The sequence below is a fragment of the Oryza glaberrima genome, chromosome 6 (assembly GCF_000147395.1).
Source record: "Oryza glaberrima chromosome 6, OglaRS2, whole genome shotgun sequence".
NCBI classification, from domain to species: Eukaryota; Viridiplantae; Streptophyta; class Magnoliopsida; order Poales; family Poaceae; genus Oryza; species Oryza glaberrima.
The window spans coordinates 25,072,309-25,136,839 of NC_068331.1; the positions used below are offsets into that span (position 1 = coordinate 25,072,309).

General features: G+C 44.5%; 2 protein-coding genes, 1 non-coding gene and 1 pseudogene across 8 annotated transcripts; 1 reads left to right on the forward strand and 3 right to left on the reverse strand.

The window, feature by feature from the left end:
* Nucleotides 1-5,160: 5,160 nt before the first annotated feature.
* Nucleotides 5,161-29,284, reverse strand: LOC127776563 (uncharacterized). Of its 6 annotated transcripts, none has more exons than XR_008018190.1 (3): nucleotides 22,695-28,428; nucleotides 8,678-22,501; nucleotides 5,161-7,734 (listed from the first exon to the last, which is right to left on the reverse strand). XR_008018190.1 is itself a non-coding variant. In XM_052302980.1 (2 exons), the coding sequence occupies exon 1, from the start codon at nucleotides 28,989-28,991 to the stop codon at nucleotides 28,443-28,445; it is 549 nt and encodes a 182-aa protein (XP_052158940.1). In that variant the 5' UTR covers nucleotides 28,992-29,284; the 3' UTR covers nucleotides 5,161-7,734; nucleotides 8,678-28,442. The 6 variants fall into 6 exon arrangements, 1 of the variants encoding a protein (XP_052158940.1); XR_008018189.1 differs by having other exon boundaries at nucleotides 8,678-22,200; nucleotides 22,310-28,428; XR_008018187.1 differs by having other exon boundaries at nucleotides 8,678-22,200; nucleotides 22,295-28,428.
* Nucleotides 29,285-32,191: 2,907 nt separating this feature from the next.
* LOC127775749 (uncharacterized) lies at nucleotides 32,192-34,299 on the reverse strand (annotated as a pseudogene).
* Nucleotides 34,300-39,684: 5,385 nt separating this feature from the next.
* TRNAS-AGA (transfer RNA serine (anticodon AGA)) lies at nucleotides 39,685-39,766 on the forward strand. The gene has a single exon. It is a non-coding gene; the product is annotated as a tRNA-Ser (tRNA).
* Nucleotides 39,767-45,802: 6,036 nt separating this feature from the next.
* On the reverse strand, nucleotides 45,803-47,481 carry LOC127777153 (WRKY transcription factor WRKY28). The gene is made up of 3 exons (XM_052303692.1): nucleotides 47,170-47,481; nucleotides 46,649-47,062; nucleotides 45,803-46,567 (listed from the first exon to the last, which is right to left on the reverse strand). Exons 1-3 carry the CDS (start codon nucleotides 47,479-47,481, stop codon nucleotides 46,121-46,123), a joined length of 1,173 nt encoding a protein of 390 aa, XP_052159652.1. The 3' UTR covers nucleotides 45,803-46,120.
* Between the last annotated feature and the right edge of the window lie 17,050 nt (nucleotides 47,482-64,531).

A 64,531-nucleotide genomic window follows, 5' to 3' on the forward strand; every position in this document is an offset into this window, starting at 1 on the left:
CTCATCTTGCCTCTTATACGTAGTAGATGCAGTGTCTTTTCAAAAAAGCTTTTTTTTCTTTCTTTGTTTGATGGAAAAGCGTTTGCAGGTTATCAGTGGAGTGAGCCAGAATGACCTCACGAGTTTGTTTGATGAAAAATGTTCCATTTGGCTCGTATGTGGTCAAAAGGAACATGTAAATTCCTGCTTAAATTGGACCCTTTTCATGTACTAAATAAACTACATGCATTCGAAAACTTGCAATTCTCCTGTAGAGATCAGATAGAGACATCTCAGTGCAATCAAGCATCTTAGTGACAGGAATCTGCCGACGGGGCAGGCTGATGAGGGTATTGTATGAGCCCATCATGTGGCCGTGGACTAGTTGGGCTTTGTTTGGGCCCACAACTGGTGTCAATGATCCCAAGATTTGACCTTCAGCTGCAAAAAGGAGACAGCTCAGAGCTCCATCATAGCGGCAATCTACGTTGCCATGAACTTCTGCACGGCTAAATGTTTTGCCCTTTCCCTACTCTCCCGTGCTCTAGCGTTAGCTTCAGAAACAAAATCTACTGCCAAGTAAACGTAACAAATGTACCTCAATTGATTAGGTTTTCTACGATGAAAAACAACCCATCCAAGTTTAAATTCTAAACTTTGACATAAATGTATGCTCATATTTATGATTAGTTAATTTTTTTCAAAGGTAAACAATATACCTGTTAGCAGCGAGACATCCGTAGTGGCATCGTCAATCTTTCAAACTAGTCTTTCGAAGGTGTTTATAAGAGTAAGAATATGCATATTTATTTATAAGGATGAGTATACGTGCATTATGAGCGATTGCATTTATATTGTGTTTCTCAGAAAAAGGAACAAAATTTACCCACATCCCAATGAGCGAGCGTGGTAACTTATCAATCTCAATATATATCGGACCAATCTTATGAAGATGCTAACCTAGGATGGGACATTTAAGAACCTAGGATGGGAGGTTCTTATATCTTGGGACGGAGGGAGTATTTATTAGGATAAGTACGGTTCGTTATGAACAATTGTATTTATACCATGTTTCTTACTACCTCCATCCCAAAGTAAGTGCAGTCATGGATATCCGTGCCCAACGTTTGATCGTCCGTCTTATTTGAAAAAATTTTGAAAATTTTGAAAATATTTAGTCACACAGAGTACTATTCACGTTTTATCATCTAATAGCAATAAAAATACTAATCATAAAAAAATTCAAATAAAACAAACGGTCAAATGTTAAACGTGAATAGTGTAAAACTACACTTATTTTATTTTGGGTTTGGGACGGAGGGAGTAAAAAATCTACTCACGTCCCAAGGAACGAGCGTAGACGGTGACAACTCGCACGTCATTAGTTGCAACCGTACATCATTCCCGTGCTACAGGGCGCTCCTTGATCAGTCGTGTCAGAACACTCTGCTGCAAACGGTCAAAAGAAGCAGGTTACCACCATGTCCACTAGTGATGGTTACCACCAAAATCTACCCAGTTGACGAACGCACAGACAGTGTCAGTCATCACAAGGCAACAAGATACTCAAACTGACCTTGCAAAAAGCTCAGTGATTTTTCAATCACTCGCTGCGGTCCTGCACAAGATCTGGAAATCTAGGCGTCGGAGAGTCCCCAACTGATCATGTGAGTGCATGAAAGCACTAAGCAGACAATGCTGTGCCACAGCAGTGGCTTGTACAATGCAGCAGTACAGCAGAATAGTTGATCAAATGAGTGATAGTGGATCAAATGAGTGATGCACTTTTACCGATAAACACTGAAGGAATATGATAGCGATAAGATAACAGATCCACTATATAGTGTCACCCATGAAAGAGTTGAAACCCTATAATCAGTTCCACAGTAAACTCCAACAAGTGCACGGATTTAGCAGCAAAGATCAAATAGGCCTTTCACTCTTAAGGCAAATATGAAGGGTAGAGCTATCAGATTAATATACAAGGCACGTCAGATCACTATTACATCACAAATATTGCATTGGCAAATAGTTCACTGCCAAAACCATAATGCCGGTTGTTGGGAGAAGACAACAACAATAAAACAAAACAAGAAAAAAAGTGCTGGTAAAGGCCGAAGATAAATAATACATAAAAGGAAGGCTTATTTTGTTCTTTGGAACTATGTATATACAAGATGGTGGCCTTGTTTGTAACCTGTCTAAGTAGGGAAATCAGCACAGACATGTGACAATGCTCAACGCATTTTATCCCGTGATAATTATTATTTGAGGATTCAGATGGTTGGTACCTCCAATTTGCATGAATCCTTTCTGTTCGAAGTCTGCCAGGAAAACAAAACAATGCGATGTGTATGTATAATAAGCGTCAATACAAATACAGAGAATAAAAGAAACTAAAACTTGCAAACTATCAAAATAAGAGGGGAGATTTTTGCCTTTCGCCACGGACTTGTTACATCATCTCATACATGCCACTTGATTGGGTCAGCGCAACATGTAAGTGCAAATTCAGTGGCATAAATGAAAGTAAAAATGTGTTTTATGAATCCGAAAAAATCAGTTCTATACAATTATTAGCTTCTCAGCAAACAGAAAAATACCAGACATGGATCTATACAGATACAATACAACCATAAGAAACTAAGGACTGTTTTGGGCAAAACATGGTTGAAAACAAAGAAAATGTACTAGAATGGCTCAGGTTAACCCAAACTGTCAATTCCCAACAGTTACAAATGCCCACGGTTCTGGCAACATGTACATACTACCTCCGTCCCTCAGTACATGAACAAATGAGTAGAATCATTTAACATGTACTAACAAGAAATAGCTGCAACCGGTAACTTGCTGGGGAGCAAGGCCTCCTAGTATGACAGCCGATTGAACATATTACCAAGGAACCAAGGAGATGCCAAATGATCTCCAAGGGGCAGTCAAATCATCACAGCCACCAGTTCCAAATGCCTGTGTGGTTACAACCGTAAGAAACTAAGGACTGTTTTGAGTAAAACATGGTTGAAAACAAAGGAAATGTACTTGAATGGCTCAGATTAACAACTGTCAATTCCAAACAGTTACAAATGCCCTTGGTTCTGGCAACATGTAACTACTCCCTCCATCCCTGTGTACATGAACAAATGAGTAGAATCATTCATTATAGCATGTACTGACAAGAAATAGCTGCAACTGATAACTTGCTGGGGAGCAAGGCCTCCTAGCATGAAAGCTAATTGAACATATTACCAAGGAACCGAGAAGATGCCAAATGATCTCCAATGGGCAGCCAAATCATCATAGCCATTCAAGAAATAAAAAAATAACAAACAATGAAATATGCATCCACAGAAGTATGCTGTGAAAGTATGAAACAACAAAAAGAAAGATCACGCTAAAGCTAACTGAATAAACAGTTAACATTCCTTTATTAGTGTTACATTACTTAATTTTAGAAAAAAGAAACAATTAAGCTCCTATGAGCAAGTATTGTCATCACCGTGCAGTAAGCAAGTTAGACTACAAGTATTGCCCATGATGGTACCATAACATCCCCCCATTTATGATTTATTCATTCTGGGAAGACTTCGTGCTCATTAAAGTGCCTGCTGGTAAAAAAGTAAGAACTAAAATACCATTGAGCTGATTACCAACAGGATATTGCAATGGGTAAAAAGTAGCAAACTGCCATCGCGAGACATGCTTGCTAATTTGCCAGAGCAATGTAAAATGTCGGTTGTGGGAGAAGATAACACGAATAACACAAAAGGAAATAAGTTGCGCTGAAGTGCTGATAAAGACTGAAGATAAATAATACACAAAGACGACTATTTTTTGGTCGGTAGGGATATCAGCACAGGCATGTGACAATGCTCAATGCACCCATTGGAAATTAGTATTGAGAATTCAAACGGTTGGTACCTCCAATGGGTGAATCCTTTCTGCTCTAAATCTAGCCAGGAAAACAAAATGATGCAACGCATTTGTGCAAATTCCGTGGAATACAGAAAATAAAATAAATTTACAAACTCAAATATCAAAACAAGAGGGGAGATTTTTTGCCTTTCGCCACTGGATAAGATCAAGGCAACGTGCAAGTGCGAATTCAGTGGCATACATGAAAGGCAAAATGAGATTTATGAATCCAGACAACTCGGATCCATACAAGTACAACCAGGAAAACTAAAGACTGCTTTTGGGTAAAATAATGATTGAAAAGAAAAGAAATATATTTGAATGGCTCAGATTAACCTAAATGGCAATTCCAACAGTTCTGAATGCCCGTGGTTCCGGCAACATGTAAGTACTCCCTCCGTCCACTTTGTACATGAACAAAATGATGAGTAGAATCATTCGTTATAGCATGTACTGAGAAGAAATAGCTGCAACTGGTAACTTGCTGGGGAGCAAGGCCTCCTAGTATCACAGCTAATTGAACATAGGCATGTCCTGTAGCAAAATTTGCCTTGAACATATTACCAAGGAACCAAGAAGATGCCGAATGATCTCCAACGGGCAGCAAAATCATCACAGCCATTCAAGAAATTAAAAATAACAACATGGCATTTTCTGACATTTAAGGTGGTGTTTGTATCTCTTGAAGATGAAGGCTGTGTTTAATTCACACTGAAGTTTGAAAGTTTGGTTGAAATTGGAACGATGTGACTGAAAAGTTGTGTGTGTATAAAAGGTTTGATGTGATGGTAAGTTGGAAGTTTGGAAAAAAAACTTTGGAACTAAACAGGGCCGAAGATAAAGATTAAGTGTTTCACGCAAAACGAGGTGGTAATAAAGTGAAATACTATGCCACTGCTTCAGATATCAACGTTGCATTTGCTGACATTTAGTAGGTATATGCAGAATGGAATGACCCTTTCCATGTGAAAATCAATCACCAAGAAAACCAGATAGAAGAAAACGGAAATATTAGGAAGGACCTAATATCAAATAATTATAAGGGGTGAGGCTTCGAACCCAGGTCGTCTAGCCCACCACCTTGTGGAGTTAGCCGGAAGACCCCTGGGCGTTTCTCCGGATAGATAGAACTGAACCCCATAAAACCATTCGTCCGTATTACTCCAAATCCCGTTGCAAAGCACGGGCATAGCACTAGTGCATGAAAAGAAAAAGGAACTGTAGCCAATGCGAAGAATACAAATGCTTGAGGAACACAACTGCATCGAGCACCTTCATTGGGCTCAGCTTCGCCTTTGATCAATCAAATAACCCAACCCCCACCATCCCTTATCTCCCAGTTCTAGCGGTAGTGGAGCTACCCTGGTTATCATTCGAAACGAATGACCATCCAAGGACAAAGCCACTGGCATTAGCACATGACTAGAAAGGCTCAAAGGGGGTAGAGGGAGGGTCCAATTTAATACCCACAGCAGCCTCAATTGCTTGAAGGCATGCTTATTTCAGCCAAGGTCGATCGTCATCGCCCTCTGTGTTCATTACGGACCATACGTAGTACCCTGCCACAAATACAGCATATGCTGATGCGATCACCAACACTAAGAGCAAGTATAATAGTATAGCCAGATCTACAGCCTGATTTTCTTCTTCTTCTTCTTCTTCTCTCTCTCTCTCTCTCCTCCAATTGTACCTGCTCTAACGAGCCAAGTCGGCTCAAGCTCACGACGACGACCAAAACCCCCAAGAGTCCACAGCCGATCCGGACACCACCCTAGGTTCCAATTGCCTTCACTGCACGGCGGCGGCTCACCTTAGAGATGGGAATCCGGACGCTGCGGCCTCTCGGCGGATTGATCGTCGGCAAGCTGTGGGAAGGAATTCCTGCGAAACCCCTTTTAACAATGGCATAATCTCCAATTTCTCGTCGTCAGCAAGCAACTGCACTTGACATTGGGTCGGTTAGGGTATAAACACACAAGCACACAGCACACGGTGCGCCATAGAGGCCGTGAGGGAGAAGGACGAGGAAGAGAGATTGTGGTGGTGATGACCGAATCTCGAAAACGTGGCTAAAAACGAAATCGAAAGAAAATCCATGGCGAGGCGGCTCAGATCTCACCTTGACCGACCCGCCCTCCCCTTACCGGAAGCCGCGGCATCGCCTCCCCACCGCCCCCACGGTCCCCGATCCCCCACCGCCGATGCGCCCCGTGGCAGCGCGGACGGGGGGAGGGATGGCCCCGCGAAGGCGGAGGGTTCCGACGCGCGCGGCCGCCGCTCGGGGAGACGCGTCCGCGCCAAGGGCCGGGGCCTCCTCATCGCCGCCGGTGTTCCCGAGATGGCCGCGGTCTCGATCGGGTGGTGCGGTCATCGGCCGCCGCGAGCAGGACGGACGGAGCGGCGAGGTCGAGTACTCGCCGTCGCCGGCGCCGGCGCTCGCGGTGGCCTCACACTTAAACTAATGATGAGTGAGCGGCGGAGTCCGCGGTGGAGGGTTTTGTGTGGGGTTTCGGGAGGAAAACGATGCGGTGACGTCAGCCCTGTCCACGCGTCGCGTCAGGAGGGCAACGGACAGGATTAGCGCCGATTACAGTGGAGGCAGCAGATTGAGCCCGACTCGATGGCATAGAACCACGGGTGGATTCAAGTTGATGCATTTTGGTTGAAATTTAAGGAAAATTGGTTGTGTGACATCAATAGATGTCGATTTCCAAAAATAAACCATCAAAAGATTCCAATACTTAGGACATATACAACGGTCTTTATTAGTGGTTTCTCTCTATTGTCATGCAAGTAAATTCGATGACATAGAAGAAAGATAAAAGAGTATGACATAGAAAAAAGATAAAGGAGTATAGTTGTTATGCATGACAACGGCTCAGAATCGACTCTTAACATTTATTAGAGCAAATTTTGTTGCATGGTGATGAAAGAAAGAAAAGAAGAGTAAAAAAAAGTATTTTGATACATTAATGATTAGAGACCATATTGTCTCTAACTGTTGTAGGATGCTAGTCTCTAGATAACGTAGAGCTCATATCTGACTCTACCTTTGTATATGACCTTATTCCCAAAAACACTCGATCGAAATATTACAATATTTAAAAATATACCACTTTAGATGTTTTACACGTTTCCTACCATGTGAGCAAGAAAGTGGTAGGTAGGGCAGTCTCTTTCCCTCCCGCTCTCCACCTTTACTCTTTCTCCCTCTATCTCTCACCACCAAACAACACAAACAAGTGACGACAAGAGCCCTCCAACAAAGCCCCTTCTCCTTCCTCCAGCCTTCCTCCAGCAAACTCCAATGAAAGAAATGGTGCAGCAATAAACTAAGCACCTTACTACCTCCAATAACATCATTCCTCCAGCGGATTCCCTTCGCCCTCTTTTGACGACGCCAGATCTAGCTCTCAACTCCAATACCTCCCTCTTCTGCTTCCACCGCCACCACCTAGCCTCGCCACCGCCAAAAAGCATCAATGTATTGGCTTTGCCTTCTCCCTCTCTCCTTTGCCTCCCTTTGCCACCACCGCCAATGTCGGCCCATCGTTGCCGGCCCATCGTCCACTGCCGACCCTATGCCTTCGATAGCACCGCCACCTCCACCTCGCCCCACCCTTATCCGCAAGTCCATCACCTCCAAAGCCAATCTAAGCTCAGTCCCCACTTTCCCTCTCCAATAGCCAGCCCTTCCCCTCTACCCCACCCTGTCCCGAGCTTAACATCACGTGATCAAAAACCACACGTGACATAACCCTGGCACGCGTATAAATTAGGATTCCTGGCTATTCTGTGCCTCCACACCATGAACTTTCTTTTGCCCTCGAGTATTGCAGAAACCTGAAAAATGTTAAGAGAAATAGACAATGATATAATTTACATGATTATATCTTTTAGTGGTATTTAAATGTACATATTTCTAAAATCGATTTTTTTTGGTGTCATCGAACTAATTTTCCCTAAAATGTAGAGTCCATATCTCTCAAATGGCAGTGAACGAATGATATCTCGAGTGGCAGTGAACGATTTAAGTCATTCTAGTGGAATATATTTTGAGTTTCTTTAACGATTTAAGGCCTCCTAGTATGACAGCTAACTGAACATACTGCTAATGAACCAACAAGATATTTATTTTAGATAATGGATTAAAACATGGCCTCTACATCCAACACTGATGTACATGGCCAAGAACGAGAAGATGTCAAATCTTCAAGGGGTAGCCAAATCATCACAGCCATTCAAGAACTAAAGAAGTAACAAACATCAAAATATGGATGAACAGGAGTATATCCTTAAAGTATGAAAGGACAATAATAATGATCACACTACAGCTAAGTTAATAAATAGTCAACATTCCTTTCCTTAAGAAAAAAAGGAATGAATAAACTACATAGAAATGAAGAGATATTTAACTATTTACAAGTGGCAATTAAGGATTTGCTACTGGATCCACAATGTCTGTCATAGATTGTGAGTAGCAAATTCTTAATTGCCACATCTTAAAAGTGGCAAAAAGTTAAATGCCTCAGCAAAAGCAAAACTTGAAAGAGTTCCAACATCTCACATATGCCACTGTATATGAACAGGGCGACATGCAAATGACAACTGAGTGGCCTAAATGGAAGTCAAAATGAGATCAACGAATCTAAAAAAAATTGTTTGTATAGTAATATTAATTTCTCACCAAACAGAAACAATACCAGAATACCAGACTCAGATCATTACAAGCACAGCCATAAGAAAGTAAGGAGGTAAAACATGGTTGAAAACAAAGGAAATATACCTGAATGGCTCAGATTAGCCCAACTGTCAATTCCCAACAGTTACAAATGCCTATGGTTCTGGGCAACATGTTGATAGTACTCCCTCCGTCACTCCGTACATGAACAAATGAGTAGAATCATTCGTTACATCATGTACAGACAAGAAATAGCTGCAACTGGTAACTTGCTGGGGAGCAAGGCCTCCTAGTATGACAGCTAGCTGAACATATTACCAAGGAACCAAGAAGATACCAGATGATCTCGAGGGGGCAGCCAAATCATCACAGCCATTCAAGAAAACCAGGCTATCGAAATCGCAAAAAATCCATTAGAAAATTTAATAGCAACTTTAACTTAGGATCATGATTAGGAATCATTTTGTCATGCGAGCTAACCAATAAAATTTTATTGATGCATCTATAGTCTCGTGAGTCGACAATGGGGAATGGTTTTAGAAAAATGAAGTTCTCTTTTAGAATTCTGTTGTAATGCACGAGCATTTAGCTAGTACTATTAAACTTGCTCTAAGCAGAGTACATACGTACTCATGCAGTCAGAGAGAGGGAGAAGAGGAATGGCAATGTGCAACAAAATGGCAACTAAATAGTGAAAAATCCAACAACGGCAGGTCAGATTTCGCATTGCTCGGTAATCCCAGGCAGGAAGCCAATGCGGATATAATTGCAGAGTCCCCAACACCCACTGCCACAGGCACTACCGGCATTTGTGGCTGCCAAAGTCGATGGCCTCCACACCAATGCTGCTCAGCGCACGCTAGGTGGCGGGTAATGGCCCCGAGAAGCTGAAATCTGAGGTGGCCGCCGCTGCTCAGGAGAGGCACCCTAGCCAAACGGCCTCATTCCTCATCACCGTGGGGAATTTAACTATTTGCAACTCTTCAAAGAAGCCGTGGTTTTGAGCGAATGTGATCATCAGCCACTGCTAGAGGGAGAGAATGGCCGATGTAGCACTTCACCTCGCGGCTCGCTGAGCATGGGATTCAGTTGACCCCAAGTTTTTCGGGGAATAAACTCTGTTATTAGTAGATCTAGAAAAGAAGATAGGGTTAACGCAAATTCGAGAAAATGTGCGGGTAGAAAGAGGGATGATAAAGAGGAAGTGTACTTGAATGGCTCAGATTAACCCGGCTGTCAATTCCCAACAGTTACAAATGCCTATGGTTCCGGCAACATGTAATAGTACTCCATCCGTCACTCTGCACATGAACAAATCATTCATCATAGCATGTACTGACAAGAAACAGCTCAACCGGTAACTTGCTGGGGAGCAACCGAGCAAGGCCTCCTAGTATGACAGCTAGCTGAACACATCACCAAGGAACCGAGAAGATACCAAGCGATCTCCAAAGGGCACGCAAATCATCACAGCTATTCAAGAAATAAAAAATAACAAACAACGAAATTTGGATGCACAGAAGTATGTTCTGAAAGTATGAAACAATGAAAATAATGATCACACTACAACTACCAAACAAACAATTAACATTCCTTGAGACAAAAGTTATGAATAGACTACATACAACGAAACATACAAACTTGAAAACCAGGCTATCACTCACAGAGCAACTGCATAACATAGTAATTAATCAAACCGAAGGAAGATGCCACTGCTTTGGACCATAGCATCACACACACTTTAGTGTTCCATAACATAACTAAATATAAGCTAAGGTAGCATCTACCTTGTGAACAAAATTGAGTACCTGGTCACCGCCATGGTGTCATTTATTAGGCATAAGAACAGGATAATGAACAAATTTGCAAATATACGTGAGAAGAAAAGCAATTCAGCACACCAGAAATGTCTGCTCTAGAGAAAAGCAAAAAATAAACATGCAGAGGTACACAAACAGAAACTTGAAGAACCAACAAAAACATGCTTCAAATAGCAAGTTCCTGAAATGAGCTCAAATAAATGAATGGCATATGTGCACAATTTTTTTCCTAATCAAAATATACAAAAATAAAAGGGCAAAATCTTGAGAGCTACTGTTACGATAGTAGTAGGTAGTAACTGGTTACTGACAGAAATAAGTGAAATGGGCAGTAAGATTCAATTAAATAAATGAATGGAGTACTCAGATTTTGCCTCTGGCCATTCAAATAAGCCAAAATTGAAGAACCCATGAAATAACCTTGCCAACTCACACAATAGCAAGTGCTGCTACAGAACTAAAGCACTCAACTCAACAATCACCGCAATGGAGTTCTGATGTGCATTTCCAGTAGCATCTAAGATCCAACCATTTGTCTACTATTCAATCAACCAAACATGCTATGGGGTATTTCACTTTTCTTGCACCCAATCTTCTGTCTGTATGCATGGAAAGGTAAATTCTGAAAATGGAAAGGCCCAGTGTTAGCTAAGATCACAAATAGGTAACATAATTCCTAACATTTGAGATCATAAGAGGTATATCGGATAACTGATGTGTTGTGGTTATCCCATTTCAGCTTCATATTCTGTCTCTTGACACTACACTACATCAACCAACTTCCTATCCTACAGATAAATATAGGCGATGCAAAAAGATTTGAAAACTTTTAATACTCCCTCCGTTTTCAAATAATTGTCACAATTGACTTTCTCCATCCAAACTCTAATCGTAGATGGGTCTTATTAATACATATACAAAGCCTTGTGAACATACAATTAATAAAGTGCTATTCTTAGATAACATAACTAAATATTTTCAAAATTATTATTTGTGAAAGTTTGAAGGTGTCAAGCCAATGGCAACAATTATTTGAAAACGGATGGAGCAATTAACAGTAACCATACCATTGTCATCCCATGCAACTTTCCGCGTTCAAATGGCTGCCTGCAAAATCAAACTATCCGATTTTCGGAGAGGGAGACTGGGAGGTATGGGTGTACACCCCCACCACCCACGTCAAGTCGTCTTCAACTCTATCCTATCATCAAATGTTTCTTCCCTATTAAAATGATACTAAGTTCTTCATTGGCATCCTTCAATAATTGATAGTGTGTTGTGCACAGCAGCTTCAAAATGATAAATCAGTTCGATTGATGTTCATCCTGCTGAGTGTGCCTCTTAATGAGTCAAATTCATCATTTCCAGCAGAAGGGCAAGTAGGAAAAAGTAATACAAAAAAGTGCTAAGAGAATTGATGAATATATCCACTCCAGGTGAAAGCTGGGAGTTGGACGAAAAAACAACGGAATAGGCTAGAAACAGAAAAAAAAGAAGCAAGCACATGTTTATAGAGGCTACAAAAAGGATAGATACAGCAGATCATGCTGAATTTCCCCTGAATAAAGTAAAAGTACATGGTTAAAAACAAAGGAAATGTACTTGAATGGCTAAGATTAACCAAACCATCAATTCCCAAACAGTTGCAAATGCCTTCGTTCTGGCAACATGTATTTACTCCCTCCGTCCTCTCTAAATCAACAAATGAGTAGAATCATTCATTATAGCATGTACAAACAACAAATAGCTGCAACTGGTAACTTGCAGGGGAGCAAGGCCTCCTAGTGTGACAGCTAACTGAACATATTACCTAGTAACCAAGAAGACACCAAACGATCTCCAAGGAGCAGGCAAATCATCAGAAACTAAAGAAAAGAACAACAAACAATAAAATATGGTTGCACAAAAGTATGTTGTGTTGTGGAAGTATGAAAAAACAAGCTAACTGAACAAACAGTTAACATTCCTTTACCTGAGAAAACTCATGAATAGACGACATAGAAACAAAATATAGACTTGAAAACAAGGCTAGTACTCATCACAGCAAATGCATAACAGAGTATTTACATCAAATAGAATACGATGCAACTGCTTTGGTCCATAACATCACAAATTGCATTGTTCCATGAAATTATTGAACATCACAAAATTGAGAACCATGTCACTGGGCATGGTGAATTTACCAGGTAAAAGCAGAACGGAATGCTGAACTAGTTTGCACATATATGTGAAAAGTAAAGGAACTATAGCCAACGTGTAAACTCCACATGCTTGAGGAACTTTCCCACACATCCAGCAAGAATGGATGGCAAGCATACCAAACCAAATAAAAAATTGCAACTGATTCTGAAACAGGAAAAAACTATCATGCAGCAGCTCAGATCTCACACCGCTGCCTGAAAAATCAACCCACCAAAAAAACCGCCACATATATGACTGAACCCCATAAAACCATTCGTCCGTTTTCCTCTCAATCCCGTTGCAAAGCACGGGCACAGCACTAGTAGTCCAAATGTATTGAGTTCACCTCCCTCTGCATGATCACAGAATGAGATTGTTCATGAGAAAACCACCTCCACTGCCACCGCTAGCACGCAATATGGTAACTTCCTGCAAAGCAAGCCTCCTAGTTGGAGGCTAGCCGATCAATTGAACAAAGAACCAACTCAGGAGGTGTTAATAGATCTCCTGACACCAAAGGGCCAAAAATTCATCACAGCCGAGCAATAAAAAAAAGTAGTGTTTTTCTCAAAATTAGTTTGGAACAAACATTGCAAGCAACCAAAGAAACTGTTAGTCTTCACTTCTCTGTGAGCTGCCTTGGAAAAGGTTTAACATCATCATCATCATTGCATTCCGTCGGAACAAGTCCGGGTCCATTGTAACAGGGAAGTGAAGAAGAAAATGCTGGCATAGAAACACAGTTCACAGAGAGAAAGTGACCAGGGCTCCTTTGGAACACAGGATTTTCCCAGGAATTAGTTCAACAACCATGTAAATCCTCCACTCTATAGGAGGCCCAAGTAGGCTCAGATTCGCCTTTACTCAGTCATACAGACCCAACCGCCACATATCTTGCACCACAATCTACGCATCGTAATGTAAGTGGATTTGCCCTGGCTATCATTAACACAATGACCATCCTAGGTGCAAGAACCACCTAACATTAGTGAGTGGATAGGTTGCCAGAGATGATAGGACCAGGTCCAATTGACACCCACAGCTGCCTTGATTGTTCAATGGCAGGATTGTCAGAAAAGGTTGATCATCATTGCCCTTCTTCCACTAACCATTTCATGTTTCCAAAATTCTAGACACAGATGATAAAACCATACATATATACTCCCACCGTTCCAAAATACTGCGTACGTACTGCCAACGAGATCAGCTCGCAAGCTCTCTCTGCGGCGAGGAGAGTGAGGAAGAGGAGGAATGGCAGTGTAGAGTAAAATGGCGACCAAATAGTTTAAAATCCATCAATTGGGAAGGAAACTGACAAGGAATAAGTTCACTTTAGGTCCCTCAACTAATGTAAATGGATCTGCCCTGGTTATCATTTATCGGAATGACCATCCTAGGCACAAGAACCACCTAACATTAGCAGGTGAATAGGTTACAGAATGGCCAATTTGGTTTACGGTTTGGAGTTTGCATGTACTGAACTGTAACCATACATATATATATGCATACATACATGCCCACAAGATCAGACTCGTGAGCTTTCTCACGTGAGGTTGCACGGAGACGGAGGGGGGAGGGGAGAGAAGGGATGGCAATGTACACATTCATGACCAAATTGTGCAAAATCCATCAATGGCAGCTCAGATTTCACGTTGCCCAACTAACCCGGAGGCAGAAAGCCAACGCGGATACAGCCTCAACAGTCCCCACCCCTTCCGCCACAGGCACCTCAACATCAGCGGCTGCCAAAGCGGTGGCCTCCATGCCAATATGGAGCACCACATGCAAAGCATCAAGGAATGGCTCTGAGAAAGCGGAGATCAGAGTCAGCCACCACCGCTCACGAGAAGCACCGGAGCAAACAGCCTCCTTCCTCATCGCCGCCATTCCGAACACCCAACTTTTAGGGGGAACAAACTGTCTGTTACTCGTACTAAGGTTAAGGCCCAGAGAAAAGCTTCCAAACTTCCAGATCTAGAAGAGAAGCTAAGCTTTAAGACAGAGAGAAAGGCGTGGGTAGAGAGGGATCAGAAAGAGGATGCACTACGGATGCTCACCAGAGAGTATGCGGCGGAAGCAGCAGGACAATGGCACAGCAGCTCGCGGGATGGAGATGGGGGGACAGGGGTGCCATGGAGCTCAGGCAGCGTGGGAGCCCCCAATGGTTGACAGATGTTCTCGCAGCGATTTCCGGAAACATACCATGGCACTCCCAGCGTCAAGCCCAGGCAGACACCCCCCCCCCCCCCATGAGGAGGTGCCTCCACCACACAACGGTAGCAGCAGCAGCAACAACAACAAAGTATATACATGTGTGTGTGTGTCTATATATATATATATATATATAAGATCATTACAGCAGCAGTAGCTGAATGACGAGGAGAGCTCAAGCCAGCGGTAACAGCAAAACTTCACAAAATCGAGACTGCAAGTCCAAAATAGCCATTCATCACTGACAGGAGCTCAGGCCTGAAGGTCCGACGACCAAACCCTACCTGTTACCATGGCACCGATGCCACACCAGACAATACCAACCTACGGTTCCCAGCCCCCAACGCCGCCACACGACCGTGGATGAGAATCCAGGCAACCGCACGGCGCACGCGTGGTGGAGGCGGCCCCGGAGTGTCAAAATAGTGGCAAATAGTTACAATGGCATGGATCCAATGGCAAATAGTTAAATTTCCCCATGATTTCTGCTTGCCCTTATAGCTCAGTTTGTAGAGCGTCCAACTGATACACGCACGCACGCAAGCGTACACAGTGAGGAGAGTATCAGAGGAGAGATTGGAAGGAGGAGAAGAAGGCGGCGGCGGCGACGACAGTGAATGGCACTACATCGAATGCCAGTTAAAGTGATGCCATTCCAGCGAATCAACTCTTGCGATGGTAGATGTGCAATTTTCTCACCAGATTTGGCTGATAGCCATTAGTCTGCTGTACTATTAAACCTGCTCTGATCTACGGTTCCCAGCCCCCCACCACGGCCGCACAGCCATGGATGAGCATCCAAGCAGCCACGCGCGAGCGTGTGTGGAGGCGGCCCAGACTGAAGCAAATCAGAAATCTGGTGATGGTAATGGTGAAGGCGAGCACACCAAACCAAAAACCAAATCAAAAGCTCAACTGAAACAAACGTACGAATCATCCATCCATCGCCGCGGTGGTGGCTCAGATCTCAGCATGGGCTCGGCGCGGTAGCCGCACCGCACCGCACCCCACCCCACGAGCCAACGGATCCCAAAACCCCCACCCCGCCAAGCTTGCCGCGGCGGCTGCTCCTCCACTAGGGGGGAGCATCCCAAGCCACAGCGTCGCCGCGCGGAGGCAGGGGTAGCACCGGTGGATCGGGGGGCCGATGCCGCCGCCGCCGCCGCATCAGTCCTCATCACCACCATTCCCACAAGGTCTAAGGGTTCGATCGATCGATCCATGCCATGCATGATGATGCATAGGCCACCGCGGGTGCGGCGAGCAGCGTCGCTCGGCTCGCGGTTAGTCAACTCTCTGCCGCCCACCCGCCGCGGCGGCCTAGCGATTAGAGAAGAGTGAGATTGGGAGTAGTGGTGGGGGAGAAGGAAGAGGAGACGAGACAGACGAGTCCGATAGGAAAAAGTACACCGAAGGTCCCTCAACTTGTCATCGAGCTACAAAATCGTCCTTGAACCGCAAACGAGAGCTCAAGCTAGCGTTAGCAGCGAACTTTGCAAAATCGAGACCGAAAGTCAAAAATAGCCATTCATCACTGACAGGAGCTCATGCCATGGCACAGATGCCACATCAGACAATACCAACCTACGGTTCCCGGCCCCCATCACTGAGGAACGGCCATGGATGAGCATCCAGGCAACCGCACGCATGGTGGAGGCGGCTCCGAAGTGTCAAAATAGTGGCAAATAGATAAATTTCCCCATGATTTCTGCTTGCCCTTATAGCTCAGTTTGTAGAGCGTCAAACTGATACACGCAGTGAGGAGAGGATCATAGGAGAGATTGGAAGGAAGAGAAGGCGGCGGCGGCGACGACGGCGAATGGCATTACATCGAATGCCAGTTAAAGTGATGCCATTCCAGCGAATCCACTCTTTTGCAATGGTAGATATGCAACTTTCTCGCCACATTTCCAACAAAGATCCCGAGATAGATGTGGCTTATAGTCTGTACTATTATACTTGCTCTAATCTACGATTCCCGGCCCCCACCACGGCCGCACAGCCATTGACGAGCATCCAAGCAGCCACGCGTGAGCGTGGGTGGAGGCGGCACCGAAGAAAATCCCTTTAACACAAGTGAGTTGCCACTTTGTTCAGAGAGGGTGTGTGTGTGAGAGAGAGAGAGAGAGAGAGATGAGATTACGGATCTGTAGTTATAATGGCATTGGATCCAATTAACCCACAGTTAAATTTCCCCCTTGTTCTTGTGGGGAAATCTTGACATTGTGCCATTGTCAAAAATGGGTTCAAAAGGAGGGGAGCAGAGGAGAGGAGAGACTGAAACAAATCAGAAATCTTGTGTGCAAACTGTGCAATTAGGCTCAACAAGATTCATCTCGTGATTTTCCATGGTAATGGTGAAGGCGAGCACACCAAACCAAAAACCAAATCAAAAGCGCAACTGAAACAAACGTACGAATCATCCATTCATCGCCCGCGGTGGTGGCTCAGAATGGCTCAGATCTCCCCGTGGCCGCCCCGCCGCGGCACTCCGACCCCAACGACCCAACGGATCCCAAACCCCCCACCCACCGAGCTCGCCGCGGTGCCTGCCGCAGCGTCGCTGTGCGGAGGCAGGGGTAGCACCGGTGGATCGGGGGGCGGGGGCAGCGGCGCTGGTGCCGCATCCGTCCTCATCGCCACCTTCCCCACAACACAAGGTCCCAGGTTCGATCGATCGATCCATGTCATGTCATGCATGATGATGCATAGGCCACCGCAGGTGCGGCGAGCGGCGTCGCTCTGCCCTGCTAGGCTCGGCTAGTCAGCTCTCCGCCGCCGCCGCCGCCTCCGCCGCCCACCGGCCGCGGCGGCCTAGGGATTATAGAGGAGAAGAGTGAGGTTGGGGGAGAAGAGAAGAGGGAAGAGGAGACGAGACGAGTCTCCGAAGAGAGAAATTTGCGATTAAGGCCGTGTTTAGTTCCCGGAATAATTAACTATTTGCCACTGATAACAGATTTGCCACTAAGCTCAAGCCAGCAGTACCAGCGAACTTCGCAAAATCGAGACAGAAAGTCCAAAATAGCCATTCATCACTGACATGAGCTCAGGCCTCAAGGTCCGACGACCAAACCCTACCGTCACCATGGCACTGATGCCACACCAGACAATACCAACCTATGGTTCCCGGCCCCCAACGCCGCCGCACGGCCATGGATGAGCATCCAGGCAACCAGCCGCATGGTGGAGGCGGCCCCGAAGTGTCGAAGAGTAGCAAATACTCCAGTTACAATGGCATGGATCCAATGGCAAATAGTTAAATTTCCCCATAATTTCTGCTTGCCCTTATAGCTCAGTTTGTAGAGCGTCAAACTGATACACGCAAGCGTACACAGTGAGGAGAAGATCAGAGGAGAGATTGGAAGGAGGAGAAGAAGGCGGCGGCGGCGGCGAATGGCATTACATCGAATGCCAGTTAAAAGTGATGCCATTCTAGCGAGTAGATATGCAATTTTCTCGCCAGATTTGGCTGATAGCCTGCTGTACTATTATACTTGCTCTAATCTACGGTTCCCTGCCCCCAGCACCACCCGCATAGCCATGGATGAGCATCCAAGCAGCCACGCGCGAGCGTGGGTGGAGGCGGCCCCGAAGAAGATCCCTTGAACACAAGTGAGTTGCCACTTTGTTCAGAGAGGATGTTTTGTGTGTGTGTGAGAGAGAGAGATTTGACAATGAGAGAGAGAGAGAGAGAGAGAGAGATCTGCCAAATAGTGGCAAATAGTTAAAATCCCCCCTTGCCTGTTCTTGTGTGGAGAAATCTTGGCATGGTGCCATTGTCAAAAATGGGTTCAGGAGAGGAGAGCAGAGGAGAGGAGAGACTGAAACAAATCAGAAATATGGTGATGGCGAGCACACCAAATCAAAAGCGCAACTGAAACAAACTTACGAATCATCCATCCATCGCCGCGGTGGTGGCTCAGATCTCAGCGTGGGCTCGGCGCGGTCGCCGCACCGCACCCCACCCCACGACCCAACGGATCCCAAAACCCCCCACCACCGAGCTCGCCGCGGCGGCTGCTCCACCACCAAGGGGGGGGGAGCATCCCAAGCCGCAGCGTCGCCGCATGGAGGAAGGGGGTAGCACCGGTGGATCGGGGGGTGCCGATACCGCCGCCGCCGCATCCGTCCTCATCGCCACCTTCCCCACAAACAGAAGGTCCCAGGTTCGATCCATCGATCCATGCCATGCCATGCATGATGATGCATAGGCCACCGCAGGCGCGGCGAGCGGCGTCGCTCTCTGCTGATCTGCTCGGCTCGGCTAGTCAGCTCTCCGCCGCCGTCCACCGGCAGCGGCGGCCTAGGGATTGTAGAGGAGAAGAGTGAGGTTGGGGGAGAAGGGAAGAGGGAGTAGGAGACGAGACGGAGAGAAATTTTAGCGTGAACTAAACACAGCCTTACACCGGGGTCGCCGGCAGAGAGAAGTTTTTGTACGGGAAAACTCGGGAAGGGAAGGGAAGATACCTGTACACGATGGGAGCGGTGCACGTGGCGAGCGGAGAGGGCACGTGGGAGAGGAATCCCAGGCGGTGGCCCATCTGGGCTGGTGGTTCGGCCTGTTGGGCCGCTTGTGGCCTCAAAACGAGCTCATGAATGCGTTGGATCAAAACAAGCTATGCATTTTCCCGAGGAAAAAAGTACAGCGAAGGTCCCTCAACTTATCATCTGGGCCGGTGGTCCAGCCTGTTGGGCCGCTTGTGGGCTCAAAGCCAAATCATGACCGCGTTGGATCAAAACTCAAAGCATTAGCTTTGCATTCTCCCAAGACTACGGGCCTATTTGGTACAATCTAAAGTAGAGTTATGAGCTACCTTTTTTTTGTGAGAGAGCTCCAACCAACTCCACTCTCAGTTTTAGTGAAGCTGAAACTGTTTGGCTGAGCTGGGGTGGAGTTGGAGCTGGAGCTGTGCCAAACAGGCCGTAATGTGCCCATGCGTTGCAACGGCCCGTAATGTGCCCATGCGTTGCAACGGAATCTGGAGTAATGCGGGATCTGCACGCAGACACGCAGTAGGAGAGGGAGGAGGAACACTGCAACTTTAAATTAGTAGCGAAAAAAATACATAAGATTGAGTAACACTGCAAATTCGCATGTATTGGTTGAAAACAATGGAATTTGATTAAATCTGGAGCAAAAGGTTTTAACAAATTCGAAACTGTACGGTTTCAACAAATTTTCAGCCGGATTGCCCACAAGAAAAGCTTAAAATTTTAAGGGCAAGAAAAAAAACATGAGTTTGCGCACAACTGCAAAATATTACTCCCTCCGTCCCTTAATACAAGGGATTTTGATATTTTGTTGTCCTGTTTATGCACACGTCTTATTTAAAAAAATTGTGCAAATCTAAAAAAACAAAAAGTTGTGCTTTAGATAATAAAGTAAGTCACAAATAAAATTCCAAAACTTTTTGAATTAGACGAATTGTCAAACAGTGCAAGCAAAAATATCAAAATACCTTATATTAAGTGACGGAGCGAGTAGTACACATGTTAATTGAAAACAATGAAATTTGAGCAGATCTGAAACAAAAGATTTCAGCAAATTCGAAACTTGCTGTTTGAAAATATTTCCAACCGTAATTATTTGAGAATCACACGAGCGGCAGGCACACTGTAGAATTTACAAGAGAAACGAGTCGCTGAATAAAAAAGTAGTGAAAGTGCAATATAAATCATCGAAGTCACTCAAGCTTCAAGCCCAGCAAAATTAGATCAGAACATAAAAATTCAGACAAGATAAACAGATGAGTTTTCCCATCGAATTGTTGACAACGACAACAGATGACACAATTTTTCAGGCCATCAATCAGTGACAAAAAAAAATAACAAAACAAAAAAGAGGGTTGTCTGAAAGAACAGAAAATAAATATGCCTTCTGGAGCATTTCCCAAAAGTACCAGCAGGCAAATAGTACAACTTTCAGACAAGCAAGTGCAACAAACAAACAACGAGGAAATCAATATACACTAGAAATTTAAATTAGAAAATCTTTACGGAATGGCTCAGATTTCACCCCCATTATGAATCACCAAAGTTGGATCATGCCACTGTAGCAGAACAATGCAATAGAATCTGTCTCAATCTCTCTCTCTCTATATATCTATGTGCATGAACCATCTAATGGGATTGGCATGTTCATGATAGAATTAGATCATAGAAGTAATAAAAACCTCAGTCCGCCACCACCACCGCCACCGCCAGCAAATAGCCGCAAACTGGTAACCTGCCGCAAAGCAAGCCCTCCTAGTTTGGCGACCAGCTGATCAATTTAGCAAGGAACCAACTCAGGAGGTGTTAATAGATCTCACAACACCGACAAAGGGGCAGCCAAATTCATCACAGCCATTCAACAGGTAACATAGAAACGAAATGCAACAAAACAAAAGGTAAAGTGTTTTGCTGAGAAATCAATTTGAAGCACTGCATTAGTGTCAACAAAAGGAACTGTTGTCATTTGTTCACCCAGGTTATCACAGCATAGACCAAAAATACATGAACTAAGTTCAAACAAGGCATTATATGGTCCCTTTATCCATGACCAAATGCTGATTTCCATAGCACGCAAACAAATCAAACATGTGAGGTAGGGCAATTGTAACACTATTACACAAAGATGTGAAGCCAACCTTCAGTAAATGCTAAAAGGAAATAAAGCAAGAAATCCAAAACAATTCAATTTCACACAGGTCAACAGATACAATCAGAACTAGAAGGGAACAAATGATTCAGAGCTCCCATTCAAAAAATCACCATGGCAGAGTGAGCTCGGTTTCACCTTTCCTCCATCGTACAAAACCCGATTTTCACATCTCTTGCTGCACAATCTACTCATACTAATGTAAGTGTAGCTGCACTGGTTATCACTCGTCAGTCATCAGAGTGACCATCCTAGGCACAGAATCACTAACATTAGTGGATGGTTGAACATCATTGCCCCTCATCCACATTCCCACATTCCATTCCATGTTTCCAACATTCTGGAGGTTTCAGAATCCCACAAGGAACACAGGCAGCAGAACACACCATATGCAGAGATGAGCAAGAGGAGATTACAGTGGTGACAGCAGGAGTAGCAACTAGCAAATCAAAACCATCAGCACCATACCAATCCATCCATCAGATTTTAAGATCAGATCAGATCAGATCTCGCAACTACCCGCTAAATCCTGACACGGAAGCCACACCAGACTCCACCGTGGATTCCCAGCCTTTGCTGCTATGAATCCAAGGCAATGGAGCAGCAGAGGCGGCATCCTGGAGGTGAGAACTGACAGAGAGACCGGTTGGAAGTAGGGCTGTCAAAACTCAGCTGGAGCTCAAAACAAATACTCTTGGAGAAGAGTATTTCAGCGCAGAAGCGCTAATTTAGTTTATGATTTTGGGTTTGGATGGCGTGAACCTTCTCTTCTAGATCTGGAAGTTGTTTTTCTCCTCAGTACTAATAACACAGTTTATTCCCCAAAAATAATCATGGACGAGGGATGAAAAAGTGCATGTGAACACGTACTGTATGGGTGCTCACCTGCGAGCGAGCGAGGATTCAACGGAAGGAAGCAGCGGGATACCAGAACAGCTGCTCATGGGGTGGAGATCACCGCTGGCCATGTACCTGTAGTCCTTTACGGCGGGAGCGTGCACGTGGCAATTGCACAGGGCTCATGAGAGTCACCATCCAATGTCCCCCGTGTCCACAGATGAGTGGCTCACTGATCATCTGGGCAAATGATTAAGAGTTCTCATTCAAACAATTCACCATGGAAGTGAGTGATAGGCAGCATTAAGTACTCAATACTCATTACTTCAGCTTTAAATAAGCATGTAGCTAATTTTCCAACACAGCAAACTGACCACTTGTAAGTTGGCAATTAGCTTCAAAAAATAACAGAGAAGTGCTATGTTAAATTTACCAGCACAGTAGCAATATGAATAGTGTAATGGCATTGAACGGGCTCAGTTTCACCTTTCCTCCTCAAACCTCGTGCTCCACAATCTACTCATACTAATATAAGTGGAGCTGCACTGGTTGTCACTCATCAGTCATCGGAGTGACCATCCTAGGCACAGAACCACTAAGAGCAGGTACAATAGCAGACTATAAGCCAACTATAAACGCATATCGAGAAGATAAATGAGGAGAGATAAGAGCAGCGGGCAACAGATTTGTAGCCAGCTGCAGCACAGACTACAAGGTGTAATATATGTATGACAGGTGGGACCATGTATTACTTGTGTAGGAGTATAAGTTTATAGGTAACTGTTGTATAAATTGGCTATTAAATTGACTATATACTATTTGGAGCTAGTAGTTGGCTATACTATTAAACTTGCTCTAACACTAGTGAATGGTTGAACTGACTCCAAGAGAGGTGAGAGTTGGTTCTTTAAAACCACAACTGCCTCAGAAAAGGTTTAACATCATCACCATCATCATTGCATTCCATTGGAACAAGACCAAGTCCATTGTAACAGGGAAGTGAAGAAGAAAATGCTGGCATAGACACACTATTCACATAGAAAAGGTACTCCATCCGTCCCAAAAAATAAGGTACTTTGACCGGATGTGACACATCCTAGTAACAAGGGTTCCTTTGGAACACAGTATTTTCCCAGGAATTAGTTCAATACCCGTGAAAATCCTACAAAAATCCTCCATTATATAGGAGGCCTAATTGGGCTCAGATTCGCCTTTACTCAACCGTAAAGATCCAACAGCCACATATCTTGCTCCACCATCTATCCATCATAATGTAAGTGGATTTGCCCTGGTTATCATTAACAGAATGACCATCCTAGGTGCAAGAACCACCTAACATTAGTGAGTGGATAGGTTGCCAGAGATGATAGGATCAGGTCCAATTGACACCCACAGCTGCCTTGATTGTTCAATGGCAGGATTGTCAGAAAAGGTTGATCATCATTGCCCTTCATCCACATTCCTTTCCATGTTTCCAACATTCTAGAGACACACGGATGAGAAAACCATACATATATGCTCCCTCCATTCCAAAATATAAGCAGAATGTACGTACATTGCCAACGAGATCAGCTCGCAAGCTCTCTCTCGCGCGCAAGCGCGCAGCGAGAGTGAGGGGGGATGGCAGTGTATAGAGCAAAATGGTGACTAAAGAGTGAAAAATCCATAACAGCGGCTCAGATTTCACATTGCCCGACCAGCCCCAGGCAGGAAACTGACACGGAATAAGTCTATTTTATGTCCCTCAACTGATGTAAATGGATCTGCCTGGTTATCATTTATCAGAATGACCATCCTAGGTGCAAGAACCACCTAACATTAGCAGGTGAATATGTTACAGAAGGGCAGATTTGGTTTAGGGTTTGGAGTTTGCGTATAGCGAACTGTGATCACGCATGCACAGATCTAGAGAAGTTAAAGGTTAAGGCAAAGAGAGAGAGGTGTGGGTACAGAGGGATGACAGAGGATGCACGTATGGATGCTCACCAGCGAGTATGCAGCAGTACTATGGCACCACTGCTCACGGGATGGAGATCAGGGACCAGGGGCGCCATGGACCTCAGGCAGCGAGGGAGCTCCCAATGGCTGTCAAATGTTCTTGCCGCGATTTCCGGCAACATACCATGGCACTCCCAACATCAAGCCTAGGCACGCAGACACCCCATCCCCCCCCCCTCCCCGACCTGTGAGCAGGAGGTGTCTCCACCACACGAGGGTAGCAACCAGCAGCAGCAGCAGCAACAACAGTATATATCAGATCATCACAGCAACAGCAGCTGAATGCCAAGGAGAGCTCAAGCCAGTGGAAACAGCGAGCTTCGCAAATTCGAGATCGAAAGTCCAAACCAGCCATTCATCACTAAAAGGAGCTCAGGCCTCAGAATTCTGACGACCAAACCCTACCCGTCACCACGGCATCGACGCCACATCAGACACCACCAACCTACGGTTCCCGGCCCCCAACACCGCCGAACGGGCCATGGATGAGCATCCTGGCAGCCACGAGCGTGCCACAGGTGGCCCCAAAGATCCCTTGAACACATGTGAGTGAGTTGCCACTTTGTCAAAGGGGGTGTTGCGAGATAGACATATTGCAGTTCTGTCAAAGAGTGGCAGATAGTTACAATGGCATGGATCCAATAGCAAATAGTTAAATTTCCCCTTATTTTCTGCTTGCCCTTATAGCTCAGTTTGCAGTAGTGCGTCGAACTGTACACGCACGCCCGCGAGCGAACACAGTAAGGAGAGGAGAGAATGGAAGGAGGAGAAGGGGTGGTGTTGGTGGTGGCGGCGGCGGAGGAGGATGGCATTCTGCATTCCCAGGTTTCCAACGAATCCACTCTTTTCTGATGGTAGATGTGCAATTTTCTCGCCACGTTTCCAACAAGGTTGAGACAGATGTGGCTTATAGACATTAGTTGGCTGTACTATTAAACTTGCTCTAATCTTCGGTTCCCTGCCCCCACCACCGCCTGCACAGCCATGGATGAGCATCCAAGCAGCCATACGGGCATGGCGGAGGAGGCGGCCCCGAATAAGATCCCTTGGAACACAAGTGAGTTGCCACTTTGTTCAGAGAGGGTGTTGTGAGAGAGAAACATGAGATTACGGATCTATCAAACAGTGGCAAGTAGTTATAATTTGCAATTGATCCAATTAACCCATAGTTTTTTTTCCCCAGTGCTCTTCTCTTCTAGCTCAGCGTGTGTAGAGCGTGGAACTGTACACACACGCAAGCGTACACTGCGAGGAGAGGAGAGGAGAAACTGGAAGGAGGAGAAAATGCAACTGAAACAAATCGAAATCTGGTGATGGTGATGGCAAGCATACCAAACCAAATCAAAACTGCAACTGAAACAAACACGTACGAATCCTCCATTGCCGCGGTGGTGGCTCAGATCTCGCCGTGGCAGCGAGGCCACCCGCCACTCCGACAACGGGAGGCCGCACCGCGCCCCCACAACCAACGGATCCCCAACCTGCACCACCGCCGGATCCGCTGCGGCGGCGGCTCCAGGGGGAACATCCCAAGCCGGCCGCAGCGTCGCCGCGCGGAGGCAGGGGTAGCACCGATGGATGGATCGGGGGGATGCGTTGTATCTGGTTTTGCGGTTCAAGGATGATTTTGTAACTCGATGACAAGTTGAGGGACCTTCGGTGTACTTTTTCCTTTCCCGAGACAAGTACTGTCCCATGCGTTGCAACGGGATCTGGAGTAAAGCGGGATCTGCCCGCAGACACGCAGTAGGAAACGGAGGTAGACTGCGTCTTTAAATTATTAGAGAAAAAAAACATAAGATTGGGTAACACTGCAAATTCACATGTATTAATTAAAAACAATGAAATTTGATTAAATCTGAAGCAAAAGGTTTTAACAAATTTAAAACAGTACGGTTTCAACAAAAATTTCAGCCGGATTGCCCACGAAAAAAATAAGCTTAAAATTTTCAGGGCACGTAAGAAACATGAGTTTGCACAACTGCAAAATAGTGCACTTGTTAATAAAAAACAATGAAATTTGATCAGATCTAAAACAAAAGCTTTTCTCAAATTCGAAACTATGGGGTTTGAACAAATTTTCAACCGTAACTATTTGAGAATCGCACTAGGGGCAGGCACACTGTAGAATTTACAAGAGAAAACGAGATGCTGAAGAAAAAAAGTAGGTAGTGAAAGTACAGTACAAATCACCGAAGCCACTGAAGCCAGAACCGCGCTGCAGGCCTGCAATGGCTGCTTGGCTATCGCTCAAGCTTCAAGCACAACAATATTAGATCAGAACATAAAAATTCAGACAAGATAAATAGATGAGTTTTCCCATCGAATTGTTGACAACGACAACAGATGACACAACTTTCCCGACCGTTTTCATCCCCACTATAGTTCGATTCCCATGAAAATGCTCCAAAAATATCCTCCTTTGAAACACAGGATATTCACAGAAAATAGTTCAATTCCCGTGAAAATGCTCCAAAAAAATCCTCCACTCCAAAAGAGGCCTAAGTGGGCTCAGATTCGCCTTTGATCAATCATACAGACCCAACCCCTATATATCTTGCTCCACAATCTACTCATCTAATGTAAGTGAACCTTCCTTGGTTATCATTAACAGAATGACCATCCTAGGTGCAAGAACCACCTAACATTAGTGAGTGAATAGGTCACAAGAGATGATAGGATCAGGTCTAATTGACACCCTCAGCTGCCTTGATTTTTCAAAGGCATGCTTGTCAGAAAAGGCTGATCATCATCGCCCCTCATCCACACTCGCACATTCCATTCCATGTTTCCAACATTCTGGAGAAGTTGGTCCAGGTACTTTGGCATCAGATGGCCACCTTGAATGTCCAACAGCAAGCATGCTTTTGTGATCATCACTGCTCATTACCACAATACGAAGTGAACTGGAAATTATTGTAATATTGCACATCTGCCAGGAATTCTGACCCAAGTTTAAGAATCCCCAGAGGAACACAGGCAGCAGAGCACACTATATACAGAGACGAGCAAGAGGAGATTGTGTCGGCCACAACAGCAAGCGCAATAGCAGGAGCAACTAGCAAATAAAATCCATCACCACCACACATCCATCCATCCATCAGATATTCAGAGATCAGATCAGATCGCGCATCTACCCACCAAATCCCGACGCGGAAGCCGCATCAGACTCCACCGAAGGTTCCCAGCCTTGGCTGCTACGAATCCAAGGCAATGGAGCAGCAGAGGCAGCACCATACAGTTGGGGAACTGATGCAGAGACCGGTTGGAACTTGGAAGTACGGCAGTCAAAGCTCAGCTCGAGCTCAAAACACACACCCTTGAAGATAGTACTTCCTCCGTTTCACAATGTAAGTCATTTTAGTATTTCCCACATGCATATTGATGTTAATGAATCTAGATAGATATATATGTCTAGATTCATCAACATCAATATGAATGTGGGAAATACTAAAATGACTTACATTGTGAAACGGAGGGAGTAGTAGTTAGCTATACTATTAAACTTGCTCTAAGCAGAGTAAGTAGTACCAGCTTTCTCTCTCACGCAAGCGCGCGGAGAAAGAGAGGGAGGAGAAAGAGGGGTAGCAATGTGCAACAAAATGGCGACTAAATCAATCCTACTTAAAATGTTTACCCACAATATTATCACGCCACCCTCCAAAGAGCCCTTTCCATTTCACTGTTGGTTCTTTTGAATTTCGAAATCACCTACTTGTTCAATAAGGAAAATCATCATAGAAGTATTGCTGTGCTTATACTAAATAAGCTAGAAACTCAATTTGTTTTTTTTCCATTGCAACGCACGGGCTAGTGAAAAATCCAACAATTGCAGCTCAGATTTTGCGTTGCTCGGCCAACCCTGGGCAGGAAGCCAACGCGGATACCGCCACGCACGGTCCCCATCCTCCACCGCCGCAGGCACCGCGACATCGGCAGCTGCCAAAGCAGTGGCCTCCAGACCAATGCCGCACAGCGTGCGCGAGGCGGCTGGGGATTGGCCCCCGAAAAGCAGAAATCCGAGGCGGCCGCCACCGATCAGGAGAGGCGCCCGGAGCTAAACCGGCCTCATTCCTCATCGCCACGGGGAATTCAGGGTGTGTTTAGATCCAGGGGTGTAAACTATTTGCAACTCTTCAAACGAGCCGCGGTTTTTTGGAGCGAATGCCATCATCAGCCACCGCTAGCGGAGATGAAATGGCCGATGTTGCAATCGCCTCGCGACTCGCTGAGCATGGGGTTCAGCTGAACTTGAACCCCCACATTTTGGGGGAAATAAAATGTGACAAAAGGCAGTTTCCAGATCTAGAAGAGAAGCTAGGGTTAACGCAAGCAAATTCCAGACAAAGTACAGATACTGGCCAGCGAGCGAGGATGCTCGCGGGATGGATGGAGATCGGCGCAGGCAATGTACAGTAAAATGGCGACCAAATGGTGGGGGAAAACCATCAATGGCGGTCAGATTTCGTTGCCCGGGCCAAGCCCCCGAGCAGGAAGCCGACGCACGGGGTCCCCCATCCCCCGCCGCCGCATGCGCCCGCGGCATCGGCGGCTGCCGAAGCGGTGGCCTCCGTGCCAACGCCGGCGAGGCGCAGCTCGGCGGGGGGGATGGCGGAGATCCGAGGCGGCCGCCGCTGCTCGGGAGACTCGCCGGAAGCAACGGCATCTTCCTCCTCCTCCTCCTCGTCGTCATCGTCGTGGTTGGTTTCCGGCGATGCAGAAACCCTTCCATTGCTCCACCACCACCCAAGCAGCAAAATCGCAACAAAAACTGAATGGTTTGGAATAAGATCAGGAGGGAGGGAAAGAGCGAGAAACCAATCCGACTCTGGATGGATTCATGGATTTTCCAGTCTCCAGTATCCACCCCTTCACCGTCTCAGTTCTCGCTAGAGGCGGAGGACGAGACGAGAGGAGAGGAGAGAACTGAGAAGAACCCAGCCGAGTTTTTTTTCTTTTTTTTTTTTGAGAGAACGGGCCGAGTTCGGCGGTGGGGAATGGGGATGGAGATGGGGAGATCGATGGAGGGAAATAAATGGGGAAGGAAAAAAGATCGGTCTCGGCGACTCGGCCCATCCAAACACTGTCCGTGCACGTCCAGTGTACACGTGTGCGGTGTGCCTATGCTTCGATGGACAATACGGGGGGATAAGCGGCGTTGGCGCGTCACATCTATTATTATATATATTATGGGAGCGTATCCTATGCACACAGGCCCTCACATGTACACACCGTGTACACCAACTAAAAATTATCACAAAAAATTCTAGGAAAATTCATACATATACTTTCAATAGTATTACATCTACGTGCAAAGTCGCATCTTCAAATTCATTCTACATAGAGAATAACAAAAAAGATAAAATTCTGACAAAATTGCAACCTTAAAACTGTCAGATTTTTTGTTTTTTTTGTTACGGCTAAAATATAATGAATTTGACGTTAAGATTTTAACCCTAGGTGTAATACAATTGAAAATATGTGTATGATTTTTTCTAGATTTTTTGGTGACATTTTTTAGTTGGTGTGCACGTGTGTACACGTGAGGGCCTGTGTGCATAGGATATGTTGCCATATATTATATAGAGTGTTGTATGGTTATTTGGGTACTAATAAAAAACTAATTACAGAATCCATCAGTAAACCGTGAGATGATTTTATTAAGCTTAATTAATACGTCATTAGCAAATGTTTACTATAGCACAACATTATCAAATCATGGAGCAATTAGGCTTAAAAGATCCACCTCTCAAACTAGTCGCAATCTGTGTAATTAGTTTTTTTTTAGCCTATATTTAATACTTCATGCATGTGTTAAATATTTGATGTGACAGCATGTGAAATTTTGGAGTGGGATCTAAACCCCCCTATGTCAGGCGTGTGTGGAGAAAGAATGCATTCATGTAGTGCATGTCCATGTGCGCTATTTTGAAAAAGGTTTATGTGGTTTATGTAGATGTTGGGTTTAATCAATAAATAACCTTGCCATACGTCCGACTTATTTATTCAACCGGTATACGACTAAACGGTAGAACAGCTCGGCGCATGACGGCGTGAGGCAACAGCATGGGTTGGTCCTAGATCGATGGCATGCACTTGCATGCATTACGGTCGTACAAGAGTCGGACATAATAGTCTTGGGTATAGCATTTTTCTTTAATCGATCCATTATATAGGATAAAACAAAAAAAAATCGAAGCAATGTAGTAATACGTGCAATAATATTCAAGTGAATGTATTGCCCCCAAATTCACGGTTTGCTGAAGATACCACACGCATCGCTCCAGCATGCAATACATGCAAGACGCCTTGCATGTGAGGTTAGAGTCACGCTACAAACAACGTGTTGAACTGTGTGATCAGGTCTAGCATAGAAAAGAGATATTCAACATCTTTAGTAAAAGTAATCAAAATGGTCGGTGTTCCTTTTTTCTTAAAAAAACAACATGCATAGGATAGTGCGATGTTTCATATTGATGTATCAGTAACAAGACTACAAGTCTACAGCCCTAAGAGGCTATGGCCAGGAAAGAAAAAAACACACAGTCACACCACGCATCTACGACCAAAATCCACCACCGAAGATCAAAGCAAACTACGATATCCCAAAGGGAATGGATATTCTAAATGGCGTATTCAGGAAGAATGTGGCAGAGTGCTCCCACCACCTGCTCTGAGATGACAGGACGTGGTTTTCACCTAAATAAATCCATCACATGACACGAACTTCAAGCAAACAACACTCCCAAATAGGAAAAGTGATGCCTGCAGTCGTCGCCGTTGCTAGCCCAAAGGGCTGTGCTTTCACCCGTGATCTTTCTGTCCTCTTGTGTCAAGGTTATCTGCCAAAAACAGTGGCCACCACCAACTACACCTTTGATGTGTAGCCAATGTGCCAGCCGACCATCAAGGAGGAGCTCAACATTCGGCGCGCTCCAAGTCCATACACATAGTTGCGTTGGATATGAAGAGGGTGAGAGAGAAGAATGGATACCCTATCCCCCACACTAGCCCGCCCCAACAAGGGCATCTTGTGCCGTCACCACAAGAGGACTGTCAGCTAGATCGGAGCTCGTCGGGGGCCTGCAACGCTCACCTTAAAGCACCACTGTCGTCGCTGCCTCGGCTGACTGCCTATATCACCGCCACCTTGGTCGGATTGCCCGTATCACCGCCACCTCAGACCGCCAGTCCACATCGTCGTCACCTCGCCCTGTTGTCCCCTGTCGCCTTTGGTCTTGCCATAGCACCGTCCAGCCTCGCACCCGTGTCGTGGCAGATCTGTCTACCATCAGCGCCATGCAGTTCCCCTGTTGTGCCACCGGTCACGCGAACCACCGCACTGGTTCCCGTGGGTGGTCGCGCATGGCTTGCTCCCGCTGCAACCTCCATGCTACATCGGCCTCTCGCCTTTGCCGACTGCGCACTACACCACGTCGGCCTCCCACCACCGCCAGCCATGTCGCCCTTTCACCCCACCGCCCCGCTCGCCCAGATCCATCCCAAGGTGTCTGGATCCCGCCACGGGGAGGTCTGATCCAGTGGCGTCGCCCTCGGACCCATGGGCTCAATCACCGGGGTGCACCGTGTTGTTTTAGTTTCCCTTCTTTTCTCGCGCGCTAGAGACCGAGCATCACCGGGTTATGGCCTTGCCACTGCCTTCCTAGCAGGCCGCCCGGTTTTTGGGTGGCATGCTCCGGCGACAGCGCAAATGAGGAGGAGGGCAGGCGATGGTTGGCTAGGGTTTTTCCCGTGTCACCCGCACGTAGACGACGCGGGGAGAGTGTAACTTGGTAGTGTTCCCGATTTATCTTAGTTGTTGTTTGGATCACCTTTGATTAAGGATGAGTTTTCATAAAAATGGTTTGGAATGATCTTCTAGTAAACCAACTTTACTAACCAGAGGGGAAAAAATGTAACATGAGCAAAATGTTGCTAAAAGCCTAAAAACAGGCAACCAAATTGCCATCTGAATTCTCAAATACGAAGAGACGTACACATGGTACAAACAAATATAGAACCGGACATCAGTCAGACTAATTGAACTGCATTTGCCCCAAACCCGAAACAACAAACTTGCTTAGAGATCACCTAAGAAAGGCTAACACTAAACTTCGGTATGAACAGTTCACTATAACTGGCGTAAAACTCTACAAAAATACGTCGCAAGTGCCACGCTCCAGCGTGTCTGCGTGTGTGCCCCATGAAGCAATAATCCTAAATCATGTACAAATTGCAGTATTGCGCACATGAAGCATGCCAGCTTTGCAATCACCATGTCTGCAGAAACAAACAAAGCAAACAGATACAATCATCAGGGCAAGCAACACGAAGAACACACATCTTTAGCAGTGATTTCCAGTGGAGGGGGAAGGTCGATAATTCGACGTGCTTACCACAACATAGTACTACTGTCCTGTCGCAGCGCGAGCTTCGCTGTGTCCTTCCACATGGACACCTCCATCTCCTTCTCGACGAGCTTCTTCTCCGCGCGTTTCAGCGCGAGTTCCAGCTCTTCGATCCGCTCCTGGTTCCTCTGATGGAGGAGCTCGTGCAGCCTCCTCTCAAGCTCGACGGCATTGACACCATTGTATTCAGCTTCATCGTCGTAGTCTTCGTCCTCCACTACTTCATCTTCTCTCCCAACATCATCATTGAATTCTTCCCGGCATTCAGTGATCTCATCCGGTTGCTGAATCGCAATCAAACACAAATTAGACGCAGCTCAAATCAATCTCACTGCAACATTCTGTTCACAGAAGCATACCTCCGCATCATGTTCTTCAGGCAAGAACAGCTGAACATCTGAACCATAGTTAACCTGGAGAAGATCGAGCTCGGCATGGAACTCCTCCTCGAGCACATCCATCCTCGGGAAGCAGCACTCGTACTCCTCCGCTGATTTCTCGCAGCTCACTTCCTCCTCCTCCATGTGGTTGGACGACGAGGTGGCCTGATCCTCCATCATGCGCGCGCTCGCCCTCTCGTTCTCGTTCGTGTCCGTGAGGCAGCTCGACGCGGCGGACTCGAGGTTGCAGCGGGGTTTCGATGCGTCGTCGTCACCAACCCCTCCGCTGCTGCTCTGCCTCACCTGCTCTTTGATCTCTCTCAGCAGCGTCTCCATCTCCGCGCGAACCTTCGCCATCTTGTTGAACTCGTCGGATGTCTTGGCGAGGAGGAACACCAGGCTCAGGCCAACGCCGAGGTCGGGAGTCCTCGTGTGGCTCTCGTTGCCGAACACTAATTGCAAAGAAGAAAAAGGGGAGAAATCAATTGAAATTACCTCCAGAATCGCGTGATTGCTACGTATCATTATCTTTTGCTACCGAAATTTCAGGGCTCTATCCAGCCAATACGATCGCAATCTCGCACAGGTAACGAATCGAACAGCCAACGCGAGATGATTCGACGAGGAAATCCCCAAAGAAACCCAATAGAAACTGCGATTTATCGAACGGCGACGAGCTCGACCGATGGCGCACCTGAGGTAGAGGCGACGGTGGCGGCGGCGGCGGCGGCGACGGGCTCGCCGTTCTTCTCCACCGCAATCTCCTCCTCCACCACCACCCCCCCCTCCTTCTCCGCCTTCCCCTTCCTCCCAATCCTACTCGCCGCCCGGGCCCACCTAAACCTCGGCAGCAGCGACCTCGCCGCCGCGAGCGCGGGGGACCGCGGCGTCACCGCCGGCGACCCCTCGATCCCGAGCTCCTCGCCGTCGTTGAGGTAGTCCGCGATCCTCCTCCTCCTCCTCACCACCTCGGATGCCATGGCGCGCGCGGCGCCCGATGAGGCGAGCGAGCAGCGCAAAAGCAGAGGAGACAGAGAGAAGACGAAGCCAAGCCAAAGCGGGTTTTCAAATTGGAGCGGGTGGCGTGGATCGTGGTCGTCGTGGCGAGCTCACCGTGGGCCCCACCCGACAGCGACCTGGACCCCCGATCCCGCCGTCCATCCTCGAATCGACGACGGCCACGATGAGCCCGATTAGATGGGACGGCACCATTATTAGCTCTCCCCCTCCAGGGAATCACACATGATATCATCGTTTCTTTTAAAAAAATGGAAGAGAGGATATATCTATCGATGATTTTTATATTTCCGAGATGGAATTATATTCCCGGAAGAAAAGATGGGGATCAGGTTTGATGATTTTTTTTTTTGTGTAGGTCCGGTGTTGCAATTTGGTGATTTGAAATGCTGGGTATTCTGAGGTTTCAGATTTGTTTGTCTGTTCCATTCCAAATTTCCATCCATGACCCACCATCCGACTCTATTGGTAGGACCCCAGGCATAGAAATTTTCTGTCCAAGTTTACGATGTCGCCGTGGTTTTAAAATCTGAGTTTTAAAGAAAAAAAAACATAGTTGGCCATAATCCGGCGAATTATGGTTTGGCCAATGGGAGTTGATGGCTGGCAAAGCACGCAAGCTTGCTTGCTGGGAGGCTGCACGCGTCGTGTTTCCGGGGTCCCCTGCCACTGTCGAGCGCTGGAGGCGCCGAGGTGGAAGCAGGAGCCACGAAAACATGGAGCCATGTAGGCATCTCCATCACTTGCCTGACACACCAAGCGAAGGCCTGTTTATGACAGTAGAAAATGAACACTAGCTAGAAGCAAAAAGCGAGCATTAGAGCATCTCCATAAGAGTGGTCATCTCACTCTCCAATTTAAATTTTGGCAATTTTGAGCAAAAGACGGGCTCCAACAGACTTGCTAAACGGCTGGCTAAACTCCTCCCCAGGCTGGCCAACTTTAGCTAGCCAGAGTTGCCTTGCCAAATCGTGGGCCCCACGCATTTTTCCCCATCTCCTCTCTCCGCACTCGTGAGCACGCCGCTGGCGGCCTGGCGCCGGCGCCATCCCTGCTGCCGCCTGCCGCCGTCCCTACCGCCGTCCGCCGCCTCCGCCACCGCCGTCGCCGCCACCGCCGCAATCCCTACCACTGTTCCCCTTCTCCTTTTGCATCGGTCTCGGGGGAACTGGTGGCGCCGCCGCACCGCCGTTCGTCTTCACTCACAGCAGCGCCGCTGGTCCGCCGCTCTGCTCTCTCCGGTCTCCGCCACCCACCGCCTCCGTCTTCCCTTGGCCGAAGGCCACCGAAGATGCCGTCGACGCCGACTTCATCCTGCTCCGGGCCGCCACCGCGCCAAGCCGAGCGCCGCCCACGAGGCCGCCTCCCTCCCTAGCACCGGTCGCAGGCCCCGAAGCCGCCTCCTCACTCCGTCCCCGTCCGGCCGGGTCGCCACCTCGCCGTCGCCGTCATTGTGCCGTGGCTGCCTCCGCCAACCATCGCCCCGCATCGACTCCTTCCGGCGCCCCCTCGCTCCGTGCCTCCTCCGCATCACCGCCCTCCACCGTCGTCGCGCCGATCGCCGCCCTGATCCGGCCACCGTCGCCGCGCCCATCGCCGCCTACCACGGCTCCCTCCCGGAGTCGGTAGGAGAGAAGGAGGAAGGGGAATCGAGAGTGAGAGGAGGGGGAGAAAAAGAGAAGAGAAAGAAAAGAAAAGAAGGGAAGAGAGAGAATGACATATGGGACCCACTGTTAAATTGGATATTGAAATGGAAAGACTGTTGGAGTGAAACTCAAATTTGGCTCTCTAAATTTTTGGCAATTTGCTAAATAGGATATTTGGAGAGCAAAAATAGCCATGCTGTTGGAGATGCTCTTAGAGCTTGTTTAGAGCATCTCCAACAGTCTCTCCAAAACTAACTCTCCAAATATCTATTTGGCCAACTCTCCATCTAATTTAGCCAGTCAAACTCTTATTTACTCCAACAGCCTCTCCATTCATCCTCTCTATTCTAAGCCTATGACAGTGGGACCCACGTGTCAGTCTCTACAACCATTTCTTCCTCCTCATCTTTTTCCCCCTTTTCCCCAAGCCCCTCCGCTCAGCTCGCAGCAGATGAGAGTTGGTCCTCTCCGCCGCCGCCGCCCCATCCCCATCCGCCGCCGGCGCCGCCACCACATCCCTATCCGCCTCTCGCCATCCGCCACCGCCGCCGCTCGGGCCGACCTCGGAGACGACGGTAGCGGACGGTGACCTCGGCTGGCGACTATGCTGGCGACTGCGCGGATGACGGCGGCGACGGCGGCGTCCGCCAACGGCCACCTCGGAGACGACAGCTGGCGACGGCGCGACGACGGTGGCACCCGGCAACAGCGGATCTGGCGACAGCGCAACGACGTCTGACGACGGTGACGGCGCTGGCGCCGCCGGCGGCGGCGTCCGGCAACGACGACTTCAACTGCAGCAATGGCATCTCGACAACGACGGTAGCGGAGAGAGAAAGGGGGAGAGGAATGCTGTCGGCGTGGGACCCACAATTGGCTAGGCTATTTTGGCTGGCCAAATTTGGCCAGTGGGAGGAGGACTTTGGCCAGCCAGATGGCTTGGCCATCCGGATAGCCAGTCTGTTGGAGGGTGAAATTGAGCCAAAATTGCCAAAATTTAACTTGGTGAGGGGAATAAGGAGGCTGTTGGAGATGCTCTTAGTTGGCGAAAACAAATTGTTTTTAGTATCACATCGGATGTTTGACCGGATATTGGAAGGGGTTTTCAGATACGAATGAAAAAACTAAATTAATTCGTCATTAGCACATACGGGTTACTGTAGCACTTATGGCTAATCATGGACTAATTAGGCTTGAAAATCCGTCTCGTGATTTCCCCCTAACTATGCAATTAGTTTTTTAAAAATCTATATTTTATGCTCCATATATATGTCCAAATATTTGATGTGATGTTTTTGGAAAAAAAATTTGGGAAGTAAACCAGGTCTTAGATTTGTTAGCTGTAGCCAAAATTTAAATTTATAATTATTTTGATTTCTTTTATTATAGTTTATTTATGTAAGAGTAAATTTCATAAAACTACCCAATTTTGATTAAATTATCCCAAAACTATAAATTTAGGATTGTGTATCACAAAACTACCTATTTAATATGAAATTTATTATAGACCAATAGATTTAAGGTGAAGTATCACAAAACTACAGATTTAATAACAAATTTATCATAAATTTACAGGTTTAGTATCAACTTAATCAAAAAATTGTACATTTATAACTCAAACATAATACTAACAATAAGGATTTAAGTCCCAAAATCTATAGTTTTATGGTAATTTTATTATAAAATCTATAATATTACTATACTTAACCTTAAACTTCTAGTTTTGTGATAAATTTATTACTAAATCTATATATTTTTATACATCACTTTAAATATATATGGTTTTACGATATTTCGGCTATTGTATTTGTAGTTTTGTGAAATTTATTTTTTTAAGTTATCCATAATTCATGTATAAAAGATTTATTTATAATTATTTTTCTGTAATAAGCATTACGAGGTATAATCATCTGTAGACGCAACCATATGACTATACTTCTCTAAAATCTTTAACTTGTCTTTTAAGCCGTGTCTAGTTGCAAAATTTTTCTTGAAACTTTGAATTTTTTTATCACATCAAAATTTTTCTACACACATAAACTTCCAACTTTTCCGTCACATCGTTACAATTTTAATTAAATTTATAATTATGGTGTGAACTAAACACAGCCTAAATCTCAAGCTCCACGAACAAATAGCAGGATAAAAATCAGGACCCCGGAGGCGAATGAAGGAATGAATGCTGGATAGGACGCAAATAGTACGCAATTAATCGTCGTTATCATGAGAAGCCGGCCCATTTGACCGCCCCTCTCCTTCCTCCGTCGGCAACTGTTGATGCTCTTCTCTGCGTCATCTCACTAACTCTTAATTAATCTTCAGACAATTTTTTTTTAAAAAAACTTGTCTTTATTGTTTAAATTCTGTTTCGTGGTACTTGTACGACAGGAGGAGGATTAGGCATTAAGTAGCGATAGTGGTACAGGACAAGAGCGTGGTGTCACTCGGCAGTGGAGGAGACGCTTCCTTCTTCTTGATGGATGCTGCTCATCTTACTTAACGTTGATGCTCCGTATCATGCTGCTAGATTAATTAGTAGTATTACGAATCATTGCTCATCAGTATGGCGTCGAAATGGCCTGCTACCCGCGGTTGTCGTCTTGCTGTTGCCGATCGAGCTGCCGACCGCCGGCGGCCGGTCCTGCGGAATAAGCTTCTGCTGCAAACGAACAGGATGGATCAACCGCTCCAGATTCTCTCTAGCTTTTCTGCCTTATTATCATTAGAGTTATATTAGAGTTATGTTATATAATGTACTAGTATAGCAAAGAGTCTTTACCACCCAAAAAATTAGCTAATAAGATGAGGGTTCCCCCACTTATATATTTGATATATTGCCCTTTAACAAGTAATATCGGACTATACAATATATACATCCGGAACACATATGACCATGCCGAATCAGCCAATCATGGAGCTCATTGTCATTCACCTAGGCTTAGCTTAAAAAAAAACAAGTTTATATGCAGGTCGAATAGACAGGATCGTATGTATAGTCATTATGTTCTCGTTAACTCATCCCATAATATTTTTATTGTTAGTTTGTCACGTTTGTTCTAATAAATTTATTATTTTTAATTATTGAATCGAAGTTTATGGAAGTAGCATATAATATGTTGGGATTTAATAAAGTGAAGATATTCTTTTTTTATTTTGAAAAATAAACTTATTTAAGAATAGATAGAACCGAGGGAATAGAAGGCTGCTGTTTGCCAGCTTGCTGCTTTCCAGAGCACAGGATTGTTGTGTTGGTGAGGTTTTTCGGTTGGGCTGGTTTTGGTTCGTTTGCGGCTTTGCGCCACGAGAACGAGAGGCACACGGAGCGCAGGGGATCGAGCAATGCGACAACAACAAGAAGCTGAGTGTGTTGGTTTGCTTCGCGGATGAGACGACAAGAGAGACGAAACGAGGGCGAAGGGAATCCCCCGTCATCCGGTGTGGGCGTGAGTGACAACTAGGAAGAACAGGGACCTGCTGACTACCTGGAGGCTGGAGCTTAGTAGATGCGGATAAGATCACAACACAAGCACGCTGGTTAAAAAAAAACATAATATGAAATAATTAGAGGAGCAAGATTTTAAACCCAGATCAGATAGCCCATCATCTTATAAAACACGCTGGTTGCTTGCTCCTCCTCTGTCTGCCGTGTGCCTGTGTTGCCATTATCCCTTTTTATCTAGCAGTAGTACTTCTTTCAGTTCCTAATTCTTAACATTTTAAACAATAATATAGTTTTTGAAATATATCTTTAAATATGTTTATTATTATAATATATGATAAATCAATATATTTTTAGTTTATTATATTATTTTGTAAGACAAATATATACATACAATTATATTGTATTTAAAGTAAAGTATTAATAAATTTATTAGTACTAAAATTTTTAAAATTGGACTTCAACATTGTAATGGTAAGTAAGTAGTACTAACAATCGTTAAGTTGTTTCATATGGAAGACGAAAGCATCGGCAGGTGGTCGTGCCGGAGTGGTTATCGGGCATGACTAGAAATCATGTGGGCTCTGCCCGCGCAGGTTCGAATCCTGCCAACCACGTTTTTTTTTATCTTCTCCAGTAGTCCTGTTATATGCAGCGTTTTCGCCTAATTGTCTTTTGGGATTTGGGGCTTTCAAGACCTTACTAGTCACTGGGCTCAAACTTTATCAGGCCTTTCCTTTCGGCCTTCCAACGGTTAACAGGCTCAAACCAAAACTGTTGGGCCGTGTAAACTAATAACAAGACCTTCTTTAGACGGCCCGATATAATAAAGGGTCATCTGGACTGGGCCCGGCTAATGGGCGGGTGACCAGCGCAGGCGATCACCCCCCCCCCCCCCTCCAATCCCCCCTATATACAGCTCTCTTCCTTCCTCCTCTCCTTCTCTTCCTACTACACCATAAATTTTTTAAAAATAAAAAACACAAAGTTAAAAAATTTTATATATAGAAATACTATATATAAAAAATTTGAAATGGGTATGTAAACTTTTGACTTATAAACTTTGGGTCTATAAACTAATATTTGAATTCAAATTCAAATTTAAATCGGGTATGTAAACTTTTGACTTATAAACTTTGGGTCTATAAACTTTAGATGTATAGAAATACTATATATAAAAAAATATTTGAATTCAAATTCAAATTTGAATCGGATATATAAACTTTTGATTTATAAACTTTGGATCTCTAAACTTTAGATGCGTAAACTCGAGGTGTACAACTTTAGGTGAACAAATTTATTAAAATAAAAAAATAATACGGTAAAAAAAAGAAACCCGTGGAGAAGAGGGGGCGCGCTAGGGGTGTTCGATCGCCAGTTAATTAGCAATCTCGATCTGGACTTGGCCTATTCTCCTATACGACCGCATTTTCTCTCTGTACCATCAGAAATGTCAATCACATTGCAATTTGCATGTCATGTCACACACTCACGCTCACGTGTTCAACCTCTTAGCACATGGCCCCCACGTACCCCGACCGAAACCCCCATCCCCTCCTCCTTCCATTCCTCCACGTCGCCGCACGTACGTCCGCGCGCGAATACCCCCCAGGATTCCTTGGAACAAATCCACGGGCAGATCGCGCGGCGACGACGACGACGGAGGACGGAGGAATCGCGAGATGGAACGACCAGCGAACACGTTCTTTCTGCATGCATGCGGCCAAAGACGAACACAGTAAGCCAAGAAACTACTTCCTCCGATCCTCCGTCTTATAATATACTCCCTCCGTTTCGAAATGTTTAACACCGTTAACGTTTTAGTGCGTATTTGACCATTCGTCTTATTAAATTTTTTTTTGTGAAATATGTGAAACTATATGTGTACATGAAAGTATATTTAACGATGAATCAAATGATATGAAAAGAATAAATAATTACTTAAATTTTTTTAAATAAGACGAACAGTCAAACATGTACTAAAAAGTCAACGGTGTCAAACATTTTGAAACCGAGGGAGTAGCAATCTATAATCGGATAGAACACATCCTAACACTATAAAATTTAAATAGACTCATATTCAGATTCGTAGAATTATAATGTATCGCATCCAGTCTGGGTTTACTATATTATGATAAGAAGGGAGTAAAAATCAACAGCTAGCCTATTCAATTTCCACGAGCTGTTAACCTGATAGCATGAAAAAACTTTTTCTTTTTCCGATTAGAAGGCATATACATACGGTGAGTTATTTTTCATGGAATATAAACAATGACATAAGCAACAGAAAATAATTGTAGGGTACGGCTTTTATGCTGTTATCCTTGGCTTTTATACTTCTATCATCCTTGGCGGTTTAAAAACTACTCCATCTGTTTAAAAAATATAAAAGTTTGTTTGTATTCCTAGAAATGTATGTGAATGGAGGGAATGGATGTACAGATATATTCAGAAAACGGGTATAAATACTTGTATTTTTTAACGTAGAGGATAAACGTAAAGAAAATATCATTAAAAAACACCTAAACTATTTTAAAGTTAAGTTATTGTCTTAAATGAATTATATGACCAACTCTTACATAAGTATGTTTTCTCAAAATAAGTCTTCTACTGTATTACTCCCTCCGTCTCATAATATAAGGGATTTTGAGTTTTTGCTTGCAACGTTTGACATCTCGTCTTATTCAAAAAAAATTTGAAATTATTAATTATTTTATTTGTGACTTACTTTATTATCCACAATACTTTAAGCATAACTTTCCATTTTTTATATTTAAAAAAAATTGAATAAAATAAGTGGTCAAACGTTACAAGTAAAAACTCAAAATCCCTTTATATTGTGGGACGGAGGGAGTACTTAGGTTGTGTCCTTAGGTGAGGGTTGGGAACCCTCGCTCCGATACGGAAAACGGAGCAATGGATTAGTGTGTGATTAATTAATTATTAGCTTAAAAAACTTCAAAAATGAATTAATGTGAATTTTTAAAGCAGCTTTTCTATAGAAAATAACCACGTATCGTTTAGCAGATAGGGAAGCGTGCACGACTGCACGTGGTAAGCGGGAGAGTGAGGTTGGGAAATTGCAATGAAGAACGCAGCCTTGGAACACTTAATTGATGTTCTATTTGTCAACTTTATTCCAAATTTATCTATAAATATATAATTAAATACATATATAATCCATTCAACAACATAAATCAAACGAGACCGACGTGGACGAACATTCACAATTCACAAGGTCATGGACACTGCCCCGATGGCCCCAAATAAAATTAAGTAGCAGTCAATATGGGCTTGTTCACTTTGATGTTATTTTCAACCTTACCAAATTTTGACATTGACAAAATTTTAGCATAGTTTTGACATGATTTCTTATATAGTTATCAAAATTTAGCAGCAAACTAAATGTAGCCACTTTTTTAATAAATTTACTAATATTTTGTAAGGTTGAAAACGACATCAAAATAAACAGTCCTACGCACATGCATGGTAGCTTGGCTAGCTGTAGTCACTGCGCAGTATTCTTTCTTCAGAAGAACAAACCAAACAAAATTCTGTCAAGTTTTGGCAGCTAATAACTGAAGATCAAGCGCAGAAGCTAAGCTAGCAGAGTGTGGAAACTCAACAGTACTACCCGACTGTCTACATGCATGTATGCGAGAATATTCTCGGACCAAAATTAGGAGTAAACAACCGTCGCTTCAGTCATCCCATTTCCATGCCCTCTGGATTGGGTAACCTTAATTTAACTCTCTTTTTCCTTATCTGCTTTCATGCATGCTTTAAATATTGCCCTGTTGGTCAATGGTCACCGAGAAAAAATTCAGAGAAATTTGGCGAGTAAGCAATACACTGAAAGTACTAGCTACTCCGAGCACTTCAGTGCCAAAGCTCTACAATTAACTAAGGTTAATTGCAGTTTTTGCAGGTGTGTTACTAACCACTGCAAACTGTTTATTTACAGCTGTATGCGTGTGTGCCCTTGACTTAAGCTGCGTGTCCCAAACGAACTCGTATACTACATACTTTCAAAGTTTTAGTGTTACCAAAGTTAAGTAGGTAATTATACTAGTCCTAGTAAGGTAGCCATATGAGATTAAAGGAAACAGGCTATATCGCACATGCATTATTTCACTCCGTTTGATTCGTTAGATAGCTAGATCTGGTCGTTTCTCTGACTGATGCTAATTTACCAAGCTGATGCAATGATACTACTAGTAGAAGATCGACGAGGAGGAAAGCTGGTAAATTCCCAATAATCTGCATGGATGTATCAGTCAGATTATTATTCCAGGCTCGTCACTGTCACACACACGAACCTTCAGACTTGTTGGATTAATTGATCGTTCTTGGCGTCCAGCTTGGTGACTGCGAGTAGTAGTAGCTAATTAATCCGTGGACGACTGGATGCAATCGTTCGATGTGACGTTCACGGCCATCTTGGTCAAGCTGGATATCTGGATTCAGGAGTAGTGGGGAGAAGAACTGAAAGTTACAGACGAAACTACGGAAGTGTATGTGTGTTTGAGTGTTTCAGACATTCAGTCCACCACACAGAGATCACAGATGCATGCATGGATGGATCTCCCGCGGATTGCGACGAGCTCACTGCGACGACGACTGAATCGGAGAAGAAGCTTCTCATCACTGCGTTGGTTTCCACTGGCTGGTTGCGTGCAGCTACTAGCTACTTCCTCTGTTTCACAATGTAAGTCATTATAGCATTTTCTATATTCATATTGATGTTAATGAATCTAGACATATATATCTATTTAGATTCCTTAACAATTAATATTAATATAAGAAATGTTATAATAATTTATATTGTAAAACGGAGGGAGTAGTAGTAAAAGTAGCAAGGAGAAGACCAACTCGTGACAGCGATGAAGAGGGCCTGCAGCTAGCTAGGTTGGCCTGCAGATTTATTTCTGTCTGGATTAATTAGGCTCCTTCTTCTTGGGCTAATTTTTGTCTTGTTTCCTATCTTTCCACTATTTTTGTTAGCAGAAATTAAATCTCCGGTCTGACTTTTGGCTAGCTCCACAAGGTGGTGGGCTAAACGATTCGGATTCAAAGCCTCATCCCTTCTAATTATATGATATTAGGTCATTTCATAATATTCGTGTTCTTTTAATCTCCGGTCTGAAATTTCTGATAAAAATTCAAGTCCCACTTAACATATAGCGCCATATTTCATATCCACGATGGATCTAAAATTTGAACAGTGATATAAAATTTTATATTTTCTTTAAAATGGTTTTAGAAATATAGTCATCTTTGAAGATTCCATGTATTTCTGAAGCTAACAATACCTGCATTTTTTTTCTAAAAAATGGTGTGCAAAGTAAAACCTTATTGGAAAACTTTTTATGTAGTTTAAACCAAATCCGAACGTTAGCAGGATAGCAAGGAGATCTAGGGGCTGTTTAGATGCTATACTAAGTTTGCCACCATTCACCGTACTTTTTGTGCTATACTTGTCTAAGTTATGGCTTACAAAAAGTGAGCCACACCTTAGATAGCAAAATTTGGATTGTGCCACACTTTGTTGAGTTGATGACATGTAGGGTCCAAATAGATGAGAAGGAATCATGCCACAAGTATGACCAAACAATATGCTAACTTGGTCAAACTTGTCTAACATGAGGTGTGGTAACCTTTGGCAAACTTTGGGAGCAAAACAAACAACCCCGTAAGCTCCCTAAAAAAAAAAAAGAAAGAAAATCGAAGCTGCATGGATGGAAGTACAGGAGCAGCCAGCGTGGACGAGTTGACGGTTGACCGGACCGCCGCCCGCACGTGTTTGACTAATAAACGCCGGGACTAGGCTCTCTCCCTCGCCGCCTCAACCAGACGTGGGGCCCACTCCTCCTGCCATGTCAGCACGTAAATTAGTCTGTACGAGCAAGTAATTAATTACTGTAGCTAGTTTTTGTAGTCGTGTGATCCGTCTTTTGGTCTTCGTCTCGTCGTCGACTAGTCCACCGTGGACGTAAACGGCCACCGCATCGTACCTATCCTAATCCCACCCATGTAGCCGGAGAGTTATGCTTGATAATTTCATGCATGCATCCAACATTTCACTTGGGAATTTACTGGAATTTGAAGGCTAATTATTAATCACAGGCTGATTATTTTCATATTTTTTAAATGCATCAAAATGGCCGGAAGCTAATTAATTGATAGACTAATGCCCTCTTTGTTTAGGTTTAGGCTTATTGGCCTAGACTTTTAAGTCAGCTTATTGGCTTATATGATTTATAAGCCAGTGGATTTAATGTCCTAAGTTTAGTGGTGGAGTCATACATCTATCTCATATAAGCCAAAAAAGCTTCTCCAACCTAGCTTTTGGCTTAATAGTGTTAGAGTGGCTTATGGCTTCAAAAAAGTTAAATAAAAAAGCTGCTTGTTTGTTTTGGCTTAGACTTTTCAACTTATAAGTTGGCTTATAAGCCTAAACAAAGAGGGCCTAAGCCTAAATTTAAAACATTATTGAACACTATATCTTGATTCAGTTTGGTTTCACTTACATAATTAATCCGGCAAATGTTGATTACATTTCGTCCTCATTCATATCTAGAGTCTCCTCTTCCAATTTAAGTATTTGCATGTGCTAGCTTCTTAATTTTTCGTTCAATCGCAACAACATGCGATAACATCAATGCTACTATCTCTCTCTATATATATATCTGGGAGACTCTGAATAGATCTCCATGAATACACTAATCTTCTAGCTGAATTACAAATTGCAACGAATTATCGTACGTTTTGCTTAAACTGCCACCTTGGCACGTGTAGAGCGAGCTAATTAAAATCAATCACTAAATATACACAGTTAATCCTCTCTCTCTCTCTCTAGCCTAACTCCGATCAAAGCCATGCAAATCGATCAACTCTAAAATTTTACCGTGTAAATTGATCGATCGATCTCAGCTAAATCGAGCAAAGTTCATCGGCGTTCTAACGATGGATCAGTTCTTGGTCGGCGAGAGCTCGAGGATCCGGCCGGAGAGCGCCGTGACGAGCGCCGCCTTGAACCCGGGGTCCCTCGTCAGCGTCGCCGCCATCTGCTCGGCCAGGTTCTTCCTCGCCGCCACCTCCGTCGACGGCCCGGCCGCCGCCGCCTGCTCTTGCTGCTGCCGGACGACGGCGGCGGCGGCGCTCGGTGGCGGCTGGTGCTGTGAGTGCTTGGCGGCGGCGGCGGTCTTGCTGCCGGCGTCGTGGTGCGGCGGCTGGGCGTGGTTGTGCTCGCCCTCGTACGTGGCGACGAGGACGGTGTTGTCGTCGGCGCTGCGCTGCACCTTCTTCTTCACCGGGCACGCCGGCGCGAACGAGCACCTGAAGTAGGCTCGCGGGCACGGGTTGTCCTTCGTCACCTTCTGCCCGTACTTCCGCCATTGATACCCATCCTTCACCACCTGAAGGTTTTACAAAACCAATTGTTGGTTAATTACGAGGAGACCTCATCAATGGATTAATCTAATTGTTTCGTTGCTTACGAGGCTGAGGTCGGAGGGGTCGGCGTGGACGAAGCGCTTGGAGACCTTGGGCTTGCAGTCCTCGCGGACGACGCGCTTCGCGGCGGCGGCGGCGGCCGCCGACGTGCACTCCATCTGGTCGGGGGAGGCGTAGGCCGCGGCTGCGGCGGCGGCGACGAACGGAGGGGATGGCTTGCGGTGGTGGGCGGCGTCGTCGAGGCTGTCGACGCTACGGATCCGCTTCCTCGATGGCGACACCGAGCCGCCCTCCGACGTCGACGACTGGTGGTTCCCGGCGTTGACCGCCGCCGCCGACATCATGTCGTTGACCTGTCCCTGCAGCTCGGTGTACTTGGCCACCACCGCCCGAAGCATCTCGGTCAGCTTCTTGTTCTCCTCGCTCGCTCGCCGGAGCTCCGCCTCCAGCGCCTCAACCTGGATCGATGGACACAAGATCGAACAACTAATTAATCAAACTTTTTTTCAATATTCCCAATCAAATTCTCATCGATGTCGTCGCAGCTGTCAATCTCTCCACGCACCTCGTGATCCTTCTTGAAGGACAAGAAGTTCTCCTCCACGAGAACCTTAATCGGCGCCGCCGGAGCCGATGATCTCCTCGCCGTCGACGGCAGGCCGACGTTGAGGTCCAAGCTCAGGGAAGTCTGCTCAATCCACGAATCCATGAATTGAATACACTGAAAATCAAGAACAGGAGGAGGAGGAGAAGAAGGCGAAGAAGGCGAGAGCCGAAATGCGCATGAGCTAGTGAAGGTGCCATGGCGACGACGAGGAGGAATATATAGCCAAGAAGGTGGGCGAGAGGAGACTGACTGGCTCGGAGGAGGAAGCATCTTAGCCATTGTCGCCGTCTTGGTCTTGACAGTAGAATACTACTACTAGTAGTACTACTACCATTTCTGCTCCGGAAAAGGCATCAATTGTTTATATTTTTAATGTCAGTGTGGTTTTCATTTCAGCATGTGGAGGATAATTAGGGTCTAAAGACTAAAGGTAGCATCAATCATGTCATTTGTGATGATAATTAGTAGTAGTACTACTATTTTCATTTTAGAAAATAAGGAGGATTAAACTGTGTTTTTTATTAGATCTGGGATTATTCTGTCAAATTAAGAGGATAGAAGAGTCTTCTGGCTGGCTGGTTGCATCTGCAAGCAGGGTCAAGGAAAAACACCACATGCCAACAACCAGGAGGGTTACAATTTGGCCCTCCTTGAAAGAATTTAGGCTAGCTAATTTGGATTCCTTTGTTGACTCCTTCACTACTACCTTTTGGGATGAACCAGCTGGTAATTATTACTCCGGCCCTATTATTTTACTTTCACTCTGCTCTCGATCCTTAGCTTAAAAAAGATACTCTCCCGTTCTATATTACAAGTCATTTATTTGTCATTATTTTTAAGATTTAATTAAGTTTACAGAAAAAATTAGTAACGTCTACAAAATAAAATTAGTTTCATTAAATATTAAATATATTTTGATAGTATATTTGTTTTATATTGAAAACATTGCTATATTTTTCTTCAAAATTCATCAAACTTAAAAAAGTTTAATTAGAAAAAACTAAAACGACTTAAAATATGAAAAAAAATGAAGTATGTCTTCAGGAACAGAGAGAATAGTTAATTGTGGTAATATGTGTTTTTCTCTTTTTAGTTGTGTTTTCTCTTTTTCCCATGTAACTTTTTTTTGTCTTATTGATGCTGTCTCTGAGAAAAAGTTCTTCTCTTTTTTTTTATAGAAATGTTAGTACAGTGTAATAAGTTTTTATATTAAGAAAACACTGTATTCTAGGACCAGTTTAGCACTAATGAACAGAACTTACATGTTCAAAATCATTTTGAGCAAACTTTCAAACTGTGTCAAGAATATCTGGGCTGCATGCGATTCGCAAATCCGATTACAGATTTCCCACGGAAGGAAAGAATCGGTTAGAACCTCGCATTTGGATTTTGCCTAGCCCCAATTTCTCCAAATGTTCATTGGATCTGGACCCAGCACGCACCGAGACTTTCAATTGACAACAAGAACAGCAAAAGAAAGAATCGGTAGTGCCAATATCAAACTCGATCAAAGCAGGCGAGACTTGGACCTCTTGTGCAGGCTGCCGGTTGCCAAGAACAAATTTGGCTTGATCTCTTCTCGATCGCATGTTCGATGGAAGCTAGGCAACTTGGCAGCGATGGTGAGTATAGAGAAATCACGGAGACCAGGTCAGTTTTGTTGATCTTTTCTTAAAATTTTGCTCATTTCTTTGTGGAAAGATGGGTGCAAATGCGTATGTTTGTGCGTTTGTACTACTACTAGTCAATGGCTGCCATGGACTTTATCCACAAACCATTTTTAAACTGTTTTAGTTACTTGTTTGGTATGGCTGTAGGTTGAAAGTTTGTTGAAACTACTAAAATAAATAAGGTAAGGTATGGATCAGGAGCAGAGGAGGAAACTGGTACTAGGATTGTTTCAACAGGTTTCTTCTCTTGAATTCGACTGGACGAAACCAAAAGTGGCAAAATTGGTCTGCACTACTACTTCAGAATTCTGAATCTAGAAGAAAGTCGTAGATTTTAAATTCAAGGCTCATTTGCGCATTAAATCTCCCCGGGGAAGATGCATTGTACTACTAACTCTGTAACTCCTCTTGTCTTGACCAAATACTGATTGCAATTTGTAGTAAACCATTAATTAGTCAACACAGGACCCTAATTAGGGATGGAAGATGCTGTCCAGATTTGCATTGTGAGCCACATTTTTCGTCACATGTGAACTGGCCTCGCCGAAACTGTGTGCTGGCCAGCGACGGCCGCCATGCATACAGATTCTGGTGGTGTCCTTGTTGCGAGGGAACCTTTTTGGTTAGTAGTAGTAGCAAGCAAGATGCCAGTAGTCCTAGTAGTTAGTGTGTGATCCATGGATGAGATGCATGGTCGAATTAATCTATCAACAGCATTATCTTCACATTTCTCACGTTTAGCATATGCAGTTAGTTAGAGGAATCCATGCAAATGGACTGGTAAAGTACTACAGTAGGACTATGTTGGTGGCACTGGGGTGATAAGCTTACGGAAATTCCTGATCATCGGACGCTCGTTTTTCATTTTTACCGGCCGAGAATAGTTACCGATGAAAACCAAAATAAAAATGGTAAAACATATGAACATGGAAACGGAAATGTTTTTTTTATACCGAACATCTTCGAATTTTACCATATTCTTACTGTAATTACCTTTTTCTAAAGCTGAACGAAAGAGCAGAAGTTTTCATCAGCTTTCAGTAATTCGAAGGAATAAAATAATTTTTTTTTACAGAATGAAGGGCTATCAATGAAAACCAAACGGCGATGATATTTCTAGAAAAAAAGACACTTATTCGATGATATTTTTAGGAAGTTAGAGCATCCCATCCCACTCTCCAACCAAAATAATAATAATTATAGAAAAAAAAAAAATCCTCCAACGGCCTTTCCATCCCACTCTTTATCTAAACTCCTTCCCTCACTTGTCAAACTTGGTTAGCCTACTTCACTTGCCATGCAGATCCCATTGCCTTATTCTCTTTCTTCCCACTAGTGATGCAAAGCGAGCGGAACTCCGCCGTTGCGTGGCCTCCTGCTCGCCTCGTCATTATCGTATTCCGTTGCTGCCGTCGTCGTCTAACACCGCCTCCATGCGCCTCCTGCTCTGCTCCGTTGTCGCCGCCTCTAGCCCCGCAAGCTCGAGTGTCGCCGCTATCATAAACTCAAAGTAGATAAGGTAGATGGGGAGACCATCGAAATGAACAATGAATTTGGTTTGCCAAATCAATTGAAGACTACTTTATCTATGAAAAAGTATCAACCTAGAATCGAATGTAGATATATCATAATATATACTACAAATCCCCATATCTATAGTATTAGAATATATCAATATCAGATACAAGGTTGTTTTTTTTATAGAACGAAGAAAATATATATAACTATATAGGAGTATTGGAGATACTCTTATGGATTGCGTAATTTGGAGTTTCCTAAATGAGCACCCAGCCCACAAAAGCAGAGCAGGTAGCGGTTGGCTCGTGGAACACGTGCGTGCTCCACGTGGCAGGAGGAGGGGAAGAGTCGAAGAGAAAGCTACCAGGACGAAGGACGGACGCAGTCGCCGCGAGACCGGATCGAAAGGTGGGTGGTGGGGCCCTGCTCGCAGCGTCAGCGGCTGGGGGCGCGTGGTCACGTCGCAGCGGAAAAAAAAAAAAAGGCGATGCCGATTGCCGCCAGCCGCGACGCGAGTGGGGGGACTTGGGCCGTTGGTTTCCCGGAATGGCCGGCCACCACACCACCGAGGCGAGGCGACTACTACTACTTGTCGGTCCTGGACCTTGACTCGCTCTCTCCTCTCGCCGTCTCGCGGCGGCGGCGGCTGCTGTCCGAGTGGCCGTGCGTCGCGTGGTGGGTGGGTGGGTGCCTTTTCTTTTTGGTCGTCCGGTTCGTCAAATCGAACTAGTACTGCTGTTGCTGCTGCTGGTGCGGTCCCGGCGTCCGTCCGGCCGGCCGGCCCGCCATCCGTCACGTGCGCCAGAGCTTTGAAAAAAAAAAGCTCTCCAACGAGAAGGTACGAGTGGTACACCTGTCGCGTGACGTGAGTCGTGAGGCTTGGAATCATTATTATTATTTTGTTCCATAAAGGAGACTCAATGGGGGTTGGGGGCCGTCATTCTCCTCCTCTATGGAATTCTCGTGCCGTACACGGGTAAATTTAGATTTACCCCCAACCCTCTATGGCAGGTAAAAATACTACTACCTACATCCCAAAATAAGTACAACCGTAGATATCCGTGCCCAATATTTGGCCGTTTGTCTTATTTAAAAAATTTGTGAAAAATTTAAAAATATTTAGTCACATATAAAGTATTATTCATGTTTTATCATCTAATACAATAAAAATACTAATCATAAAAAAATTTCAAATAAGACAAACGGTCAAACGTTGAATATAAATAGTGCAAAACTGCACTTATTTTAAGACGGAGGGAGTAGTACTTAAAGCATCTCCAACAATCTCTCCAAATTAGACTCTCCAAACACCCATATAGCCAGTCAAAACTCATTACCCACTTCAACAGCCTCTCCATCTACACTATCCATTTTAAGTGTATGACAGTGGGTTCCATATGTCAGCCTCCCTACTCTTCTTATTCACCCCTCCTCTCTAATTTTTCTTTTCTCTCCCCCCCCCCCCCACCCCCACCTCCTCTCTCTCCACCCACTCCACACCACCAGAGACAACGTGGAGGCAACGACGGGCGCCGTGGATTCGAGGAGATGGCGTAGACGATGGCGGTGGCGGCGGCTCGCGACGACGACCTCCGAAACAGGGACCTCGACGACGACCCGGGGTGCGGAGGCCGTGCGGCCCCGAATCCACGCCGCCGGCCAAATCCGTGCGGGGCGGAGTCGCACGGCGGGGCGGAATCCAGCAGGCACAGCGATGAGGCGAGGTCGGGTGGTGGACGGAGTGGCCGCACTCGTCGAGGAGTGCACCAGCCGCCACGCCCACCAAGTAGTCCAGTGCAGAAAACTAGGCACAAACTAACTGCATATATCAAAATCAAATCAGAAAGCTGTGAGCGAACGCGGCGACTGCACGTACGGCACCACTTGCTTGTTTGTTCCCCAAGAGGTCACTGGCGGAAGCCCGCAAAGTATTAGCCGGATTCGGGTGGCGGCGCGGATTCAGGCAGATGGTGGCGCGGGCCCTCTTGCTCGCGTCGGCAAGGGCGACGGCGACGCTGGACCGACGGACAATGGCGGTGGTCCTGCATGCTTCTCCGGCTTGCACTACAAGGCGCCACTGCCTCGACCATCGGCGGGAGGCCACCGATGCGGCGCCGTTGCCACGCCCTCGGTCACCGATGAGGTTGCACCATCGGCTCTCCTTCTTGGCCACATTGCTCCCGAACAGAGGAAAAGGGTATGGAAGGTGGTGGGACCCACAGATGGCAAGTGGAGTAGGCTGGCTAAGTTTTGCTATTGAGGGAAGTAATTTGGCCATCCGAATAGTTGGAGAGTGGGATGGAGAGATTGTTGGAGTGCGATTTTCGTTCAAAATGCCTAAATTTTGCTTAGAGAATGGGATGTAAAAGTTGTTGGAGATGCTCTTACCTACCTGCTCTACTTTTCTTTCGTGGTAATTTCGCTTGAATCGCCAGAATAACTCACCTCCAGAAAAGTAGACTCTGCACTATACCCTCTCTTCGGTCTCAGTAGTTCTAGAGTGTATCCTCTCCGAGGACTATATTTGGTCGTTAGCTGGCATTGCTACTTTTGGAGTTTTATTGGAAGGGTAGTGTGGCTCTACCTTGTTCTGTCTTTCTTTTCTTGGCATAAGTCGGTCTGACTGATTGCGGTGTGTATCAAACACTCATTTCTTCTAATATATTGACGTGCAATCCTTTTGCGACCGCCGCTGACATATCATCGATCACCAGTTATTCCAATCACTTTTCCGATGCAAACTTACAATTTACGAACCACCATTCTACCACTAAAATAATAATGGACTACTTACTTTCGATGTATATAACTTTGAATCTTACAGAATTTTCAACCAATAGATATAACATGTTTAAAATAAATAAATTATCATAAATCATAAATCTAGAGGAAAAAACTATCGGTTTTGCTAGCTAGCTGTCGACAGTTTTTGAGGCTGAAAACTTTCGATTTTTCGACCGTGCGATCCGCGTCGTGATTCGTGTTTTCGATTTTTTGACCGTGCGATCCGCGCCGTGATTCGTGTGAGATTTGGAAAAAAAATCGGCGCGTGTGCGCTTGCAGGGGCTCGAAACCAGGACCTCCATCCTGGAAGGCGTGCATGCTTGCTACTTGATGTGTTGCATGGATTTTAGAAGTTAGATGAGTTATATTTTAGTTATACTCCAGTTACACCCTAGTTACAATATAGTTGCAATGTAACTACAGTGTAACTCCATTGTAACTATTATGTAACTGAACTGTAACTACATTATCATCTCTATATAATTTAGATATAGTGTTACATATATTATGTTAATATTTATATACGAGTTACATTATATTTATATACGAAATTATATTGTAATTATACTATAGTTAGATTTAAAAGTTGGACAGTTCTCTAGATAGTCCCAAAAACTATTGTAGAATCTAATTTTGATAAACTGTAACGGAGTGTAAGTGATATGTAATAGAGTGTATAACAGTGTAACTGCAAGTTGGATATAGTACATAAACATGAATTTTGATGCAAGATATTGTGAAGGAAAAATTGAAAGGTAGTAGTTCAAAAATTATCACATGTAAAATAACAAATCAATTAGCTATAAATATGAATAACTGTGCTAAATATCAGACTTAAACATAGCTACATACGCTCACTTTCGTAACAACTACGATATTCTACCTGTTACATGTACACTGTCTAGCAGTTTACTCATACTAATATAGGGTGTGTTCGGTTCTATATGTGTAAAGTTTTTAAAGTATAAAGACATACATTTAAAATATTAGACGTAAACTAATAACAAAATAAATTACAGATTTCGTCCGTAAAATACGAGACGAAAAAAAAAAGTTGACTAGTTACACTATCTAGAGTTTTTACTAGACTCTCGCCGAAGGTTTTATCCCAGTTCCTTCGGCCCATGGTTTCACCCGGCAATTTCAACACCGGTGACATTCTTGTCTACGATCTGCCTGCCACTAACCACTCATACTTGACAATATAATCGAGTAATTAGGCACGTGCGGGTCTGAGTAAAACTGTAAAACGAGTATATTCCTGCATCTGTACGTTTAGCTAGGTGCAATACTACCTGTTTTTCTTGGGTAGTAACTCATGTACTCAACGGTACTTTTTCTGATAGTGCTCCGTAAGACCGGACCATTAATTTGACAATGCGACAAGGTCAGAGAAAACGATAATAATGCGTACTTCCTCCGTAAAAAAAAACTCAATTCCTGAGTTTCTATGTCTAACGTTTAACCATCTATCTTATTTGAAATTTTTTTTAAAAAATAAAAGATAAGTCATGCATAAAGTATCATTCATGTTTTATCATCTAACAATAATAAAAATAGTAATTAAAAAAAATTATATAAGATGAACGGTTAAATGTGGACACGAAAACCCAAGAATTGAGTCTTTTGGGGATAGAGGGAGTATATATATTGCAGTATCACTGGTCAATTGATCAAGTTACTGGTTTCTAGAGGATGTAAGTTCTAGATAGAACAATCGCCTAAAAAGTAATGAATTCCTAGTCACTTCGTCAATTAAGTCTGTTCCCCCCTAAAAAAAAAATTAAGTCGGTTTCTATTTACTTTATTTATCGAATTATTGAAACGGGTTATTTGTTCCGTGCTTTAAAAATTATGTTTTCCCCCAAAAATCTTCTATTATATTGTGTTGTTTAGATAATTTGTTTTAAGCTATTTGTTTCCTTATTAAGAATATTTAATTTTGATATACTCAGATCAATAATCCACAGCCATAATCTAACAAATAGTCCCAATTAAATATAGCCTTAAGCCTACTTATTTTGATGCACAAAAAGTTCTAGAAGACGTGTAGCTCTCCCGAGTCAAGTGCAGCACGATTATACTGGAGTAAATTAGCTTGTTTAGGACCATCACCACCGATGAAACCAAAGGTCAGCCAAAGAAGGTGCCGTGGAAATTAAGGAGAAATGGAAAAGGACGGAGAGAAAGAAGAAAGAAGAAACACTCCAATGCCTTGACCTGACCATGGCGGCTAGCTCAGCTCTTTGGTAATTAATCGAAAGTTGCTCGCGTTGGACTATCGTTTTCAGCGTGGAAATTAATCCCCGTGGGCGTACATGTGTATCACCCGGACTATCAAGATCACGAAATCCAGCTAGGATGACTCGATCAATTAATCAACGCAAATATATATTCCTGATCCGGTCCTGCATGCCAACCAGATTTGTCGTAGCTATTTCACCAACTTTGACTCCATGATCAGCAGAAAAATCTAAGCGGCAGATCTTCTAAAAGCCAAGTTTTTTCATAGCCTTGCTTAAAATTTGAAAGGCAATATTTTTTTGTTATTTTTGTTTTAGCATCGGAATTGAAATAAGTTAATCTTTCTATCACGTCTTCATTATATATACACATTATTTTGAAATACATATATATCCCCTTTTCTCTTAGTGGTGCATTCCATTTTCTCTATTTTCTTCATTTTCGTCGGAACTATTCTCGATGGTCCACATTCGCTCTCTCCTCTAGAACATGCGTAGAGTTGTCTGTTAGGAGTACGTATGAGTAGTCCACGGTACGGTACGAGGTAAATCTACCGAGTCTCCATGCTCCACGGCTTCAGTGGTGGCATTGCCACCAACTGTCATTGTTCTCGCCTTCGTTGGTAAGCTCGATGAAATTGTCCTTATCCCTTGCTCATTTATGAGAAACGCCCAGGGGTCTTCCGGCTAACTCTACAAGGTGGTGGGCTAAACGATTTAGGTTTGAAGTCTCACCCCTTCTAATTATTTGATATTAGGTCATTCCCTAATATTCGTGGTTATTTTTCCTCGTTTACAATGAACATGTTTTTCAAATTGCTAAATGGTATGAATTTATGAAAAAAAATTATCCAAAAGTTTCTTTGAAAAAAATCAAAAGAATCCATTTTCAAGATTATAATAATTGATCGTAACCTACTCACTCACCTTATTTTACGCGCGGTTGATAGGCTCAGCCAAACATCCAAATACTAGAACAGTCTTTTGTTGAACTTAGAAAAGGAAGCCACGAGGCATAAAATCATCGACCACGAATTTTCAAGATCATTGATTTATAATTTTAATCTGACTTTTGTCTCGAACATTATTAGCAAATCTGTTTATTTTAGCTTGTACTCCCTCTATATTCGTAAAGTAAGTCGTTTAGGACAATGTTTAAGTCAAAACCTTGAGAATATAAATCATAAATAACTCTCAAGTTGTTGAGTTTAAAAATATAAAAGTTATATGAATAGATTTGTCTTGAAAAATACTTTCATAAAAGTATACATATATCACTTTTCAATAAATATTATTATAGAAACAAGAAGTTAAAGTTGTGTTTTATGGACCGTGTCGCTGTCCAAAATAACTTTCTTTATGAGTACAAAGGGAGTATAAAAGTATGACATAATCGATCTACAGAGCCAATCACTAGCTACCACACACAGCTTCAGATCGAGCCACTGGTGACCATCATGGTCATGTGCCCCTAGCCAAGTGACTATAATGAATTATTGCTTAGCATTTTCTCCGTCCAGTGAGAAAAAATGGCCGCGACCGTGCCTGCCTGGCTAGGCACGCGTTCACACGACCGGTGAGAACCTCCATCGTTGTCCCCCGTCCTTTTCCGAAGCGAATTCATCACTTGCCCACCTCATCTCCCTTCGTAAAAGACCAACTTCTTACTACACTTGCTCGATCAAATTCGTAATTAGAAGTTGATTTTTTAATAGTACGGAGGAGAGGAGGAGAGAAAGTAGTTAGTAGCCTCAAATCCGTCCAAAACTAAGGTCACGTAAAAAAAAAATATTAGCACAATAGCAGCTTTGATTACTTAAAACTTAAAAATATATTTATTTGATATTTTAAAATAACGTTTATATCGACAATTTTTTATAAGATAATACTACCGTTTAGCAGTTTAAAAAATATGCTAACGAAAAAACCGAGTTTTTGAAAACGGTATCTGATTCAGGTTGGGCCTTATTTTTCCTAAGCAGCAGTAGCGGCCGGACGCCGACGTCGTCGTCGTCGTCGTCTCCGGCGGTCGTTAATCCGTCGCCGTCGTGGGCTTCGATCTTCTTATTCCTCCTGTGCGCTCGTGTGCATGCGTGCTTCATCTGTTAGTAGCTCGCGCGAGCGTTGAGTTGACATGTCATTTTTTTTTAGTGAATTAACTAATCAAAGTCGACGGCGACGACGACCAATCGATCGGTCTGATCGGACTTGCTGTACGTACGTGAAATGCAAGCTCGATCAAGGTGTACGTATCACTCGAGGTATTTCTGTTTATACGGACGTAGACAGATAAGAGAGAAAAAGTCATGGAACGTACTGGTAAATGTACGTGCACTTGTCGCTACAGAATTCATATAGCGTATGTACGTCGTCTGTGTGTGTTTTTTCCTTTGTGTTTTTGTTGTAGTTTGTTGGTGGACTTGTGACGACTTTGACCATCGATCGGTCGTATAGGTCAAACTGACGCCATATCATTTTTGATTCAGAGTAGCACTAATAATCAATTCGTTGGTAAAATTGTATAAACCATCCATGTCACCCATATTTCGAGATTTTACTCCATAACAACCTATATTTTTGTTGAAAAACCCACCTAATAAATACCATCTAAAAACAAGACCTCCTCCTTCACTGTCTAAGGGCATGTTTGATACAGCTCTAATTTCTAAATATAATTTCAGGAGTTAAGTCTAGAGTGGAGTTGTGGAGCTGCCTAAACACAGCTCTAGTACATTTTGTGAGAGAGCTCCACCCAACTCCACTCCTAGTTCTGGTGGAGCAGAAACTGTTTGGCTGGACTCCAGCTTCAGGAGGGGTGGAGCTAGAGCTGGAGCTGTGCCAAACAGACCCTAATTTTTGACTTGAATTAGCGGTGGCTCCTCCGGCATGGCTATGTGTTGAGTCCGACTTAGGGCTTGTTTGTGGGAGCTTCTAGTTGCAATAGCTTGTCCCAAAATCAAAAGCTCCCCAAACAGTACAGCTTTTGGTACAGATTCTGAGAAGTTGTAGTTGTAGAATCCAGAAAATGAACTGGAAGCCAGAAGCTGGTAAACCCATATTTTCCGGATTCTTAGAAGCTGACTACCAACCAGCTGCTTCTCGAAATCTTAAACTCTCCAAATAGGGCCTTAATCTTGGTCTTAGCCGAAGAATTTGTTGTTTCTAGCTTACAACAAATAAACTCTTCACTCGACCTTAAATGGAGAAACAACTTAAAGATGAGCCCGGCTTGGCAAATATGGACCGTTATAAACTCACAGACCCTACATTTAATTTTAGGAAGGGCTAAACAACCGAACAGTACGATGAATGGTGCTGAACTAGTACCATGGTAGTAGTACTACCAATCATATCAAATGACCAACATGTACCTGAAGATTCTTGTCTAATCTCTCTGATCATGCGCGTGGAACCTGTGCTCCACATGCCAGCTGCTGCACGCGCCATACTACTTTACTGTAGTACTTTAATCTCGTGCCCGTTTATCACGTTTTCAGTTGAGCAGACAGTGAGAAATTTTAATAAAACACAACTGCCCCTGGTTTAGGTACGTGTGGATCATTAGAATTAAGATTCCTAGTTAAGTATAATTGTTTAATTGATTAGGATTCTACCACATGGAGTAGTACTTAATTTGCTCAAACCGAATGAGTACGTGTCAATTGGGTAATCCACCAGATTTTTTTTAAAGAATCGACCGCAAAAATGAAAAAGATCCCTCATGCATGCCCTACGTTCATACAATAGTTGCTTACTATATTATTGATATATGGTCTCACCTGTTATACACACTACGTCTTAAAGTCCGTGCTGCAGCTGGTTACAGATCTATAGTCCGCTACTCTTCTCTCTCATCTTTTATCTCATTAAAGGGCTATAAACTCCAGCCTCTCGTCGTTGTTTTGACATGTGAGTCATATTGCCATATTACCGGCCGGCACTGTTCAACTCAAATATACTGGCTAATAAAAGCTGTAGTAGCTCGGTTCGTCTGTGACACGGTCAAAATTAGTCTCGGTAAATTGTAGAGTGAATCTACTGAAGACGAATAACTGATCGGCGAAATTAGTTAGGTCAAACCATGAGAAGCTTTCTCAAACCTGACTAATTTTGGCGCTCTGCACCGTACCCTACGTTTGCTGCCTGGACGGGGTTGACATGGATTTGATCAATTACCGCATTAAAGATGTATGGACTTTATTGTGCGGAGTTGCTAGAAATATGGCGCCATATGTGTGTGTTCATGTCAAATATTTCCATATATGCCTCGTACGTGCAGCATGTGTTGTGCAACTGGCATGGTGATGGATATGGACTTTTTATCTCATTTTGTATATTTCATGTAGAAAATCATCAAAATATTTTAATACTCTCTCCATCTCTAAATATAAGGGATTTTGGTGAGATGTGACACATCCTAGTACTGTCCAGATTCATAATACTAGGATGTGTCACATCCTATCAAATCAAAATATATTATATTAGGGACGGAGGGAGTATGTGATATGTTAACCTTCAAAATTCGACCTATAAAAAAGTAAATTTAACTTTAACCTAATTTATAGTCAAATCTATTTCTAATTTTATAAGTTAAACTTAAACTTACTTATATGTTTTGTTGAGTGAGTAACTAACTTCGTTTTTTTAGATGATACCGTTAACTTTTAGACACACGACTAATCATTCATCTTATTAAAAATGATAATTATTACTTAATTTATTGTCAGTTATTTTATCAACTTTAAGCATATTTATATCTTACGTGTCAGGGTTGCGGGTTAGGTATACCCTTTACCTTTCGATATACGTCACATATCGGTATAGCATGCCCACGCGCATACGGATACTCTCTGCATACACTAAGGAAATCCTTCACGGAGTCTACGGACGAAAAGAGTCCTACTCGGACAAGACTGGGTCGTCAATGTATCGTGTAGGGTCTGATGTCTCCGAGTTCTACTTGGAAACCACCTGACCTGCGATATAAAAGAGACCTCCCAAGGAGGACCTAGGGCATCGAATCTCAGAGCCAACACAACCCCCACAGCCTATGAAGTCGGAGCCTGCAGGAGCCAAATCGCCGGGGATCTAGTTTAACCAACTCGACTACGATCTCGCCGGATCCATCGAGTTCCATTGTTCCTTTTGTAACCTGTGTTTTCCATCATATAATCACACATCAACTGGATTAGGGCTATTACCTATTAGGGGGCCTGAACCAGTATAATCTTCGTCTTTTGTTTGCTTGATGTCGTATTACGTGGACCCTTGTACCAACGTACCCAATACCCTCTATATCCGGTCTACGGGTATCACCCATCGACAGTGGCGCGCCAGGTAGGGGGACTTGGTGCTCAAGGTTCTGCTACTATGTCATCCAGCTTCGTCGACAACAGCGTCAACACCAACCTCAACCAGGGATTCCCTGCTTCAACAATGCTAGTGTGGACTCAAATCGGCGAAATCGTCTTCCCGGTTTACACCACGATGCCGATCTCAACCGGTCCATCAATGACCGGAAACGAGAACGCAGTGGCTACAAACTAAGACGACTCCATGTCGAAAGGTCCTTCCGCCGAGGCGGAGAACGGAACATCAACGACATCCGAGCTCGAGAAGGATTCCAAGGCGGCCAAACCTTGTCACTCTGACAAGAACCACGAGCCGACGAGGATGACTTCCGAAGCGACAAGGTCCTGGTGTCCTATCCACAAAACCAGGAAACACACTTTGCAAGCTTGCTGGGTTTTTCTCAACGTCCGCGCTGAAATTCGCGCATGCAAAGAGCGTGGAATTCAGCGTATTTCTCCAACTCGTGATGTCTATTGTCCTATTCATAAGACAAAGAATCACGACCTCTCAAGCTGCAAGGTCTTTCTCAGCTCCATGAAGGAGCCATCTCCTAAGGTCCAACAGTCACACATCCCTATCAGGGATAAAGACAAGGAACGAGGAGCGACGCCAACTTCAGATCGATTTGTTGGGGTAATCGCGTTGACAGAAAACACGAGGCCTGGGAGATCTGCTTAACTCCAGTGCAGGTCCAAAACTCGCCTTTGGATGTATGAGCGTGCCAGTTGATTTGATCCTGCAATCAACAAGAAATAGAACAAAGAAACCGCAATTAATCCTATAAATGATAGCCGATCGGCTAGGTGCCGATGACATATCATTTATGTCAAACCGATGTCATACGTACATCGCTCGGTAAATATCAATAAGCAAATCAGAACTAAATCTATTCGATCGGTTGTAAATATTAATGATATATAATCCTTATATCGATATATACTTAAATCAAGTGATTGGGATAGATCGGTCGCCTTGCCGAGATAGTATAAATCACTTAGATCGAAATATATATTAATAGTGGGATTATATACATTTATGGCATAGCCGATCAAGTGGATCTAGCATGTATCGGCTAATACTCCGATACCGCTCTATATTAAGATGTTAAAGCAAATAAAATATACCAAACAGAAGCCTAATATACTTAGATACGACAAGATCTTAACATAAAGGGCAGATTTAACATATAGATTAAGCATATGGAATAAAAGTAGTTAAATCAGATAAGATCGGCTGAAACTTCGATACTACCCTAATCGGCAACCGGCAAGCAGGCTAGAGATTGCAATTCTAAGCACGACTTAATAGATCAAACTCAACTGATGCAGCATTAAGTATGAAAAGAAGAACAATATCTGGACAATCAAGCCGCTGGAAGTTTCATAGAGTGGTAGATATATCACATAATCTAAGTTAACGTCATTGTCTTCCCAGGACTCTATCCATGCGTGGCAATCATCTTGAAGCACATCAACTTGAACCCGATGACGTACACCGAGTCATATTATCGGAATCGGCTGTATCGGCTAGCCCCGTTCGACTTGAACTCTACCGACCTGACCTTAGCCGATTTGGCCTGCAGCCGATTCTTACTCTGTTTCCGCAACGATCTTCATCTTGGATTCCACTTCGATCTGATCTTCATCTCCGATGCCAATAGTGATAGAATTTACCAAATTTGGTCGTTAACAAATCGACATCGATCCCCACGAACCATCAGTCTTGCGCCTCCTCAAAAACTATGGATCATTGACAACGAGCGCGCTGCGGGAGGTATTGGCTATCGATGATGTCGGCACGTCGGCGCGCACCAATGCAGAAGCGGAGAATCAAGTGGCCACTCCGGCCCAGCACATCAGAGCCGTCAACGCTATACTGAGGAAAACCCCCTACGATCCCGTTCTGAACGACGATCTCGCGCATTGGACAGAACGACTACGGGAATCAGTGACCAACCTCAGCAACGCGTTCGAAGAGGCCGCTGCCGCAGCGCACCCAGAGCAGCCACCAACTGGCGATGCCAATGGTGAAAACCCTGAATGGAGGGAATCGCCTCATCGAGCCACCCCTCCACCCCGCGGCACCAGCGATCTCCGCGATCACCTCAACTGCCGCCGAGAGGCACGACGGACACGAGACAACGAGAACCGTTCCCGGCGTCATGTCTCTTCACGGCGTCATGATAACGAAGATCGAGGAGTCCGTTCAAACGAAGACCGAGACCGTGATAACCGCCACAACCGCCACGATCACAATGATCGCGAACGGCGGGTGCCAGGCGATACTGGTCGAGGACGTCACCATAATAACGACGATGATGGAGACCGGCGTCGAGACAACAATGGGAGACGGTGACAGGATTCTCGAGAGCCAGGCCGACATCCTCGTAATCGTACACCGGAACCAAGCGACCCATCGTCATCGTCATCATCCTCGTCTTCCTCATGATTAGATAGATATCCACGAAGGACACACGATCGCCGACAACCCACCGTCCCCAGCGCTGGATGTAGAGCTTTCAGTCGTTCCCTACGTGATGTCCGATGGCCTGAGAGATTCCGACCCGGAGCAATAGAGAAAGTACGATGGGAGCACCGACCCAGAAGAGTTCCTTCAAGTCTACTCCATAGTACTCTATGCTGCCGGAGCAGACTACAACACATTGGCAAATTATTTGCCAACTGCGTTAAAAGGATCTGCACGTTCATGGCCGATGCATCTCCCGCGCTACTCGATCTCTTCGTGGGCAGATCTGTGGCAGCAGTTCATCGCCAACTTCCAAGGAACCTACAAGTGCCACGCGATCAAAGACGACCTACACGCGTTGACACAGAACTCGGGTGAATCCTTGAGGGAATATGTTCGGCGCTTTAACGAGTGCAGAAATACAATCCCCGAAATCACCGACGCTTCTGTAATTCGCGCCTTCAAGTCCGACGTCAGAGATCGCTATACTACCCAGGAGTTGGCAACAAGACGCATCACAACTACTCGGAGATTGTTCGAAATTGTTGAGCGATGCGCCCACGCAGATGATGCGCTAAGACGCAAGAACGATAAGCCGAAGACCGGGGAGAGAAGAAACCAGCCACGGACACACCTGAGTCAAGCAAGAAGAAAAATCGCAAAAATGGTAAAAGGAAAGCTCAAGCGGAAGTCCTCGCAACAGAATACGCGAACCTTCCCAAGCGCCCAGACCCACAAGGTAGCGACGCAAAGAAAGCATGGTGCCCCATACACAAAACGGACAGACATTCTTCGGAAGATTGCCTTGTTTTCAAAAAGTCGCTCGAGAAGCACATTGCATTTGAAAAAGGCAAGCGAGTACGCGTGGTCGAAAAGGATCTGGAAGCGGCTCCCCAGGAATTGGACTCAGCATATCCAGACTCTGACCTCCACATTTCACACATCTTCGGAGGTTTCACAACGTACTCCTCAAAGCGAGAATACAAGAAAGTGGAACGCGAAGTCTGTTCGACATGGCAGGGGGGCTGCACCCAAGATGAAGTGGTCTGAACAGAAGATAGAATTCTCGGAAGAAGACCACCCCAAGACTGCCGTCATCCCAGGATGATATCCGATCATGGTCGAACCCACTATTCTGAACATCAGGTCGCACGGGTTCTCATCGATGGTGGCAGCTCAATCAACCTTCTTTTCGCCAGCACTTTGGACGCGATGGGAATTCCGCAAAGCGAGTTGACACCAACCGATCAACCCTTTCATGGAATTACTCCCCAGTCCTCGTCCAAA

Excerpts from the sequence above, each read along its gene's own strand:
- LOC127776563 (XM_052302980.1), bottom strand. The coding sequence starts at position 28,991 with ATGGAAGGGTTTCTGCATCGCCGGAAACCAACCACGACGATGACGACG.
- LOC127777153 (XM_052303692.1), bottom strand. The coding sequence starts at position 47,481 with ATGCTTCCTCCTCCGAGCCAGTCAGTCTCCTCTCGCCCACCTTCTTGG. Across the intron at positions 47,063-47,169 it reads CCTTCAAGAAGGATCACGAG|GTTGAGGCGCTGGAGGCGGA; the intron begins GTGCGTGGAGAG and ends CCATCGATCCAG. Across the intron at positions 46,568-46,648 it reads ACCCCTCCGACCTCAGCCTC|GTGGTGAAGGATGGGTATCA; the intron begins GTAAGCAACGAA and ends TAAAACCTTCAG.